At 43.0% G+C, this 72,089-nt stretch overlaps 1 protein-coding gene across 1 annotated transcript; it reads left to right on the forward strand.

The window, feature by feature from the left end:
- Positions 1-1,680: 1,680 nt before the first annotated feature.
- LOC311103122 (ena/VASP-like protein) lies at positions 1,681-45,920 on the forward strand (the record flags this gene model as incomplete). The annotated part of the gene is made up of 15 exons (XM_084144662.1): positions 1,681-1,753; positions 14,185-14,239; positions 19,686-19,854; positions 20,201-20,378; positions 26,050-26,107; positions 28,871-28,947; positions 29,560-30,459; positions 30,791-31,062; positions 31,334-31,452; positions 31,754-31,781; positions 37,330-37,360; positions 37,471-37,531; positions 45,128-45,185; positions 45,313-45,370; positions 45,707-45,920. The coding sequence occupies 15 exons, from the start codon at positions 1,681-1,683 to the stop codon at positions 45,742-45,744; spliced, it is 2,175 nt and encodes a 724-aa protein (XP_084000788.1). The 3' UTR covers positions 45,745-45,920.
- Positions 45,921-72,089: the final 26,169 nt, after the last annotated feature.

Raw genomic sequence — 72,089 nt, forward strand, 5'->3', positions numbered from 1 at the left:
CAGTGTCCAATGAAGGGCCAGATGTATACAAAATGGTGTCGTCTGCGTAGAGGTGGATCTGAGAGTCACCAGCAGCAAGAGCGACATCATTGATATACACGGAGAAAAGTGTCGGCCCAAGAATTGAACCCTGTGGCACCCCCATAGAGACTGCCATAGGTCCAGACAACAGGCCCTCCGATTTGACACACTGAACTCTATCTGAGAAGTAGTTGGTGAACCAGGCGAGGCAGTCATTTGAGAAACCAAGGCTATTTAGTCTGCCAATAAGAATGCGGTGGTTGACAGAGTCGAAAGCCTTGGCCAGGTCGATGAAGACGGCTGCACAGTACTGTCTATTATCAATCGCGGTTATAATATCGTTTAGGACCTTGAGCGTGGCTGAAGTGCACCCATGACCAGCTCGGAAACCGGATTGCATAGCGGAGAAGGTACGGTGGTATTCGAAATGGTCGGTGATCTGTTTGTTAACTTGGCTTTCAAATACTTTCGAAAGGCAGGGCAGGATGGATATAGGTCTGTAGCAGTTTGGATCTAGAGTGTCACCCCCTTTGAAGAGGGGGATGACCGCGGCAGCTTTCCAATCTCTGGGGATCTCAGACGTTATGAAAGAGAGGTTGAACAGACTAGTAATAGGGGTTGCGACAATTTCGAAGCAATTAACCTAAACCCTCCTTTGCAGGGCTGAGAGAATGCTCTTTGTTTTCGACACTTTGCTTTGTTGCATAGCAGCTTATTGATCTATGTTTGCATCAACCTGATGGAATCTCATTGAGGAAGAATCCCCTTAATTAACGATGCCATAAATTACTGCAGTAACACTTTTAAGTGTAGGAGCTGTGCAGTGGCAAATAGGTCAAGTGAAAGTAATGAAAAATCTGCTTATCCATATTAGGCTATATCTGACTAAAATTAGGCTAAATGACCAGAGTTTGTATTTATTTGGCAACAGAATGACATGAATAAAATGTTAATGTGAAATTGTGTAGGTATTTTAGTCAAAATACTTCTAAATCTAAGATAGGTGCATGTGTGAGTGACAGTGTCGCCAAGAGTCATTTTTACAAGTTCCTATCATGCTGTTAGACTGGTCCCAGATCTGCTGTCTGGCATTGACAATGACTATAGTAGTTGGCTATACAGCACAAACAGATCTGGGACCAATCTATCATGCCGTGCTTATACACTGGTTACAGGGATCATGTGGCTCTTTCAGTACATCCAATGGGCGAGACTCCTCAGAGGCAGATAGGCTATACAGCCCTCCAATCCTTAGAGTGGATGTGAGTATAGGTAAGGTGACTGGGCTGGCGTGATCACATGTTCTCTGCTCTCTCTCTCCTCCTCTCTCTGACTCTCTCTCTTACTGACTCAATCTGACTCTCTCCCTGACTCTCTCGCACGCACACACTCGCTCTCTCCTTCTCGCGCTCTCTTTCCCTTCCTCACTCACTCTCACACAAACACACGGTCACACTCACTCCTTCCTTTTCCCTTCACTCACTCTCTGAGCCAGCTGCGCTCTTTTCCCTTCACATCAGTTTGTGGATTCTGGCGCTTCTAGAATGATTATTTATTTTTACCTGTCTGAAGAAGATAGAAGATGAGGTGTGCGTTCCGCATACTCTCCACTCTCACTGATGCTTTCCCTTCCGTGTGATCTCCCCCACTTTTCATCTTATGCAAAAGGATTTCACTTCTACCTCCTCCATTGAAACTATCTGCCAACCATGTATTCCTTTGATGACTTCAGGTAAGGATAATGCCTTTCTCACTGTGTTGCTTTTGCCTTGTCCATCTGCTTCAGAATTTTCTGTTGATATTATATGTTCAGGAATAGGCTTGACTTCATGATCCTAGATGAAAAATGGTATTGGTAGCTAGTTATTAGATATATAACCTGATGTTGCTCTTGTTGGAAATTTGACTATTCAGGGGTGAAGTGTATTGATCAGAGATGTGATCGGACAACGATGTAAAGACAATAATATTAAAGGTTTATGGCCTATAGGGAAAATGGTTTTGGTAGGTAGTTCCTATACAAAACTGAATCTCTGTTTTCAGCTCGGTAAGAAACCATAGTTGTTCACTGTTTGTGTCAGTAAAAGCAGTTTCCAAACCAGCTTTTTCTCAAAGGTTAACAGTTCCAGGGAGTGTTTCCTTCATTCCACTGAGCTGAGACTGCAGCCAGCTGGTCAGAGGAATGAGTTTGATAAATCTCTCCATTCTTCCCAGAGGAAAAGGAGATGAGTTTCAATCAGTGTGTCAGCTTTGCCTCAGAGAGGATTGATCCCATCTTATGCTTGTTTACAGACTGTCCATGCTTAGGAATGCTAAGCTAATGCTAATTTGTGTAGTATGGTGGGATTCCCACCACAAGCTGGCTGGGTCTCAAAAACATAGGAGATTAGAAAGACTGGGACCAGGGTTGGGGTCAATTCCATTTCAATTCAGTCAATTCAGGAAGTAAACTGAAATAGAGGGGAATTGGAATAGGAATACTTCCTGAATTGAAATGGAATTGGCCCTGACTAGGACATGGCGATTTGTGAGGATTGGATTTTTAGGGTTGTGTTCATTAAGTGCCAAAATGAGAGAGAAAAAATGAGTTAAACAGGGAAGGACAACCTGGACTTTTCGCTACGGAGTGCCCTATTGAACACAACCCAGGTGATGCAGTCAGTATGAGGGAAGAATAACCTAGGGATGCTTTATATGACATCACTGTGATTATACAACCTTGTTGTGTTTGTGCCTTGTGTATTGATTTGAAGTATGACTTTCTTGCTAAGGCCCAATACCATGTTTCACACACAGGACTGTGGACAAATGCTTTCTGTCAGTGTGTGGGGCTTATAACTGACTGTAGGCGCAATGATGACATAACTAATCTTAGTAAGGAGTAACAGCTTTAGGAACATTGTCACTTGACAAACTGAATGCATTTACCCCTAAAGTGAACTCAGTTGGAGACCGATCAACATTATAAAGGCATAATAACAAGCTTACATGCTTATGCAAATTACATTTGGTCGGAAATAACAGTCCATATAGAATGACAAGGATATAGTTTTCACTCTAGTCAGGAATCTGCATTCAGGAGGCACGACAGGGCCTGACGACCTTGGGGAGCTTTGCTGTTGCTGAACCTGCAGTTATTGGCTTTTAAACTACCTCAGCCTGTCTCCCCCCTCTCTTTCTCCCTCTCGCTCTCCATGCTCTCTAACCCTAACTCCCCCTGCTCTCGCTCTCTCTCTCTGACACTCTCTCCCCCTCTGCTATCCTCCTTACCTTTCAGTTGACGACTGACCCTTAACATCAAACAGATCAATTGTGCTAGCTGCTAGGCTAACTCGCCAGTGGTAGTGCTTCCTCAGGCCCATAACTAGCTAGTCGCTACAGTACCAAATTGGCTGCATTTCCCTTTAAGGATAATGATTAGTGACAGATAGGGACCTGCCTTTACGGAGGACTTGGGATGGAGGTGGGGGGAGGGGCTGTATCCATTAGCCATGTGTCTACTACTTACTTACCCCTTTCTTCTCCTTGGCGATCACACACCACGTCATTACTGCACTTCCTTTCATTCTGGAAGACTTGTAGTCTACTGGGATGATCCATCCATCTCTGATGTGTCTCTCTCCAATGTTTTGATATCAACAATGTATTTGTCACAGGCTGTATGTTAGTTAGTGAGCATCGTGAATCAGTCCAGCTGGGTTTTTTGGATTCCTGGAGCGACAGAGTCACTGATAGTAATTCAGCTTGACAATGGCCTATGTTCAGCCTAGTGTGTCCCAAAGCGCTGTCCACCAATCCTAACTGAGTAGGACTAATTTTGACCAATCCAAAACAGTGGTTCAACCCATAGTGGTGCCATCGCCCTCAGTGACTCCATGTCAACTAGTCAGAGTGTAGCGTTACTATCATAATGACATTTGAGATTGTTCCGCTTTTTTTCTGAAACAACAAGAATGAGTTATTGAGGGTGTTCAGGGTTGGCGGACGGAGCATGGGACGGCTCATCCACACAGTGTAGTTTAGATACTACCCTCTGGCTCATATGTCAACCACCCACCATTACTCAAACCACAACATTCAATTTCCAATGAAGTTGTATGTGTCTTGGTACTGTATGTCTGCTGAGATGCGTGTATGTGCTTGTGCGCGTGTGCTTGCGTGTACATTGCATTCGGAAAGTATTCAGACCCCTTGTCTTTTTCCACATTTTGTTACGTTGCAGCCTTATTCTAAATTGTGTTTTGTCCTCATCAATCTACACACAATACCCCTTAATGACAAAGCAAAAACAGGTTTTTAGAAATGGTTGCAAATGTATTAAAAATAATAAGCATAAATATCACATTTACATAAGTATTCAGACCCTTTACTCAGTACTTTGTTGAAGCACCTTTGGCAGAGATTACAGCCTTGAGTCTTCTTGGGTATGACGCTACAAGCTTGGCACACCTGTATTTGGGGAGTTTCTCCCATTCTTTTCTGCAGATCCTCTCAAGCTCTGTCAGGTTAGATGGAGAGCATCACTGCACAGCTATTTACAGGTCTCTCCAAAGATGTTAGATCGGGTTCAAGTCCGGGCTCTGGCTGGGTCATTCAGATACTTGTCCCGAAGCCACTCCTGTGTTGTTTTTGCTGTGTGCTTAGGGTCGTTGTCCTGTTGGAAGGTGAACCTTCACCCCAGTCTGAGGTTCTGAGCGCTCTGGAGCAGGTTTTCATCAAGGATCTTTCTGTACTTTGCTCTGTTCATCTTTTCCTAGATCCTGACTAGTCTCCCCGTCCCTGCCGCTGAAAAATATCCCCACAGCATGATGCTGCCACCACCATGCTTCCCCGTAGGGATGGTGCCAGGTTTCCTCCAAACATGACACTTGGCATTCAGGCCAAAGAGTTCCATCTTGGTTTCATCAGACCAGAGAATCTTGTTTCACATGGTCTGAGAGTCCTTTAGGTGCTTTTTGGTAAACTCCAAGCGGGCTGTCATATGCCTTTTACTGAAGAGTGGCTTCCGTCTGGCCACTCTACCATGAAGGCCTGATTGGTGGAGTGCTGCAGAGATGGTTGTCCTTCTGGAAGGTTATCCCATCTCTACAGAGGAACTCTGGAGCTCTGTCAGTGACCATCGGGTTCTTAGTCACCTCCCTGACCATTGCCATTCTCCGGTTGCTCAGTTTGGCCGGGCTGCCAGCTCTAGGAAGAGTCTTTGTGGTTCCAAACGTCTTCCATTTAAGAATGATGGAGGCCACTGTGTTCTTGGGGACCTTCAATGATGCAGAAATGTTTTTGTACCCTTCCCCAGATCTGTGCCTCAACACAATCCGATCTCGGAACTGTACGGACAATTCCTTTGACCTCATGGCTTGGTTTTTGCTCTGACATGCACTGTCAACTGTGGGACCTTATATAGACAGGTGTGTGCCTTTCCAAATCATGTCCAATCAATTGAATTTACCACAGGTGGACTCCAATCAATCAAGGATGATCAATGGAAACAGGATTCACCAGAGCTCAATTTCGAGTCTCATAGCAAAAGGTCTGAATACTTATGTAAATAAGGTATTTCTGTTTTTTATTTGTAATACATTTGCAAAGATTTCTAAAAACCTGTTTTCGTTTTGTCATTATGGGGTATAGTGTGTAGATTGATGAGGATTTCTATTTATTTAATCAATTTTCGAATAAGGCTGTAACATAACAAAATGTGGAAAAAGTAAAGGGGTCCGAATACTTTACAAATGCACTGTATATGATTGTCTGTATGTAGCCTAATTGACTTGTGTGCCAGACAGATCAACTATATGTATTTTACCTTATTCAGATGGCCCCCTTCCACAAGGTGCAAAGTGCAAACACTCATCACTCCATCATTGTACCATTGTCTTCAGTGTAAATCCAGTGCTCGATGGCACCGCAAGGGGCATCCCCAATCAATACAGACTATACGAACAGGCCCCACATGCTGGGTGTCCATGGCGACAGCTGGCTGCTGGCTGGTTTAAGGGAGGAGGGTGTGTGTGTGCGCACATGCAATCTATAAGTTCTCTGTGTGTATGTTTGGTCTGCACCCTGTCACAGCTGGGTGGGGGGTTGGGGTGGGATATGGGCTAATCTCCCAGAGCCAAACAGAAGAACAACAGGAGGACAACAGCACTCAGGGGGTGATGGATACAGGAGCAGGACCACTAGGAGCATCAGCCATCTGTAATATGATCACAAGCCGTCTGCAGCAGGCCCTACAACGGTCCTTTCAGTGACCTCATCGTCGCTCATCTCTTTGTTGCTGGATTTGTGTTTATTCTGCACTCAGACTAGAAAAAAGGGGCATATTTTTTTTTGGGGGGGGGGGGGGGTTGTGAGATTCCCATCTTTATTATAAAACATTTGATTATGACTACTGTCAAGTTGTACCCTGATGGGTTTGTATAATCTTTTGAGGATAATAAAACATCTGAGCTGTAGAGTTACATTTTAAAGCGCGGTATGGCATACTGGAAACAAGGCCAGTAATGTGACAGTTTTGCGACAAAAACAAAGAAGGTATTTTTCAAAAAGAAGTGTTTTTTTGTAATCAGTATGGATATCCACCAGCTCCAAGCACTACGGTTCTACATGCCTCAGAGTGTCAGTGATTCTGGACTCTTCTACAGCAACTACTCAGCCAGGTTGGTTGTGCATTCATTTGGTAATACTTCATAATAATTCATGAATAAGCATTAATACATGTTTTTTTTTGTTTACAGTTTGTAAGCTATTAAAAAGTATTAATAAGCATTTATACACACGCATGAGCATTTATAATGTCTAAAACATTAATGTTTTTATGAAGACTAATCCACACATTTTACTGTGGCGAATTGGCAACTGTTAGGGAGGTTAATGAGAGTTAGTTATTCAAAGAAACAAAAACATTATAAACCTCTAATGCTAATGTCACTATAGATTCTAATGCATACAGCACCAAATCCCCTGGTGTAATTTTTTTTTAATGAACCTTAAATAATCTGGATTCATCTCTGAATATTCTCCCATTTAAAAACAGAATTGTATTATTGATTGAAAGGCATTTAACTGGAATTGTAATGGCAACACATGTGTTGCAGATGTAAGTAGTTGACAGAACTTTTGAAAATTTCTATTTTGACCTACTGAGTACTGACAATGGTACAGTTGAAGTCGGAAGTTTACATACACTTAGGTTGGAGTCATTAAAACTTGTTTTTCAACCACTCCACACATTTCTTGTTAACAAACTATAGTTTTGGCAAGTCGGTTAGGACATCTACTTTGTGCATGACACAAGTAATTTTTCCAACAATTGTTTACAGACAGATTATTTCACTTATAATTCACTATATCACAATTCCAGTGGGTCAGAACTTTATATACACTAAATTGACTATGCCTTTAAACATCTTGGAAAATTCCAGAAAATGATGTCATGGCTTTAAAAGCTTCTGATAGGCTAATTGACATAATTTGAGTCAATTGGAAGTGTACCTGTGGGTGTATTTCAAGGCCTACGTTCAAACTCAGTGCCTCTTTGCTTGACATCATGGGAAAATCAAAAGAAATCAGCCAAGACCTTAGAAAATAAATTGTAGACCTCCACAAGTCTGGTTCATCCTTGGGAGCAATTTCCAAACGCCTGAAGGTACCACGGTCATCTGTACAAACAATAGTACGCAAGTATAAACACCATGGGACCACGCAGCCGTCATACCGCTCAGGAAGGAGACACATTCTGTCTCCTAGAGATTAACGTACTTGGGGTCGAAAAGTGCAAATCAATCCCAGAACAACAGCAAAGGACCTTGTGAAGATGCTGGAGGAAACGGGTACAAAAGTATCTATATCCACAGTAAAACGAGTCCTATATCGACATAACCTGAAAGGCCGCTCAGCAAGGAAGAAGCCACTGCTCCAAAACCGCCATAAAAAAGCCAGACTACGGTTTGCAACTGCGCATGGGGACAAAGATCGTACTTTTTGGAGAAATGTCCTCTGGTCTGATGAAACAAAAATAGAACTGTTTGGCCATAACGACCATCGTTATGTTTGGAGGGAAAAGGAGGTGGCTTGCAAGCCAAAGAACCCATCCCAACCGTGAAGCACGGGGGTGGCAGCATCATGCTGTAGGGGTGCTTTGCTGCAGGAGGGACTGGTGCACTTCACAAAATAGATGGCATCATCAGGAAGGAAAATGATGTGGATATATTGAAGCAACATCTCAAGACATCAGTCAGGAAGTTAAAGCTTGGTCGCAAACGGGTCTTCCAAATGGACAATGACCCCAAGCATACTTCCAAAGTTGTGGCAAAATGGCTTAAGGACAACAAAGTCAAGGTATTGGAGTGGCCATCACAAAGCCCTGACCTCAATTCTATAGAACATTTGTGGGCAGAACTGAAAAAGTGTGTGCGAACAAGGAGGCCTACAAACCTGACTCAGTTACACCAGCTCTGTCAGGAGGAATGGGCCAAAATTCACCCAACTTATTGTGGGAAGCTTGTGGAAGGCTACCTGAAACATTTGACCCAAGTTAAACAATTTAAAGGCAATGCTACCAAACACTAATTGAGTGTATGTAAACTTCTGACCCACTGGGAATGTGATGAAAGAAATAAAAGCTGAAATAAATCATTGTCTCTACTATTATTCTGACATTTCACATTCTTAAAATAAAGTGGTGATCCTAACTGATTTAAGACAGGGAATTTCTACTAGGATTAAATGTCAGGAATTGTGAAAAACAGAGTTTAAATGTATTTGGCTAAGGTGTATGTAAACTTCCGACTTCAACTGTAGCTTCTTCATCCAGGGAATGACAAATGGACTTGACTGAAATGACATGGAAAATTACTGAAATGACCTAATGACTGCCTGACTGAAATGACACATCCAAAGCAATACTTCTAATATAGTCTATTCTTTCTCATTTATTAACCCCATGGTGCTAACGTTATACGTTAAAGTTAGCAACACCCACCCACTGATCATGATAAGAATAGAACAGCATGTGAATGCTACACTGAACAAACTTTTTTCCGGTTGCACTATATTCTCTGAATAGACACTGTATAAGGCCCCATGTTTAATCTACACTCGTATTGAAGATAGCACAGCTTCAGGCTAAACTCAACGTTGTGTTTTGCTCCAGTGCCCATCTTATGTTCCTCCTGAAAAGATGGATGGAATGTTTTGTTGCTGTCCCAGATGGAGATGGCTGGATACAGTGAAGACTACTGTTCACTTGGTCCCAGATCTGTTTGTGCTGTCTATAATAGGAGTTGGCTATACAGCACAACTGATCATGAATACAGTACAACTGATCTGGGACCAGGCTTACAGTAGCCTTCACTTTCATCATGCATTGTGCATATGACGTCACGCTGCTTGCTTAATGAGTACCGCTTCCTCCTGATTTGGCTCACACTGAGGCTCGAACCCAGGACCTCTGCCTTGCTAGCACACATGACCAACCTCCCGAAGCTTCTTACCAGTCGGCGCCACTTGAAAAGCTATTTGCTGGCGCAAGTGGGGACACTTCAGGCTGAGGAGTAAGTTTCACACATCCCCATGTGCTACACATACATTAGAGACTGGGAAGAAACCAACGTAATTAAACCTGATTTAAGCCGAGAATATGTTTTTGTAGCGTCATATGGAAATTTGCTTACCTAACTGTTACCTCGACTTTTGTCTAGTTTGCGTGACACTAGTTTGGACACCATTCGACAGTTCTTTACTCAGGACAGAGGCACACACAATTTGCACGAACTTTCTGCCATTAAAATGGTAATTTAATATTCTTGCTGAATAGCATGTATACCTTCATCATTTGTTGCTGAAAATCATCCCAGCAATATGGTGACTCTTGTTGCGCTTCAGCTGATGTCAAAGTGTCACTCATGCCAAACACTAATGTACTGGCTATTGACCTACATACAAAGTGGTCCAAGTCAGCTTTAGGAAACAGCTGTTTCTGTTAGTTTGAGTGGGAGGTATAGTTTACAGAACATGATATCACAGTGGTGAACACTGGACAGCAACAGTATCTCAGTGGTATTGAACATCATGGGTTTTGGACACTGCAATTTGGGTGACACTTTGGCTGGTGGGTTGTGGTGGAGGCTTGGAACTGTGTGTGTGTGTGTGTGTGCCCTTTTTGCACAAGCAGGGACATTTCGCTAAGAAGATAAGCATATTAATGGAGCAGCAGGAAAATACCATTAAGGACCACATCCCTCTCTCCTGTATGTGGCTTATTTCTTTGTCCATTCAACGTGCTATACTTTAACACGTAAGAGTGGTGGGGGCAGGGTAAAACATTCAGCTTGTCCATCATGTGGTGGACAAAGTGATTCCTAGGGATTGAAGCTGGAGCTTGGTGACATAGAGTGTTATGTATTGTTGGCTGAAAACAATACAGTGCATTAGTGAGCACAAAGAGGTTTATTTTTTATTTTATGTTTTCTGTGTTTAATGCTCAGTTTACAGTTATGTAAATCCTCATGCTTTATGGCATTATTGTGCAATTTGTTTAATAGTCTCAAAGACGTTTACACACACTATTGTCTGAAAATGATCTTGGCAGTCTGTTCCTTTTATATAACCACACTTGCCACCAGGTCTTCCACCAGAGTGGAGTTTAATAGGTTACACCGTAACAAAACATTTTGGGAACGGAAAACAAAAACAAGTGTTTATTTTTGGACAAGATCATGTAGTCCTTCCCTGTTTCTGTCCATTTTCTACCATTTGGTGCTTAATGAATACCACCCAGGCCTGCCGCGAAGTTGCCCCACACAATTACTGAAGGCCTCTGTCCTCACAGAACTCCCTTCCAGTGGGAATTTCTCTGTGCTGAGATTACAGCCTGGTGCCTATATGAGAGTTAAACCCTAGTTAATTTCGCCTTAAAACGGGAGTGCGGTAACGATCTCCTCGGAAGTCGCCTGTAATCCCGACACTGAGACGCTCTCTGTCAGCTGGTGCGTGTGGGTGTGTGTGTGTGTGTGGTGGAGCCGCCCCAAAATGATTATACTGCACTGCACTCTGGGAAAAACACTAGAGCGTATAATCCACTCAATCCCCTCCCTGCTGCCCTCTCTCTAATAACAGGGAAGGAACTCCACTTCTCCTTTTTTAACTCATTCACCAAAATGTGCATGGTGCTGTTTTTCTTCATTGGTGCTGCCCGCAGCTAAAAATACCCTCACCTTTATTTAGAGTTTATGTATATGTGCCATACATCAGCTGTATGTTCATGAGCTTAGTGTTCTATGACAAAGCATCACTTGTTAAGGGGTGCTGGGCAGAACAAAACGTACAGACTCGTTTTTGTGATTGTCGGTGCGTGGAGCAAGGAGTCAGGGAGGGTACAGACTACAGACTGAATGGGAGAGGTAACTTTAATTAAGTCTGCTGTTCTAATGGGAGTCCCCCTCTACTGCTGCTGCCACTGGCAGCTCTGGTTTCCTTCTCACTGGTCGCTCTACTACGCCTGAGGATGAGGCTACCTGCCTGTGCAAGACAAGATACAATGCTATACTCTACAGCATGCATGTGTGGGACCTGTATTGAGAGACTCTTATTTTGACAGCGTAGACTCTGGCTCTGAAGTATAGAGCAGGGGTTGCTGGGAGATCTCCAGTTTAGAGTTTGGTGCCACTGCTGGTGGCAGCTGTTTCTCTGCTTATAGTATTTGTATTTTATTTGTCCCCTTTAGGTTGGATAGTCTCTAATTAAAGCTTGAAGTCTAATACTGAAGTCAGTGTCCCTGGATCTTCATTTATTATCATCAGCCTTACGTTTGGAGGCAGCGGTGGGATTTCCTCACCTGCCTTACACATTTTTCATTAGAGGTCTCATACTCTATTTTTGGCTTTGCACTTGATGTGACTGAAATGTGAACTACAATTAGCAGACTAGCAGACATGTCATTGTACCCGGTAAATAGGGAGCGAGAGAGAAGGCCTTACCAATCAAATATTGTAGCTCACATGATGCAGCAGACGGAGAGAGTGATGCTGTGTTGTTGTTCTATTATTCGGTTCTGTTTCGGGTACGTTCCACTGAACCAGCAGCATTAAACAATTACCCTGCCTGGCAACAAAGGGATTGCCCGCTGGCTGGTCACCAGCTAGGGTTGCTGTCCTCTCACTGCTTGATACCCGCTCTGCCTCCAGGGTTACCATGGAAACCCTGAATTGTTCCCAGGCAAAATGTTATTTAGTTGTGATGATGGGGAAATTAGGCCTAGAACTGCTGTGACAAACCAGCAGCCTGCTTTTAGAAAAAACACTGCCCCTTACCTTACTATTAATTTAAACCATCCCCAATTTGTGTATTCCTGGACAAAGCCGGTAAACCAGGGGTGTGCACACCGTAGTAAAAGGTTTTGCAACTAAAAGCGTTTTGCAATGAAAACTAGCGTTTCTTATTGGACAAGTTCAGGTTAGTCCATCCCTGTTTCTGCCGTTTGCTTCCTTTTGGTTCCTATTGAATACATCCCAGAACTGTACTACCAGAAAGTACTCAGCTAATGGATGGGGTACAAACAGAACAATACACCGAAACCCAACATCCATGATACATACAGTGCTGCACTGAAAGGCCCTGTGTATGTGTGTGTGCGTGTGTGTACAGCAGCGGCTTGCTTAATGTGTGTGTGTGTGTGTGTGTGTTTAGGGGCAGAGGCTTGCTTAATTCAAAAGGCTGGAAACATGGTGGCCTCCTTTCTCCAGCTCACCCATGAGGCTTATTTGACATGGTTAAGCACTCAATGTAGCAGAAGCCTCCATCCAGCATCTCACTCCCACTCGTCTAGCTGGAACATGTCTGGAGGCTAGCATTATCTCAACTTCTGCCTCTAGATCCTTATAAGCCACCGTAATGGATGTTGTACTACCTCTCTCTGTGTAATAGCTATTTCGAGGTATCCCCAAGTACCGTATTATAATGGTGACGTGTCTGAGCATTCCTGTCCAATCCCAGTAAGCAAAACTGGTTGTAAAGATGTAATTTCAACTGCAGAACTGGTTGAAAGTACATATTTTCAACTGGTTTTGCTCAGTGGGATAGGCCTACACACTTACACAGGTACAGGGGTGATTTCATTGTATTTAACTACATTGATATTGACTGGCTATATTGTTTAGAGTGTTATATTGAATGTATGTTTCTTAAAACTAAATAATTCACGCAAAAGTCTCCAATAGATATTACACACACACAACCTGTCAATGGCCATAGAAACAAAGACCCCATATTATTGTCTGTTTTCGTTCCCCTGCAAATTCTGTTAATTTGTGTTTTTTATCCATATTTTGACTTTTATTCATGACTTGGACATGAAAAGTGCTTATCCATTTTTTTTAAAGGTGTAGTCATGAGTATAAGGAAGACCGACAGGGTTTAAGCCTATAGTGACTGACAAGGAGAGCCACAGTCACCACTTACGTCCTCACTCAACTTCTACATTAATGTGGATGCTTCCATGATTACAGATAATCCTTAATGAATTGTTAATAATGATGAGTGAGAACGTTAGAGGCATAAATATCAAACCCCCCCCCCCAAAGAAAATGCAAACCTCCCTTGTTAGCATGCCTTGGGGGTATGATATTTGTGCGTCTGTAACTTTCTCACTCATCATTATTCACGATTCATTCAGGATTATACGTAATCATGGTAGCATCCACATTAATGAAGACGTGTTTAGAAACATATTCTATTTTTATTTACAATAAAAGTGACTCCAAAATGACACAATACATTATTTACCATTTCATTTTTATTGGGCACAAAATAATCTGAAACACAACCAAAACAAACAGCAAATGCATCCAACAAGCATGATGTAGTCATTGCGTGCTATGAATGTGGGACCAAATACTTAACTTTTTACTACTTTAATACACATAAGTGAATTTGTCCCCATACTTTTGGTCCCATAAAATGGGAGAACTATGTACAAAAAGTGCTGTAATTTCGAAACGGTTCACCCGGTATGGAAGAAATACCCTCAGCTGACAGTCTGCACCTTAGCCATTGTATCATTTCAAATCCAAAGTGCTGGAGTACAGAGCCAAAACAAAAAAACATTGTCACTGTCCTAATACTTTTGGAGCTCACTGTATACTGTAGGTTTGTGTTGATTTGTAGGTGCAGTGCAGTATGCAACCTACGAGAACCGATCTTGGATCAGGAAGATGTTGGTGTTTGTATACACAGCCACTACCACCAAGTGCTAATATTAGCATTCCCTAACCACAAACCAATGCAAGGCAGTGTAGGCTAACCCAATATAGAATGCTTTAAAGATATGCTGCAATTGTATGACTAGGCCTTTGTATTTGTTCCAGTTCAAATACTGTTACCATCATGCAAAAGTGTGATGCTCATAGTTCGTCAGGGGCAGTGCATGAGTTTGCAGTCTGTATGACTTGACCATTCCCATTGTGTCATGTAGGCATTGCCCACTCTGTCACCCTGACTTGCAGTTCTGTAGCTCCCTTTAGCTTAGTTGTATTTGTCACGCTGCCTTTTCTCTAAGTTATTTTTCCGTCCCCAGCGACTGCAAAGTATTTGAGTTCTTTAAAAATGGCTTTGGAGACAGCAGCTAATGTCAGACGACTATTAAAGAGATCTGTGTCTCTTAGATGACCTAAGGTACAGAATGGCAGGCAGGCTCAGGGTCAGGGCAGGCAGAAAGATCAAAACCGGGAAAACAGAGTATGAAAAACACGCTGGTAGGCTTGACGAGACAAGACGAACTGGCAACAGACAAACAGAAAACACAGGTATAAATACACTGGGGATAATGGGGAAAATGGGCGACACCTGGAGGGGGGTGGAGACAAGCACAAAGACAAGTGAAACAGATCCGGGTGTGTCAGTGCTGGGGTTACGAGGTAGTTGAGGTGATTGAGGTAATATGTACATGTAGGTAGGGGTAAAAGTGACTAGGCAATCAGGATAGATAATAAATAGAGTAGCAGCAGCGTGTGTGTGTGTGTGTGTGTGTGTGTGTGTGTGTGTGTGTGTGTGTGTGTGTGTATTGGAGTGTCAATGTAGCAGCAGCGTGTGTGCATAGAGCCAGTGCAAGAGACTCAGTGCAAGAGACTCAGTGCAAAAAAAAGTCTGGGTAGCGATTTGATTAACTGTTCAGCAGTCTTATGGCTTGGGGGGTAGAAGCTGTTCTGGAGCCTTGTGGTCCCAGATTTGGACGCTCCGGTACCGCTTGCCGTGCGGTAGCAGAGAGAACAGTCTATGACTTGGGTGGCTGGAGTCTGACAATTTTTTGGGCCTTCCGCCTAGTATAGAGGTCCTGGATGGCAGGGAGCTCGGCCCCAGTGACATTCGAGGAGCCGTTAAACTTTAAGTTGCATCACATGCGATGATTGAGCAATGTCAGTCAGACAAATAGACGGCGCTATACTTTATTTCTGACTTAGCCTGGTGGGGTACTGAAACCAATGCTTCACAGAGAAGGCATGTAAACCCTCGACCCCAAATGGCTCCAGAAATAGGGCTTGTTTTTGTAAGGGGATCTGTCAGACACTAAAGAGCTGAGTATCTCCTCAGGGACATGTGTGGTCTCTGTGTAGAAGCGCCTGTTTTGTGGTTAGATTGAGCCCAACTCAATTTAGAACCAGATAGAATATATCTTTACGGTCTAAGTCCCAGTAATGTATTTTTTAATTGAAAGCTTTGAGAAAGGAAATTCATAATGTGTAGACTCGGGATATTGAAGTCGGGATATCCTCAATTGCCAAGTCCTACTTGACTGAGTAGCATGACTGGTGAACTATGCCCACAGTTGAGTCTAAAGCATGTTGGGCTCTACCTGTGGTTGCCAGGATACCAGAAAGGCATAAGCTGGTTTTCTGAAAGGTTTTGCTTATTGTGGATTTATTTGAATGGCTTTTATTGATTCCATATCGATTTGAGTTATTGACTCAATTGAGCCCAAGACTTCCCTATTTTGAATGTGGTAAATGAAGATGCTCTTACACCTTCTCCTCCATTTATTGCTGTTAGCCTTTAGCTGTTAGCTGTTAGCCGTTAGCCTTTGCTTCCTTTGCTGAGATACAATTTCACCTACTGTGTCAAACTACACCTCACTCAAAACCTCAAATGAAGCACAGCACTCACTGTCGTCTGCTGCGCTAACTGGCTGAGATGTCACATAAAGGGTAAACCAAACTTGCTATATCCGATTGCATGTTCAATGTCTCCTCAAGGGCTTACTGTGCAATGATTATATTTTTTGAATATCTGTAATTGATTGATTACCACACGCGCTTCAATTTAATTTGAAAAGCACTTGCAAGGATATTGATGGTGACTGGTTGTGTGATGGCTGTCTGATGGTTGTGTTATGGTTGATACTGAAGAGTGGTGAGAATGTGTCAGTGTCAGGTTAGTAATCAAGGAGGGACAGCTGTCGGTCCCTGTCTTGCGGCATTCTTTCAGAGCCTGACCCTCTAATATTGTTGTAGTGCACATCTGCATAGGCCTCAAGTGTCATACGCTTTTCACACTCCTGAGCCGAGCTGTACTGCGCTGGCCTGATTACACATCTGCCATAGTTGCTGGAACCGTGCTGGAAAGGACAATGTGGAAATAAACTATCTGAGCTGTTCGGTTCGGGGTGGCACAATAGTGTGAAAATGGTAGTCGATTTTGGTACAAGAGGTTCTGAATCCTGCACTCATACTGCCTCACCCATTCCATGTTCTCCACCTCCTAGGGAGGAAGGAGATTGCAGAGGAAAGCCACATGCTGGTATTTGAATGCTAGTGATGTCCTAGGGGCTTTAGAGTCAAGACGACCCATTGTCTGTCTCTGTGGTGGAATCTTTATTTAGCTGCAATATTGAAAAGGCTTATTTTGGATATAGAAAAGGCTTCACAATAGGCTTCTTTTGCTTTCCGTGTTGAGGTACCCACTTAGCAAAATATTTCCTTTAAGAATTGGTGTCTAGAAATGACAGCTGTGAATGCAGTGCTAATTTGCCAGTCTGTACAATAAAGACTAAGAATGTTGAGTCGCCTGAAGTAGCTGAGTAACATAATTATTTAAAGCAGTTAGCTTTAAGGTGAAGCAAGGTGAAGATTTGTAAACTTTTTGTCACTTCACAGTCCCCTGAGGGCACAAGCCAATCTCACCTCTTAGAGCTCTGTGTGTGAAACATCAATACCCTGTCATGCTGTCAGGAATATCACACCATATCACACCATGTTGTTATTCATACCCTTAGATCAAGGTTTCCCAAAGTCTGTCCTGGCCCCCCCCCCGGGTGAACGTTTTGGTTTTTGCCCCAACACTACACAGCTGATTCATATAACCAATTTATTTATCAAGCTTTGATTATCTGAAACAGCTGTATAGTGCTAGGGCAAAAACCAAAACGTGCCCCCAGGGGGCCCCAGGAAGGACTTTGGGAAACCCTGCCTTAGATATCTTACCCCTCGTCGGTGTACTGGAAATACCTTCCCTATGAGCAAAATACGTTGAAAATACGTATTTTGGGTTGAAAAGACTTTGAAAATATGTATTTTCAACATCTTGTGCTCACTGAGTTATATCAACATTTTTCTCAATGTAGATTTATCTTTACATAGATTGAAAGAAGTCACCCCCTCCATGCATTGTGAAAGTGAAGCATGGAGATGCAAGTTTTTTCCAGGACTCCGACAACACTTCCAAGGAGTTATCATTAGTGCTTTGAAATGTTCTTGTTCACCACATAATTCAATTGTTTAATTCTTGTTGTCAAAAGGGATGGAGAGTTTGGAATCAAGTCAGTCTCTGCCTGGACCAAAACCATGATTATTTATGGATGCAAATTCACCATTCCTCTGGTTTGCGCTCCTGGTCTCTCATTTACTTTTAAACAGATACATTCCTCCCATCTGGTGATCAGATAGTTAATTAGACGCTTTGGTTTTCGCTCACTGTGTTATTATCATAGATCAGCGACACACACCCTTCCGCCCATGTCTCCAAACATTTTGACTTATCCCAGCTAGCACCAAACGTTCTGAGAACCATTACATTTTAGTCATTTAGCAGACACTCCTATCCAGAGCGACTTACAGTAGTGAGTGCATACTTTTTCATACTGGTTCCCTGTGGGAATCAAACCCACAACCCTGGCACTGCAAGCATTTCTTAGAGCTTGGTGAGAGCATGGTTATTTTGAATACAACCTTCCCACAACATTCTGGGATCGTGCAGGATAGTTGCTTTGGAACATTCTCACCACATTTAAGAAACTTGACCAAAATAAAATAACACATTTGGGATTTCATTACCTTAACAGAATGTTTCTGAGCAGTTCAAACATGGTTACATTTCATTTCAATTTTGGTAATGTTCTAGGAACATTCTCCAACTGGTTTGACATTGGGAATGTTCTCAAATAGTTCAGAGAACGTTAAGAAAACTTTCTCCTGTGGGAATTTCAGTACTTCAGCATAACGTTTCCTACTGGGAATTTCAGTACTACAGCATAACGTTTTCTACAGGTTTCCTCATGTTTCTATTTAAAGTAATGTTCTCAAATTGTTCCGAGAACTTTAAGAAAACTTTCCATAAGCCTCCCGAATGGCACAGCGGTCTAAGGCACTGCATCGCAGTGCTTGAGGCGTCACTACAGAACCGGGTTCGATCCCAGGCTGTGTCACAACCGGCGCACAATTGGCCCAGTGTCGTCCGGGCCGGGGAGGTTTTACTTGGCTCATCGTGCTCTAGCGACTCCTTGTGGTGGGCCGGGCACCTGCAGGCTGACTTTGGTCATCAGTTGAACTGTGTTTCCTCCGACACATTGGTGCAGGCGGGTGTTAAGAAGCACGGTTAGGTGGGTTGTGTTTCGGAGGACGCATGACTCGACCTTTGCCTCTCCCGAGCACGTTGTGGAGTTACAGCGATGTAACAAGATTGTTATTGGATATCACGAAATTGGGGAGAAAAAGTGGGTAAAAAAACTTTCCATAAAAACCACTAAACTTTTGTAACGTTCTAAGAATGTTATTTAAAAACATATACATTACGTTCTCAGCGTCAACCAAACTATATCCTGTTCAGGTGTGTTGGCCGTGCCCACTAATTGGCCACACCTGATCTTAATGAGTGCTTGTTTCCTTAGAAATTGGGTCTGTTTGAATAGACTAAAATGAACAGCTTTGTATGCGTAAAAAACATGGCATGTTAGCTCCATCCTGGTGGCACAGTGGACTAATTCCATAGACAGAGAACAGAAGATTATAGGTTTGAGTCTCACTGATGCTGTGTCACAATAAAAATAAATGTTTGCATGATTAATGCCTAAGGAAAGGAATTTCCATGTATCCTATCTGTGCTTGGAGTTCAAAAAAGTTAACTCAAAATAAGCTAGCAGTGTTGTTAAAAGTCTTATTGAAACATTCAGTGAAAGTTTTAAGGAAGCTATTAAAAAACCTCCAAATAACCTATAATTTCCATTCTCGTAGCATTAATAAAACCTCCCAGGAAAACTTTCAAGGAACCAGAGTAAAACGTTCTCGGAACCTACCTGCAACCTAAAAATAAACATTCCCAGAACAGGTGAAATGTATGATATTTTTTTATTTTTTAGATTCACCCTATGGCTTTGTTGTTGACCTCTTCCTCCTCCACAGTGAACAGAGTATCTGCCAAGCCCGCGCCTCAGTCATGGTGTACGATGACACCAGTAAGAAGTGGGTGCCAATCAAGCCGGGCCAGCAGGGCTTCAGCCGCATCAACATCTACCACAACACGGCCAACAACACCTTCCGCGTGGTCGGGGTCAAACTACAGGACCAGCAGGTACATACACACACAATTGCCATGGTGAATTTGTCTGTTCTAGTCATTTCTATGGACCTACATATGTGATGTAGATCTGGGGGAAGACAAGTCACACTGCAAGCCTATTCATCTTCATCACACACACTGGCTTAAGGATAATAATAGAGGAAGAGTCCATCTCTTATGCAATCTCTTTCATATTCAGCTCTGTGATAAAAATGAAAATGCAGACAACGTTTTTGAAATGTACCAGTAATCTCTATGGCACTATCGATGGAATTCCATCTTGTACACTGATCTAAGCTGACCATAGTAATTGGCGAATAATGAATGACTGATGAGTGATTGGCTGACTGTCTCGCAGGTGGTGATCAACTACTCCATAGTAAAGGGGCTGAAGTATAACCAGGCCACGCCCACCTTCCACCAGTGGCGTGATGCCAGGCAGGTGTACGGCCTCAACTTCGCCAGCAAGGAGGAGGCCACCACCTTCTCCACCGCCATGATGTTCGCCCTCAACGTGCTCAGCTCGCAAGACGGAGGTGGGACCCTTTCCCGTGTGGAAATAATGTGTCTGTCTGTTTATGGCACAGTCAAAGGGTTTAGCTGGGCTCTAGCTGACACTGATGAATGTTAATTGTCAGTTATACTTGGCACGCCAGCTGCTAATTGTCAGTCGAAATGCACATATTTTTATCCAGTCATTTGTGGCCAGTTTAACTCCACTATCATCCAAGGATTGTTGGATGAACTAAATATTTTGTTGAACATGTTTAGGCTGTTATAAGATATAATATCTTATATTATAGATATCATCTATTTTCAGAAAGGATCTCAACCTGTTCAATTTACACTTGGTTCAGCCAATGACATTAGGGCTGCAGGTGCCAGTCAGTCTGGTTGCTGGGTTGCTCTCAACTGAGTTCTACATCCCTCTGCTGGACATCAAGCTCTAGAGTGAAAACAGAGCCATAACTAGTATATCTCAATGGCTCAGGGTGAAATCTTTCAGCAGTGTGTGTGGGAAATTGGGAATACAAAACAAACCATAGAACCCTGTTAGACTATAAACCCAGTGACCTATGTCATGTTCAGTAGGGCACATTGTAGCAAAACTTTTAAAAATGTTATGCAATGGAAAATTATTTAAAAGGACTTATTGTACAAGTTCAAATAGTACATCCCCATTTCACTTAGTTTCTAAATGTTTTTCCCTACTGAACTAAACCCAGGCTAGGGCCCAGGCTGCCAGACTTAGATATGTTCAGTGGCCTGGTCATTGGTCATTTAAGCATCAAGTATAAGGGCCGATTGCAGACAGTTGTGACAATACTGCATGCCTAATGCAACACTATCCAAACTAACCATTACAACTATTAACACTATCACGCCAGGAAAGACACTTGCACACATCAATGTAAAGACCTGTGGTTAGAGGAGATGCATGGTGCTGTCTAGTTTATGACAACAGAAATGTAGTGAAGTCTTTATATGAAGCCTGGCCTGACTCTACCCATACTTAACAAATAGCACATGGGCCTCTCCTGTTACAGGCTGCTACTTATACGCTGTTGGGAGGGGGAGTCCGGTGACGGCTCCATTCCGTCCCCTAGCCTTCCTATTGGTGCACGGCCTGGCTAAAATATCCATGGAGCCAAACTGTCTTAGACCGCCAAATCTCACATGGCACTCTCCTTTTTTGGGGAACCTATGAGGTAACCGGAAGGGGCAACGTTGGAGGTGAGCTGAGCTATGGGGCTCCTCACGCAAACACAAGGTGCTTTTTCAGTCCAGGGAACGCAGTCGCAGGCATTCTCCTGCTTTATACCTGCTACTGGGGTCCCATGTTGGATCACCCGACTCGTGGCTAATGCTATTCCAGTAGTCTGGCCAGCTGCCTGACTAGAAGCCATAGTTAGTACATATCCTACATACAGTAATAGCTTGCTAAAGACACTGTAAGAACAGCAGAGAGGGTCTCACGATGATTCTTACTCCAGAGATGTCACCAGCCACTATCAGAAGGTGCACTTCTGCGAAGATCACCCTCAGTAAGTAGAGTAGGTGATGGAGGGAGTGGCGGAATCTATTGCATGATGGTGCTGCTGGCAATGTGAGGCTGATGGCATTGGTAACACCTCTTTGGGTGGCATTGTAGGGCTAAAATAGGGAGGTGATGTTCTGGAAATCACTATGCAGATGTGTAAACTGTTAATCATGTAAAACTTAAGCTGTATGCATTTCTGTTGACTGCCAATGAAAGTTTTCCATATTAACACCACTGAAACACCACGGTGGCCCTAAGGGGCAAAGTACCATTTATATTTGATCATGTTTTGGGGCTACAGCACCACGGGGTGCTTAGATGTGGCTCCTGAGGTTTGGAATACTGTTTTTTAGCATCATATTTAACTAAAAAACTCACATTTAGGCAATTAGGTAAACACCATCTGAGTTAGAGAGTGTGAGAGAGAAAGCAGGCCTTGTTTTGTCCCTTGAGAGCTTCTGTCCTTACTGTGCACAGGCCTGATCAAGCCCTAGCACTCCTCTGGGCCACTACTTCTCTCACATCACCATGGCAGCAGCCAGGACCCCATATGTCAGGCCTCTCTGTGCAACATTAGGCACTAGCTAAGCTCATTTCGCAAATAAACAACCTTCCTGTTAACATCTGTAGATGTGTTTTATAGCATTCAGAATAACCCTTGATTGTGTTAATGGTGTTGGTTATTGTGTCACTAATCTAAAAGCCTTTAATTGTGCAGTCGTTACGCTGTGAGGTTGCAGTTGGCAAGTGATATGGACTAGAGTGGTCCACATTGTTGTATTTGAAATATCAGGCAACTCTTTACCAGCTCAATACCGTTGTATCATATGTTTAGTTACTTTGTTGTGTCTGGATCTGAAAATAAGTGGCTACAAAAGTATGTCTACTAAAAGATGGCATCAAATAGCATATTAGCTTTTCAATGGTTTCATTTGATCGCAAATAGTATACACTATATAGTTCAAGTTCTTGGTTTCATGTATTCCAAACAAAACCCTGAAAAGATCAGGTTGGAGTAACTGGCTCACAGACACCATCTTAGATGGACACCAACTTAGATTACTGCCCTCAATGGCGATTATGATTAATATTTTTGATGTTTTATGACATAAGCTCTAGCTGGATGTGTGCTAACATTAGGTGCAAAGCCCTACAGATAATTATCAGCTGCTAACAAGGGGAGTTCAGAGGAGTGTCAAGAAGAATGTAAACAAGACATCCCAAGACATCACCTATCAGAGAGCTGCAGGCTGAGAGAACAAAGAAAAGCAACAGAGACAGAGACACACACACAGACAGACACACACACACAGACAGAGACACACACACACAGACAGAGACACACACACACAGACAGAGACACACACACAGACAGACACACACACACAGACAGAGACACACACACAGAGACAGACACACACACACAGACAGAGACACACACACACAGACAGAGACACACACACACAGACAGAGACACACACACACAGACAGAGACACACACACAGACAGAGACACACACAACTAAACTCCTCATAGGCAGTGTAGTGATGAAACAGTGTACAGTAGGGCATGATTTATATTTATTCGCTATTTTCTGAAAAAAGGGGGCAGAAATGTGAAGGCTATGATTGGCTCTGTTTGATGATGATAGAATATTAAAATATTTCTCCTTCATGAGACGATGACTGTGGGAGATGAAACATGAAAGACGGTTTGGGATTGGAAATGAATCTAGTTTTAGAAAGCGTTACAGTACCTTATTCCAAAACAGCAATCAACACAAATGAAGCCAACATCCTTGCCTTAGTTGCTCATTAAGAATGATATTAATGTATTATAATGTCAACTGGAATACATCAGTAATGTCAAGTGAACACTGAAAACAAACCAAGATTCCAAACCTACAGATGGTTGGAAATGGTAAGGACTCGTCTCTGTTTCTGAGGTTGAAAATACATATTTTTGGTTGAAAAAAAGTATTTTCAATGTCTTGTGCTCACTGGGTAAGCAGTATCCATATAAAGATGCTCCATGTGTCCCTCATGCCGAACACACCCAGCGGAAATGACACCCAAGGGCGCTCAAGTGTTGCAAAGGGGCGTCTAAGATTTATTGTTTGGTATTCCTGATATGCAATACGTGGTCTCCCAGATAGACCTTTATAATAGCTATGTCTCAGAATAGGGTCTCATCCTCAGTTAGTTGGGGCAGTAGGGTATGACTCAGTAACCTCTTAGTTCACACTATGCCATACCCCAGTGGGTATACAGTACCCCAGTGACGTCAAGGCACGTCATAAAGACTTCAAGTAAAGATGTCCTATTTTTGTTGTTATCTGGTCACTAAAAAGATGTCTAAAAATGTCTAGTATACCTCACCATGATGTCATAATGACAGTTTTGTCTGCAGTTCTAACTGTTTTGTACCGGGCCATTGTCCATCTATGTCCTTCATTGTTGATCCTGGTGTTGAATATTTTTCGACAAAGACTGGTGAAGTTAGACGTTTTTCCAATGAAAATTAAGAATATTACATTCAATCCAATCCAATCGTGTTTGCCCTTGAATCTGGTTCAGGATTGGCGATTTAAGGAAGGTTGGGATTCATGCATTTGTTGTGTTGCATGCAGAATACACTGTAGGAGTTGTACACAGATGTGTATGGGAAGGAGGGGAGGGCATGTCAGGTCTATTCTGGTCCATGGTGCGGCTGGACCTGTTTTGTTGAGGTTTCCTGTAGAAATGCCTGTGGTTTACATCAATCATGCTATGGGGAAAAACACAGTCTGTCTCTTCAGGTGTGTTTCTCAACAGTTTCACAACTGACTATTCCCACCCCGCATAGCCTGGTCCCAGATCTGCTTGTACTGGATAGCCAACTCCTATGGTCATTGTCATGCCAATTACCACATAGGAGTTGACAAGACAGCACAAACAAATCTGGGACTAGGTTACCCCACATCCACCCCACTCCAGACATTAACTCCGTGTACTTATAAAGACTGTCTCAGAAAGTCTCAGTATCGCCATTAGGACAACTATTTATGCCTGGGCTGGTTCCAAACCAGGCATATGTTTGTAAAATACTAATGTCAAAATAAGATGACAGACAACAAGACACCACTTCCAATGTAAACAAGCAAGACAGACTAATAATGTCTAGTGCTAATGTATTGAACACCATGGTAATGCTAATCTCCTAAAGTCAACAGCCAAGACATGCCGTGGCTAATCCAGTGTCTTTCTCAGGAGGATTTAGAGGAGAGGAGAGCGTGAGGACACACAGTAGCGGCAAGAGGGGGGACAGGGGGAGGGACACGCTTCGCTTGTGAGATGACACATGCCATTTGACCCAGCATGTAATTTATGCAATGAACTGGCTGTCTGTCAAAGCCCTGTCTGCATTTGTGGAGGTTATTTTGGCTGTTAGGTCGTATTGTCATTATGTTTGCTACATTCAACTAGAACGCTTTGATTTGACGCCTATTGTAGCTGCCAAAGTGAAGGCCGCGCCATAGATGGAAGTGAGCAATAGTGTGGTCGTCACGACTTCTTGTTAAACTAAATTGACACATCTCACCATATCAGCGCCTACTGTACAAATACAGGACAGTATGTGCTCGGACAGACCCACAGGCAAATAGACACTGCTGCCGGAGTCACACTCTAACACACACAATCTACAGACACATTATTCTTCAGTTGTATTGTTTGTATATCGTTGTATTTTAAATTTGTGTGACTGTTCTTGTCTATCAGCGTTTTGTTACTTGTCATGTTTTATGTTTTGGTGTGGACCCCAGGAAGAATAGCTGCTGCTTCGGCAAAAGCTAATGGGGATCCAAATAAACCAATAAAGCAATGTTTAATAGGTAACAGGAAATACAGTAGTGTGGTGAGGGGTGCATAAAACATAACATTTGCAGTGACTATCGCTAGAGGCCAACCAGACCCTTACATCATCATGTATCTGTTGGTTATTGTTATACTGTATGTAACCTCAGGCCTACATTCAATGCTAAATATGACTATCTCTATTACTGCAGGGGAGGGTGTGGCATGTGAAAAAACTATTCACAAACACCAACGATACACACGAATATATGTCCTTTCATACAGGTTGTCTTTTTCTAAAAGCTAAAAACCTGTTTCTGTTCCCCACCTCAGGCCCTGCTGTCCAACGGCAAAATGGGCCCTCCTCAGAAGACCCCGACGCACAGAGGAGGTAAGAACGTCTGACCTTCATAAAAACACCAAATAGTGATGACAAATAAAGCGTTGTGCACAGTAGAACTCACAAAACAAAGACATTGATAAAGAAACTGGTTTGAAAACGTGCTAGTATCCATCACTGAAAGTGTTCCTCATTTCATTTGTCTGAAGGTAGTTTGTTTTAAAGATAAAAAACACATCAGGCCTACCACATATCCAGTGGCTCGTGTTGTGTTCTTAGTCCACTCTAGTAGTGGAAAGTGGTACTAAACTCACATTATGGTTACCTGTATTTTACAAATGTTCCATCCCGAGAATAAATCACTTTTCTCCCAGGTAACCCTGTATTTTTCGCCAAAACCGGAAGTGTCATTCAAAAGCATATAAATATGTCTGGATTTGATAAGAGCTTTGATCAGCATGAACATTCAAACCTGATGCTACCTGAGCCTGATGAGCCATATATTAAATACATTTTATGAGCCGAGCCCTACATTAACAACATTTAATGAGCACAAGCCCAAAAAAGCCCAAATGAAAAATAAAAAGCCCATTATCCAATACATACACTATATAAACATTTGGCAGTCCGACGGACAAATCTGGTTTTGGCGGATGCCAGAAGAACGCTTCCTGCTCGAATGCATAGTGCCAACTGTAAAGTTTGGTGGAGGAGGAATAATGGTCAGGGGCTGTTTTTCATGGTTCGGGCTAGGCCCCTTAGTTCCAGTGAAGGGACATTTTAATGCTACATCATACAATGACATTCTAGATGATTCTGTGATTCCAACTTTGTGGCAACAGTTTGGGGAAAACCCTTTCCTGTTTCAGCATGACAATGCCCCCGTGTACAAAGCGAGGTCCATACAGAAATGATTTGTCGCAATCGGTGTGGAAGAACTTGACTGGCCTGCACAGAGCCCTGACCCCTGGGATGAATTGGAACGCCGACTGCGAGCCAGGCCTAATCGCCCAACATCAGTGCCCGACCTCATTAACGCTTGTGGCTGAATGGAAGCAAGTACCCCGCAGCAATGTTCCAACATCTAGTGGAAAGCCCTCCCAGAAGAGTGGAGGAAAGGGGGGGACCAACTCCATATTATTGCCCATGATTTTGGAATGAGATGTTCGACGAGCAAGTGTCCACATACTTTTGGTCATGTAGTGTATATAGCCCTATATGTAAATGTCCTAGCCTACCTCTTTCAGGTAATACATTCAATGCAGTATTAGTCTTATATTTAGCTAATGGGTGGGTTATGCATAATAAGCTTTTAACATACTTGTCTCTTGTGGAATATGCACGCACCTGTGCTCTGCTGGCCTCTCCTTAAAAAATGCATCTTAACTCTTGGAGTCCTATGCAAGAAAAGCTAGACTAGAATAGCTTGCTGGACATTATGCAAAAAAAAAATCTTATACCAATAGACTATTCGAAGAGGGATGCAAGCTCTTGTTTGCTGAATGTTAAATACAGCAGCCAATAGAACTCACCGGCAGTTTGAAAGAAGAGCGAACTCGCAATAGCGGTAGGCTATTGCAGTTATTTATTCAGACCCATAACCATTCAATCGTCGTAAAGAGAAGTGAAAGCCTTCTGCATCTTAATTCTAGTCCTATACTAGAATGATAAAGGTAAGGACAACAAAATGTCGTATTTCATTTAACTGTTGAAAGCGAGGAAGGAATGAAGCAACAATAGAGAGAGAAAGAGGAGGTAGGCTAATAACATTAGGGGAAATATTATGAAATGTATATATTGAGTCAGCCTACTAATTATACAAATAGGCCCTATTATATTTCAAAATTAAAATCAAATTCCCTAGCCTATACTTGTAACTTTGTAGGCCGCATTTGCTACACCAGAATCACATGATCTCTTCTGCTTTATCATGGTTTGAACAATGTGCGTAATTTCATATAATACAGTATAATACAGTACAGTAATACAGCTCACAGTCAAATAGCCTACCGGAGCTAGTTATATTTATTTACCTATGGGCTTTTATGTTTTTCTGTCGTATAAAAGAGGTGTCCACATACTTTTGTGTATATATAGTGTATCAATCTGGAACAGGATGATCTATTTTGGATGCAATTTGAATGGAGTTGATGGAAAGAGAGAAAGACTACGAGAGAGCGCTCGCGTGTGCAACGATAGGCTATTTTGAAACTCAGCAGCTGCAATGAAAAAAGAATAGCCAGATGGGAGATGGGTAAATTAGACGCGCATTCGGTCTTTATATTACTGTAGCGTAGGCTATGCCTGTCACAAGAAAAAAAGTTACCATAATGAGATGATAGGTCTGCATGCATTGTGAACTGCGCTCCGTACGAAGATGGTCTGTCTCTACCCTGAAAGTTGATTCATCATGCAGAGGCCGTAGAGAAGCCAGATTTAGACATTGCATGTCATTTCACATTTACATTTCACGCCATGCTGTTCATATAAATAATTTATTATAATTTACCGGTTGCTCGCAGTTATTTATCCCGGGAAAAGTTTTGGTCGGTAAATCTCGGTATCCGGGTTCCTGCCATTCAACCCTAACTCACATACAGTCAAGCAGCTTGAAGTTAAATGAAAAACAATGATGGCAGTGTTCATATTCATACCAGGGTTCATATTTTAGAGCCATTTTCGATAAGTGGTGACAGTGAGCAAGCAGTAGAAATTTAGAGGTGCAGGTTGTCAAGCAACAATGTATTAGTGGGCCCAGATTGGCTGGAAATAAGGAGCGGCTAAAACTTGTCTGTGTCCTCTGTGTATCTGCAGGCAAATGATGGAGCAGCATCAGATGCAGATGCAGGGAGTGGCCCACAAAGAGAGGGAACGACGGACGTCTGGCTCAGGTAAGGCCTGCCGACAAACATACTTACTGTGGACAAACACTACCATGTTAGACAAGGCCGGGTCTGTCAACATACAACACACAAGCCACAATACGTTTCGCCCATGTCAGATAACATCTTAGGATGCTATTCTCTCCATAGGAATAGCATGGCAATCATGGTAACCAAACACAGCCCAGTGTAGCAGCACATATGGGTCGTATTCATTAGGCACCAATGATGAGAAAACAGGGAGGGACTACCTGAATATGTCCAATAAGATACTCTCATTATCGTTTTCCGTTGCAAAACGTTGTGCTACAGTTTACCCTAATGAATATGACCATGGATAGAGAGCTACCTCGGACACATCTGTGTTTGTGTTGAACCCTCCCTCCTCTTTTTATTTACTCATGCTTATCCATGCACAAACAGGAGCTACACTCATTGTGCCAGCGTGTTGTCGGCAGCTGCGTGACAATGCGACTTGCTGCTTTCCTGAGAGTTTGCATTCTGCTTCTTTTTCTTATCAGTTTCTTTTTATATTTCATCATCTTTGCTTGGTTTCTCATTATTCTCTCTTTTTTTTATCCTTTGTTTTCTACCCCACCCTCCTCCATCTGTGTGTTGTAGTCGTTTCCACCCTCCAATATAAGGTGTCCTCCCCTCCCTCTCACCCCTCAAACACCCCTCCTGAGTATAGACACTACCGGGCCGCCACACTGCCGCCTTCCTACGGTCGAGTGGCCTCCAACTCCTCCCCTTCCTCCTCCTCCTCCTCCTCCTCCCAGGAGAGAGAGGTGCTGGGCGGACGGGCTGGTGACAACTCCGCCCAGCTCTCCCAGCTCTCCACCTCCCTGGCCTCGGCCTTCTCACCCGTGCAGCCAGGGGTGCCCATGGCCCCGACCCGGCAGGTGCGCCAGATCCCCCTCTCTCCCCCCACTGCTCGGGCCCTCCACCACACCCAGTCTCTCCACCAGGGTCACCCCCTGCAGGACCCTGTGCTGCCCCCCAAACACGGCACCTGGTCAGCCTCCCACGCCCACATGTACAGCCCCATGCCCTCCACGCCCCCCGTGGTGGGCATGATGCCTGTGCACATGCCCCCTGTGCCTCAGCCCCAGCATGTCGTCCCCGTGGCCCACCCTCTGCCGCCTCTCCACAGCCGCGTTAAGACCCACCCCCTGGACCAGCCCGGCCAACCCCACATCCCGCCCCATCTCCCCCACGCCAACGGCCAATCAGAGGACTATTATAACCTTGCTCAGCAGCAACAGCAGCATCTAGGTTATGGCGAGGCTACTTCCTTGCCCCCTCTGATTGGTCAGTCTGCGCAGGGCCCCGTCCCTGTCTCCGCCCACCAGCCCCAGTACCCCTCCTCCTTTCACCCCCAGCAGCAGATGTACCAGGCCGCGCCCCCACCACCACCAGCTCCCCAATTCTCTCCCCCCTCATACACCACAGCCCCATCAGAGGGGGGCTCGCCCAAGCAGACGCCCTCTCCTGTCGCTCAGGCTGCCACGGCCAGCTGCAGTAAGTACAAGCAGAGCTCAATGAGCAAGGCACTTGGACAACAGGTGTGTGTCCTGTGTGTGTCCTGTATGTATGTCCACTCCACTCCACACACCTCACACAACATGCATCTGGCTTATGTGGATGGAAGTATATACCTATTATGAATACAATAACAGTCCCCATAGAAAATTCTGCCATCTGTTACTGTACTTTTGCATTTTTGATTAACTTTAAATTCCTCTTATCTAAGACTGTTCATCTAATCAGTTCCAATCAGTACTCGCCAGCAGTGTTAGCCAATGAGGAATCTGATGTCACCTGATGTGAACCTATTCTGTTTCTCTCCCAGGTCCGGTTTCTCTTCCCGCCATGCTGGCTGTGGCCCCACCGGTGGCCCCACCTATGCCTATGGCCCCCCCTGCCCCTATGGCACCCATGGCCCCCCCCCCTCCACCGGGCCCCCCGCCTCCTGCCACGGTGCCACCGCCCATGCCCCCTCCACTGCCGGTTGGTGGAGAGCCTGGGGGGCCACCGGTAGGGGGGGCAGGGAATGAGCTGGCGCAGCCACTCTCAGGACTGGCGGCCGCCCTCGCTGGAGCCAAACTCCGTAAAGTTGCAAGGGTTAGTATCTCAGCTCAGACTTGTATCATGGTCAGTAGGAAGAAAACTTTTTGAAACAAGGAGGTACTACCTAAACATGTCCAATAAGAAACTTAATATTTTTCTTTCTTTGCAATACATTTGGAAATGTTTTGCTACGGTGTGCCCCACTGAACAAGACCATTCATATCTATGTGAAAATTGCTTGGACATTCAAACCATATACACATTATCTGTTGGTTGGCTTCTATAAGATGGAACTCATATGGTGGACAATGTTGTGTGTCCTCAGGATGAGAACAGTCCACCAGGAACAGGTGGAGCCAAGAACGATGTCAACCGCTCGAGTGGAGGTAGTGGTGGTGGAGGGGAGGGGCTGATGCAGGAAATGAACGCCCTTCTAGCGCGCAGGTGAGAGGAAAACAACTGTGTGAAAAAAAGATTAAACTAATTTAATCGAATTGAAATAAATGTAATTGAAAATCCCTATCCTAACTATAGCACATCACAAGATCATCAATGTACATTGTATTCTCAAATTTGTATCATTAACATTCTGGAGTTCATAGATATTGATTGTCACAAAAAAGGTTTTCCTTGATGTGATTGTAAGTAAATAGGCTGCTAGCCTGTGAACTAACACTTCTGATTTGCAACATGACTGGAGTTGTCTTTTTCATTATCTTAATGCCTGAATTTGCTTTTCCTGCAGACGGAAAGCCTCAGAGAGACCTGAAGAGGTAATGCAGTTTATCTTTTAAAATATAAAGTATTAGTTCAACAGGGTGGGTCTATCCAGCAACAATAATTTCATTCAAGCAATCAAAAGAGAATTGTACACACACTTACTCATACACTGAGTGTACAAAACATTATGAACACCTTCCTAATATTGAGTTGCGTCCCCTTTTGCCCTCAGAACAACCCCAATTCGTTGGGGCATGGACTCTACAAGGTGTCGAAAGCATTCCACAGGGATGCTGGCCCATGTTGACTCCAATGCCTCCCACAGTTGTGTCATGTTGGCTGGATGTCCTTTAGGTGGTGGACCAATCTTGACACACATGGGAAAATATTGGGTGTGAAAAACCTAGCAGCGTTGCAGTTCTTGACACACTCAAACCGGTGCGCCTGGCACCTACTACCATACCCCGCTCAAAGGCACTTAAATATTTTGTCTTGCCCATTCACCTTCTGAATGGCACACATACACAATCCATGTCTCAATTGTCTCAAGGCTTAAAAATCCTTCTTTAACCTGTCTCCTCCCCTTCATCTACACTGATTGAAGTGGATTTAACAGGTGACATCAATAAGGGATCATAGCTTTCACCAGGAACCGATGCTGGCACTAAGACCGCACTCAATGAACTGTATACGGCCATAAGCAAACAGGAAAACGCTCATCCAGAGGCAGCGCTCCTAGTGGCCAGGGACTTTAATGCAGGGAAACTTACATCGGTTTTACCTCATTTCTACCAGCATGTTAAATGTGCAACCAGAGGGAAAAAAACTCTAGACCACCTTTACTCCACACACAGAGACGTGTACAAAGCTCTCCCTCACCCTCCATTTGGAAAATCTGACCATAATTATATCCTCCTGATTCCTGCTTACAAGCAAAAACTAAAGCAGGAAGCAACAGTGACTCGGTCAATAAAAAAGTGGTCAGATGAAGCAGATGCTAAGCTACAGGACTGTTTTGCTGCATAGACTGGAATATGTTCCGGGATTCTTCCGATGGCATTGAGGACTACACCACGTCAGTCACTGGCTTCATCAATAAGTGCATCGATGACGTCGTCCCCACAGTGACTGTACGTACATAACCCAACCAGAAGCCATGGATTACAGGCAACATCCGCACTGAGCTAAAGGGTAGAGCTGCCGCTTTCAAGGAGCGGGACTCTAACCCGGAAGCTTATAAGAAATCTCGCTATGCACTCAGGCGAACCATCAAACAGGCAAAGTGTCAATACAGGACTAAGATCGAATCGTACTACACCGGCTCCGATGCTCGTCGGATGTGGCAGGGCTTGCAAACTATTACAGACTACAAAGGGAAGCACAGCCGCGAGCTGCCCAGTGACACGAGCCTACCAGACGAGCTAAATTACTTCTATGCTCGCTTTGAGACAAGTTACACTGAAACATGCATGAGACCATCAGCTGTTCCGGATGACTGTGTGATCACGCTCTCCGTAGCCAATGTGAGTAAGACCTTTAAACAGGTCAACATTCACAAGGCCGCAGGGCCCTACGGATTACCAGGACGTGTACTCCGAGCATGCGCTGACCAACTGGCAAGTGTCTTCACTGACATTTTCAACCTCTCCCTGTCTTTGTCTGTAATACCAACATGTTTCAAGCAAACCACCATAGTCCTTGTGCCCAAGAACACTAAGGTAACCTGCCTAAATGACTACAGACCCGTAGCACTCACGTCTGTAGCCATGAAGTGCTTTGAAAGGCTGGTCATGGCTCACATCAACACCATTATCCCAGAAACCCTAGACCCACTATAATTTGCATATCGCCCCAACAGATCCACAGATGATGCAATCTCTATTAAGCTCCACACTGCCCTTTCACACCTGGACAAAAGGAACACCTATGTAAGAATGCTATTCATTGACTACAGCTCAGCGTTCAACACTATAGTGCCCTCAATGCTCATCACTAAGCTAAGGACCCTAGGACTAAACACCTCCCTCTGCAACTGGATCCTGGACTTCCTGACGGGCCGCCCCCAGGTGGTAAGGGTAGGTAACAACACATCCGCCACACTGATCCTCAACACGGGGGCCCCTCAGGGGTGCGTGCTCAGTCCCCTCTTGTACACCCTGTTCACTCATGACTGCATGGCCAGGCATGACTCCAACACCATTATTAAGTTTGCCGATGACACAACAGTGGTAGGCCTGATCACCGACAACGACGAGACAGCCTATAGGGAGGAGGTCAGAGACCTGGCCGTGTGGTGCCAGGACAACAACCTCTCCCTCAACGTGATCAAGACAAAGGAGATGATTGTGGACTACAGGAAAAAGCAGAGGACCGAGCATGCCCCCATTCTCATCGACGGGGCTGTAGTGGAGTAGGTTGAGAGCTTCAAGTTCCTTGGTGTCCACATCACCAACAAACTAACATGGTCCAAGCACACCAAGACAGTCGTGAAGATGGCACGACAAAACCTGTTCCCCATGTGGAGACTGAAAAGATTTGGCATGGGTCCTCAGATCCTCAAAAGGTTCTACAGCTGCACCATCGAGAGCATCCTGACTGGTTGCATCACTGCCTGGTATGGCAACTGCTCGGCCTCCGACCGCAAGGCACTACAGAGGGGTAGTGCGTATGGCCCAGTACATCACTGGGGCCAAGCTTCCTGCCATCCAGGACCTCTATACCAGGCGGTGTCAGAGGAAGGCCCTAAAAATTGTCAAAAATACTCCAGCCACCCTAGTCATAGACTGTTCTCTCTGCTACCGCACGGCAGGCAGTACCGGAGCACCAAGTCTAGGTCCAAGAGGCTTCTAAACAGCTTCTACCCCCAATCCATAAGACTCCTGAACATCTAATCAAATGGCTACCCAGACTATTTGCATTGCCCCCCACCCCCCCACCCCTCTTTTACGCTGCTGCTACTCTCTGTTTATTATCTATGCATAGTCACTTTAATAACTCTACCTACATGTACATATTACCTCGACTAACCGGTGCCCCCGCACATTGACTCGGTATCGGTACCCCCTGTATATAACTTGCTTCTCTTTAATTATTTGTTACTTTTATTTTGTATTATTTTATATTGTATTTTTTGTGTGATTTATTTTGGTATTCTTTCTTAAAACTGCTTGTTGGTTAAGGGCTTGTAAGTAAGCATTTCACTGTAAGGTCTACACCTGTTGTATTCGGCGCATGTGACAAATACAATTTGATTTGATTCGCATGATCACTTTGTCATAAAAAGAGCAGGTGTTCCTAATGTTTTGTACACTCAGTGTGTGTGTGTGTATGTATATATATATACACACACACACACACACTACCAGTCAAATGTTTGGACACACCTACTCATTCAAGGGTTTTTCTTTATTTTTACAATTTTTTACATTGTAGAATAATAGTGAAGACATCAAAACTATGAAATAACACATATGGAATTGGTCTGATCATTCCATATTTTGATTTTTGGTTCCAACTGCCGTGTCTCTGTGAAATGCATAATAGGTGAATGGATGATCTCCACATGTGTGGTTCCCACCGTGAAGCATGGCGGAGGAGGTGTGATGGTGTGGGGGTGCTTTGCTGATGACACTGTCAGTGATTTATTTAGAATTCAAGGCACACTTAACCAGCATGGCTACCACAGCATTCTGCAGCGATATGCTATGCCATCCCATCTGGTTTAGGCTTAGTGGGACTATCATTTGTTTTTCAACAGGACAGTGACCCAAAACACACCTCCAGGCTGTGTAAGGGCTATTTTACCAAGAAAGAGAGTGATGGAGTGCTGTATCAGATGACCTGGCCTCCACAATCACCCGACCGCAACCCAATTGAGATGTTTTGGGATGAGTTGGACTGCAGAGTGAAGGAAAAGCAGCCAACAAGTGCTCAGCATATGTGGGAACTCCTTCAAGACTGTTGGAAAAGCATTTCAGGTGAAGCTGGTTGAGAGAATGCCAAGAGTGTGCAAAGCTGTCATCAAGGTGGCTACTTTGAAGAACCTCAAATAAAAAATATATTTTGATTTGTTTTACACTTTTTTGGTTACTACATGATTCCATATGTGTTATTTCATAGTGTTGAAGTCTTCACTATTATTCTACAATGTAGAAAATAGTAAAAATAAAGATAAACCCTTGAATTAGTAGGTGTGTCCAAACTTTTGACTGGTATATATATATATATATATATATATATATATATATATATATATATATATATATATATATATATATATATATATATATATATATATATATATATATATATATATATATATATATATATATATATACACACACAGTGAGGGGAAAAAAGTGTTTGATCCCCTGCTGATTTTGTACATTTGCCCACTGACAAAGAAATGATCAGTCTATAATTTTAATGGTAGGTTTATTTGAACAGTGAGAGACAGAATAACAACAAAAAAATCCAGAAAAACGCATGTCAAAAATGTTATAAATTGATTTGCATTTTAATGAGGGAAATAAGTATTTGACCCCCTCTCAATCAGAAAGATTTCTGGCTCCCAGGTGTCTTTTATACAGGTAACGTGCTGAGATTAGGAGCACAGTCTTAAAGGGAGTGCTCCTAATCTCAGTTTGTTACCTGTATAAAAGACACCTGTCCTCAGAAGCAATCAATCAATCAGATTCCAAACTCTCCACCATGGCCAAGACCAAAGATCTCTCCAAGGATGTCAGGGACAAGATTGTAGACCTACACAAGGCTGGAATGGGCTACAAGACCATCTCCATGCAGCTTGGTGAGAAGGTGACAACAGTTGGTGCGATTATTCGCAAATGGAAGAAACACAAAATAACTGTCAATCTCCCTCGGCCTGCGGCTCCATGCAAGATCTCACCTCGTGGAGTTGCAATGATCATGAGAACGGTGAGGAATCAGCCCAGAACTACACGGGAGGATCTTGTCAATGATCTCAAGGCAGCTGGGACCATAGTCACCAAGAAAACAATTGGTAACACACTACACTGTGAAGGACTGAAATCCTGCAGCGCCCGCAAGGTCCCCCTGCTCAAGAAAGCACATATACAGGCCCGTCTGAAGTTTGCCAATGAACATCTGAATGATTCAGAGGAGAACTGGGTGAAAGTGTTGTGGTCAGATGAAACCAAAATCGAGCTCTTTGGCATTAACTCAACTCGCCGTGTTTGGAGTAGGAGGAATGCTGCCTATGACCCCAAGAACACCATCCCCACTGTCAAACATGGAGGTGGAAACATTATGCTTTGGAGGATTGTTTTTTTGTTATTCTGTCTCTCACTGTTCAAATAAACCTACCATTAAAATTATAGACTGATCATGTCTTTGTCAGTGGGCAAACGTACAAAATCAGCAGGGGATCAAATACTTTTTTCCCTCACTGTATACACACACATACATACATACATACATACATACATACATACATACACACACACACACACACACACACACACACACACACACACACACACACACACACATAGACACATACATACACACACACAAACAAACACTGATAATCCACACATACTGATCATCCATTTTCCATTGTAGGAGGATCCCAAGCCAGGGCAGAACTCCACAGGTAAAAACACTCTTGCCTCCACATGTTTTAAAATATTTTTTATTGGCTGTATAGAGCGATGTTGCTTTTTAAAGTGAGTCTCTTCTAATTGTGACGCTCTCTCCTTCTAGGTGCTGGGAAGAATCCATGGGACCGAGCAAACTCTGTAGACAAGTCTTCACTGGTATCAAGGTTAGTATCATCATCTGTTTGATAGGGGCTCCCAAACCTTTTAAAATATCAAATGGCACAATGAGAAGGGATACAGTGCCTACTGAAAGTCTAAAGTCCTTGCACAGTCTTCACATTTTGTTGCCTTAAAATGTTAACTAAAAAGGGATTCAATTAGAATTTTTTCCTACAGCTCTACACAACCTACTTCACATTTTCAAAGTGAAAGAAAGTTATACAAAATTGATAAAAAACTACAAAATAACGAATATGTCTTGATTGCAGATGTCTTTACAATCCAGAGCTAATACTTAGTGGAATAACCTTTGTCAGACATTACAGCTGTGAATAATTTGGAATAAGATTATTCCAACATTGCATAACAAACAGTGCTTTCAGAAAGTATTCATACCCCTTGACTTATTCCACGTTTTGTTGTTACAGCCTGAATTCAAAATGGATTAAAAATAAATAAATCTCACCCATCTACACACAATACCCCATAATAACTAAGTAAAAACATGTTGTTAGTAATTTCTGCTAATTTATAGAAAATTAAATAGAGGAATATCTCATTTACATAAGTATTTACACCTCTAAGTCAATACATGTTAGAATCCTTTTGAGAGGTGCATGCGTGTACCGAAAGGCCACATGGGGAGTGAGTAGCTCTGTTTTGTACTGTCAGAACTGTGATTATATGAAGAAGCCAGACAATATAGTTTAAATTAAGCCTCTAAAGTCAATAATCAATATATCCCCAAGCAACCGGGAGAGCGTGAGCGGTCAGTTATATACAACAGCGAACCAATCTGTGGGTAAAGCAACGCTGAGACTCAAACCCAACAAGCCATGGCTTCCCTTAGAGGAAAAGAAAAATAACAACTTGGAGATGCAAATAACAAACAGCTAAAGGATATCCAGGAAAACATAGCTAAAATGCTCTGAATGCTCACCAAAACAAACTAACTGTTACAATCTACAGTGGGGGGAAAAAAGTATTTAGTCAGCCACCAATTGTGCAAGTTCTCCCACTTAAAAAGATGATAGAGGCCTGTAATGTTCATCATAGGTACACGTCAACTATGACAGACAAAATGAGAAAAAGAATTCCAGAAAATCACATTGTAGGATTTTTTTATGAATTTATTTGCAAATTATGGTGAAAAATAAGTATTTGGTCAATAACAAAAGTTTCTCAATACTTTGTTATATACCCTTTGTTGGCAATGACACAGGTCAAACATTTTCTGTAAGTCTTCACAAGGTTTTCACACACTGTTGCTGGTATTTTGGCCCATTCCTCCATGCAGATCTCCTCTAGAGCAGTGATGTTTTGGGGCTGTCGCTGGGCAACACGGACTTTCAACTCCCTCCAAAGATTTTCTATGGGGTTGAGATCTGGAGACTGGCTAGGCCACTCCAGGACCTTGAAATGCTTCTTACGAAGCCACTCCTTCATTGCCCGGGCGGTGTGTTTGGGATCATTGTCATGCTGAAAGACCCAGCCACGTTTCATCTTCAATGCCCTTGCTGATGGAAGGAGGTTTTCACTCAATCTAACGATACATGGCCCCATTCATTCTTTCCTTTACACGGATCAGTCGTCCTGGTCCCTTTGCAGAAAAACAGCCCCAAAGCATGATGTTTCCACCCTCATGCTTCAAAGTAAGTATGGTGTTCTTTGGATGCAACTCAGCATTCTTTGTCCTCCAAACACGACGAGATGAGTTTTTACCAAAAAGTTATATTTTGGTTTCATCTGACCATATGACATTCTCCCAATCCTCTTCTGGATCATCCAAATGCACTCTAGCAAACTTCAGACGGGCCTGGACATGTACTGGCTTAAGCAGGGGGACACGTCTGGCACTGCAGGATTTGAGTCCCTGGCGGCGTAGTGTGTTACTGATGGTAGGCTTTGTTACTTTGGTCCCAGCTCTCTGCAGATCATTCACTAGGTCCCCCCGTGTGGTTCTGGGATTTTTGCTCACCGTTCTTGTGATCATTTTGACCCCACGGGGTGAGATCTTGCGTGGAGCCCCAGATCGAGGGAGATTATCAGTGGTCTTGTATGTCTTCCATTTCCTAATAATTGCTCCCACAGTTGATTTCTTCAAACCAAGCTGCTTACCTATTGCAGATTCAGTCTTCCCAGCCTGGTGCAGGTCTACAATTTTATTTCTGGTGTCCTTTGACAGCTCTTTGGTCTTGGCCATAGTGGAGTTTGGAGTGTGACTGTTTGAGGTTGTGGACAGGTGTCTTTTATACTGATAACAAGTTCAAACAGGTGCCATTAATACAGGTAACGAGTGGAGGACAGAGGAGCCTCTTAAAGAAGAAGTTACAGGTCTGTGAGAGCCAGAAATCTTGCTTGTTTGTAGGTGACCAAATACTTATTTTCCACCATAATTTGCAAATAAATTCATTAAAAATCCTACAATATGATTTTCTGGATTTTTTCTTCTTAATATGTCTGTCATAGTTGACGTGTACATATGATGAAAATTACAGGCCTCTCTCATCTTTTTAAGTGGGAGAACTTGCACAATTGGTGGCTGACTAAATACTTTTTTTCCCCACTGTAACTCTTCTTAGACTTGCTTTCAATGACAATGACAGATCTATAACTCCAATTTATATATGAATTTGTTTGAGTCGCCCAAAAAGTTACATATTACAGCTTTAAGCACATTTTTACTACTGAAATTATTTAGGCTTGCCATAACAAAGGGTTTGAATACTTATTGACTTAAGACATTTCAGCATTTCATTTTTAATTAATTTGAAAAAAATTCTACAAACATAATTCCACTTTGACATTATGGGGTACAGTGAGGGAAAAAAGTATTTGATCCCCTGCTGATTTTGTACGTTTGCCCACTGACAAAGAAATTATCAGTCTATAATTTTAATGGTAGGTTTATTTGAACAGTGAGAGACAGAATAACAACAAAAAAATGTGGGAAATAAGTATTTGACCCCTCTGCAAAACATGACCTAGTAATTTGTGGCAAATCCCTTGTTGGCAATCACAGAGGTCAGAAGTTTCTTGTAGTTGGCCACCAGGTTTGCACAAATCTCAATTTAAATTTAAATTGAGGCCGTAACACAACAATATGTAGAAAAGGTTAATGGGTGTGAATGCTTTCCTAAGGCATATTATTTTTGTGAAAATTGTTCAAGCTCAGTACATTTGGTTGGGAATCATTTATGGACAGCAATATTCAAACCTTGTCTCTGATTTTCAAGCTAGGACTGAGACTAGACCACTCAGGAACACTCAACACCTCTTGGAAAGCCATTCTGGTGTGTCTTTGGCATCCTGACAATCTCCCCAGTCCCTGCCGATGACAAGAATACCCATAACATGATGCTGCCACCACAATACTTGAAAACACATAGGGTTTCACTCTGTGCTGTGTTGTATTGGATTTGACCCAAACCTTTAGTTTTTCATTTAGGCCAAAAAGTTAACTTATTTGCCGTGTTGACTTGCAGTATTACTTAACAGCCTTGTTGCAAACAGAATGGATGATTTGGAGTGGATTTTTTAACACAGGCTTATTTGTCATAAAGGCCAGTAATATGGAGTGAATGCAATGTTGTTGATCCCTTTGTATTTTCAAGTATTGTTGTGGCAGTGTTATGGGTATGTTGTCACCACAGGGACTGGGGAGTTTTTTAGGATCAAAATAAATATGAAAAGAGCAAAGCCCAGGTAAAAAAGTTAGAGGAAAACCTAACTCAGTCTTCTGAAAACCCTGGGATAGGGTTTTATTTTTCCGCGGGAAAATTTACACAAATTGTAATGCAAAAGACACACCAGAATGGCTTTCCAAGAGGGGTTGAGTGTTCTTGAATAGTCCAGTCTCAATTCTGACTTAAATCTGCTTAGACAATCAGAGGCAAGGTTTAAATATTGTTGTCCATCAATGATTTCCAACCAAATATACTGAGCTTGAGCAATTCTGACAAAAGAAAAAAGCCTCAATTTGTTGGGGCATGGACACTCTATAAGGTGTCGAAAGCGTTCCACAGGGATGCTGGCCCATGTTGACTCCAATGCTTCCCACAGTTGTGTCCAGTTGGCCGGATGTCCTTTGGGTGGTGGACCGTTCTTGATACACATGGGAAACTGTTGAGCGTGAAAAACTCTGCAGCGTTGCAGTTCTTGACACAAACCGGTGCGCTTGGCACCTACTACCATACCCCTCTCACATACACACATACACAATCCATGTCTTAATTGTCTCAAGGCTTAAAATCCTTCTTGAACCTGTCTCCTCCCCTTCATCTACACTGATTTTAAGTGGATTTAACAAGTTACATCTTTAAGGGATCATAGCTTTCACCTGGATTCACCTGGTCAGGGTACTGTATGTCATGGAAAGATCAGGTGTTCATAATACTTTGTACACTGTGTGTATTTTGCCCGAATCTTATTGAAAATGATTCACAGCTGTAATGGCTGCCAGAGGCGATTCCACCAAGTATTAACTCTGGAGTGTGAAGACATACGCAATCAAGACATCTTATATGTTTCATTTGTTTATTAATTTGGTAAATGTTCTAGAACTTTCTTTCACTTTGAAAATGTGGAGTAGGTTGTGTAGATCTGTAGGGGAAAAAATCTAATTGAATCCCTTTTTAGATGTAATTTTAAGGCAGCAAAATGTGAAGACTGCAATGGGTGTGTAGACTTTCACTAGGCACTGTATATGTTACTTGATATGTTATATTATTAATTTATTATTTTGCCTAGTTAGAGTTTTAGATTACACTGTAATGAAAAGCACTATATACAAAATGAAATGTATAATTATTATTATTTATACGTGAGATATATTTTACTGAGCAGTGTGGATTTGCTCATCTGAGGCATGGTAACTGTTTAGTCTGGATCTGTTATATCTGTATAGCCAACTCCTATGGCAGTTGTTGGCTAAACAGCAAAACAGATCTGGGCCCAGGCTATAACTTTAGGTAAATAAGGGGATTTATTGAGAGGTTCATATTACATAGCATTATGTTCTCTTAGATGAGGAAATATGCACTTAGTGGACTTTAGTACCGGGTCAGACCCCCCTTTGCATCCAGAACAGCCTGAACTCTTCGGAGCATGGAAACGTTGCTCAATTGGTATCAAGGGACCTAACGTGTGCCAGGAAAACATTCCCACACCATTACACCACTGCCACAACCTGTACCATTGACACCAGGCAGGATGGGGCTATGGACTCATGCTGCTTGCGCCAAATCCTGACTCTGCCATCAGCATGACGCAACAGGAACCAGGATTCGTCATACCAGGCAATGTTTTTCCATTCCTCAATTGTCAAGTGTTGGTGATCGCATGCCCCACTGGAGCAGCTTCATCTTGTTTTTAGCTGATAGGAGTGGAACCTGGTGTGGTCGTCTGCTGCAATATCTCCACCATCACAAGAACCGACGAGTTGTGTGTTCCGAGATGCCTTTCTGCACACCACTATTGTACTGTGCCGTTATTTGCCCGTTTGTGGCCTGCCTGTTACAGTGCCTTGCGTTTTCCCCCTTGGCGTTTTTCCTATTTTTTTGCATTACAACCTGTAATTTAAATGGATTTTTATTTGGATTTCATGTAATGGACAAATTGTTGAAGTGAAATGAAAAAAATTACTTGCTTCAAAAAATTCTAAAAAATGAATAACGGAAAATGGTGCGTGCATATGTATTCACCCCCTTTGCTATGAAGCCCCTAAATAAGATCTGGTGCAACCAATTACCTTCAGAAGTCACATAATTAGTTAAATGAAGTCCACCTGTGTGCAATCTAAGTGTCACATGATCTCAGTATATATACACCTGTTCTGAAAGGCCCCAGAGTCTGCAACACCACTAAGCAAGGGGCACCACCAAGCAAGCGGCAGCATGAAGACCAAGGAGCTCTCCAAACAGGTCAGAGACAAAGTTGTGGAGAAGTACAGATCAGGGTTGGGTTATAAAGAATTATCTGAAACTTTGAACATCCCACGGAGCACCATTAAATCCATTATTAAAAAATGGAAAGAATATGTCACCACAACAAACCTGCCAAGAGAGGGCCGCCCACCAAAACTCACAGACCGGGCAAGGAGGGCATTAATCAGAGAGGCAACAAAGAGACCAAAGATAACCCTGAAGGAGCTGCAAATCTCCACAGCGGAGATTGAAGTATCTGTCCATAGGACCACTTTAAGCTGTATGCTCCACAGAGCTGGGCTTTACAGAAGAGTGGCCAGAAAAAAGCCATTGCTTGAAGAAAGAAATAAGCAAACATGTTTGGTGTTTGCCAAAATGCATGTGGGAGACTCCCCAAACATATGGAAGAAGGTACTCTTGTCAGATGAGACTAAAATTGAGCTTTCTGGCCATCAAGGAAAACGCTATGTCTGGCGCAAACCCAACACCTCTCATCACCCCGAGAATACCATCCCCACAGTGAAGCATGGTGGTGGCAGCATCATTCTGTGGGGATGTTTTTCATCGGCAGGGACTGGGGAACTGGTCAGAATTGAAGTAATGATGGATGGCGCTAAATACAGGGAAATTCTTGAGGGAAACCTGTTTCAGTCTTCCAGAGATTTGAGACTGGGATGGAGGTTCACCTTCCAGCAGGACAATGACCCTAAGCATATTGCTAAAGCAACACTCAAGTGGTTTAAGGAGAAACATTTAAATGTCTTGGAATGGCCTAGTCAAAGCCCAAACCTCAATCCAATTGAGAATCTGTGGTATGACTTAAAGATTGCTGTACACCAGCGGAACCCATCCAACTTGAAGGAGCTGGAGCAGTTTTGCCTTGAAGAATGGGCAAATATCCCAGTGGCTAGATGTGCCAAGCTTATAGAGACATACCCCAAGAGACTTGCAGCTGTAATTGCTGCAAAAGGTGGCTCTACAAAGTTTTGACTTTGGGGGGGTGAATAGTTATGCACGCTCAAGTTTTCTTTTTTTTGGTCTTATTTCTTGTTTGTTTCACCCCCCAAAATATTTTGCATCTTCAAGGTGGTAGGCATGTTGTGTAAATCAAATGTTACAAACCCCCAAAAAATCAATTTTAATTCCAGGTTGGAAGGCAACAAAATAGGAAAAATGCCAAGGGGGGTGAATACTTTCTCAAGATTTTTGACTTTCTCCTTCGACCTCTCATCAACAAGCTGTTGTCGCCCACAGGACTGCCGCTGACTGGATGTTTTTTTGTTTGTCGCACCATTCTTGGTAAACCCTAGACACTGAAATATATTCTCAGTATTTTCAGTGGGAAACAGGAACCATGGGAGTGTTTGCTTATTGCATTGAGGAAGCTTGTGATGATAATATACATGACAGCCTATTTGTATTTATCGCAGTAATAAACAGTGAATGGATGGCTGCCTTACATTGCTAACACCACCATGCTATATAAATATAAGATACTGTACCTTCATCTAATAATCAAGGATGAATGTTGCTTGTCACTTGTCATTAGCTGTAGAAAATGTCTGCTTTAATGTACTGTATATGTTTATTAATCTGCATAATTTACTATGAAAGTTCTAACAAATTAATATTTATCGATAATTTCAAATCATCCCTGTGGTTGTTGTTGTTTTGCAGGGTGCGACCAGTGGGCAGCACTAGTGAAGGAGACATAGACTTTGACAGGATGAAGCAGGTATGAATCTCATTTCAAAACTGTAATACATATTGGACGGATCAGTATGTCATTCTTCAATTGTTAATGGAATAAAAGTATTGTGAAAGAAGCAGAAAATGTAAAAGGTACTTTTTTTACCCCACAGGAAATCTTGGAGGAAGTTGTACGTGAATTGCAGAAGGTGAAAGATGAGATCATTAATGGTAGGTGATACAGAATGTTTATGCATTTTGTTGTTATTGAAACGGCCTGCCAGCATCAGTGAGCAATTTACCTGCAAACCGACTAAGGTCCTTCATATTCATATTCTATACACTTTCTGTAGTCCAATTAAGTTTTTCCGTTACAGTGAACAAAGGTATCCTAATTAATTATGTCCTAAGATGATGCTAGGCATACAATTCACCTATTTACTTCTTCATAGTAAACCCCATTCCTTTTGAAATAGATGAAGGTTAAGTGATAATCCTGTCCTCCACTACCCATCCTCTACCCAACACACACACACGTGATTTTCTCAATTTTGTGCTCTCTTTCAGCCATTAGACAAGAAATTGGTCGAATCCATACATCATAATATCTGGACAGCGGGACGTGCTGGAAGTATGAAGGAGAAGAAGATGTGCTCGGAAGGAATGTTCTCTCAACGTTTCTGTGACGCTATGAAACATTGCTGTGACGCTGCAGAAAGGTTGAGCCAACATTGAGTCTGCTGTGCAGAACAGAGGGATGAAAGAAAAAGTCTGAGAATGAAAAGGAGAATGAGAGAGAGAGAAAGTAATGGTTAAATGAACAAAGGATGTACGGACGGAAGGATGGACGGACGCTTGCACCGTTTTCCGTTTTTTCCTCTCCGTGCATTTACAGACTCAGTCCAGTTTGCAGTTCTCTGCTCTGTCTGTTCTAAGTCTTACAAAAGAAAATATTTTTGTTTTCTACATTTTTACCGTTTTATTATTTAAAAAAACTGTGATTCTATTATTATTCGTAATATTATATATAGAGACAGACAAAACTGTTGTTCTACATTGGCGGGTCCTGGAGGAAACTTGCACACCATTTACGTCAGCCTTTTATATTTTATATGATTTACTTAATCCTTGGGTGTTTGACAAGCACATATGGCACATACTGTGCTTTAGTCACCTGACCTCAGCAGTTTTTAAAAAGCTTTTTATCAGAAGACAACTGACTGAACCAGGGAGGGACTACCTGGACTTGTCCAATAAGAAACACTCATTTTTGTTGTCCGTTGCTAAAGGTTTTAATTTGGGGATCATTCACAAAAAACGTACCCAAAACTGTAAATTCACCACATAAGTTTTCCCAATATAGATGCAATTATCCATAGGCTAACCCTACGAAACCCAGAGTAACTATACAGTATGCCTATTTGATTTGTTCCTGTGTTTTAACCATGCATGAATCTGATCTTTATTTAATTTTTTTATGGTGGTACGTTTACAATGGTGGTTTGTTTTTGTGAATATCCTCCTTGCTATTTAAGGTTGAACTTGAATTTGATATGTGAAAATAGAGCCAGTTGCTCTTGCAAAAGTTATTTGTGATGATAGGAAAATGTTTATTTGAGGAAAATATTTGATTGAATATCGGTTGTGACATTATATTAACTTTGACCAAGTTCTGAATAAAATTTCAAAACTGAAAGTAAATTAATTTAAACAAAACAATAGACCTGTCTCCTGTCTACAGTATAGAGTGGTGTGTTTAATTTATCAATCGTTATGACAAAAAAATACATTTTCCATCACCTGATGTTACAATAGAAAAAGACACTGAGGCCTAGATTCAATCAGATCAAGCGTTAACCGGCGATAGCCGGCACCCGCATAGCTGATGTTTTGGCGGTGTCGGAGGAACTGCATTGGAGCTGACAAATCGGTAAGCAGCTGCTGTTGATCATTGTCACAAAGCCACACTCATGTAAGAAGTTCAGAACTAGAAAGTGTAGGCTATATAGAAATAATGATGTAAAATTAAATCAAATAATGAGAATTTCTATCAACCTAATCAAGGTATCAATTATGTCTCAGTGTTCAAGCTTGTAAACAAGGCTGTATGGAATTTCTCTTAATGCGACTCTGTGCAGCCAATGGCAATGTCTGCTTTAGGTACAATGCCAGGAGCCGCTTGTGGATTTGACAGCTCTTACGCAGTTCCACCTCCAACACTGCCAAAGCAATCGCTATGCGGATGTCGGCTAAAGCGGATCTGATTGAATAGAGCCCTGAATGTACAACTAGTATTTACAGTGTAGGCAATACAAAACCTGACTGATATAGAAGTTATGTGATTTTATTATGAAAATAGTTAGTTCTCGTAAAGAAATATCAGTTACATACAGTGGGGGAAAAAAGTATTTAGTCAGCCACCAATTGTGCAAGTTCTCCCACTTAAAAAGATGAGAGAGGCCTGTAATTTTCATCATAGGTACACGTCAACTATGACAGACAAATTGAGAAAAAAAAATCTCCAGAAAATCACATTGTAGGATTTTTAATGAATTTATTTGCAAATTATGGTGGAAAATAAGTATTTGGTCACCTACAAACAAGCAAGATTTCTGGCTCTCACAGACCTGTAACTTCTTCTTTAAGAGGCTCCTCTGTCCTCCACTCGTTACCTGTATTAATGGCACCTGTTTGAACTTGTTATCAGTATAAAAGACACCTGTCCACAACCTCAAACAGTCACACTCCAAACTCCACTATGGCCAAGACCAAAGAGCTGTCAAAGGACACCAGAAACAAAATTGTAGACCTGCACCAGGCTGGGAAGACTGAATCTGCAATAGGTAAGCAGCTTGGTTTGAAGAAATCAACTGTGGGAGCAATTATTAGGAAATGGAAGACATACAAGACCACTGATAATCTCCCTCGATCTGGGGCTCCACGCAAGATCTCACCCCGTGGGGTCAAAATGATCACAAGAACGGTGAGCAAAAATCCCAGAACCACACGGGGGGACCTAGTGAATGACCTGCAGAGAGCTGGGACCAAAGTAACAAAGCCTACCATCAGTAACACACTACGCCGCCAGGGACTCAAATCCTGCAGTGCCAGACGTGTCCCCCTGCTAAAGCCAGTACATGTCCAGGCCCGTCTGAAGTTTGCTAAAGTGCATTTGGATGATCCAGAAGAGGATTGGGAGAATGTCATACGGTCAGATGAAACCAAAATAGAACTTTTTGGTAAAAACTCAACTCGTCGTGTTTGGAGGACAAAGAATGCTGAGTTGCATCCAAAGAACACCATACCTACTGTGAAGCATGGGGGTGGAAACATCATGCTTTGGGGCTGTTTTTCTGCAAAGGGATCAGGACGACTGATCCGTGTAAAGGAAAGAATGAATGGGGCCATGTATCGTGAGATTTTGAGTGAAAACCTCCTTCCATCAGCAAGGGCATTGAAGATGAAATGTGGCTGGGTCTTTCAGCATGACAATGATCCCAAACACACCGCCCGGGCAACGAAGGAGTGGCTTCGTAAGAAGCATTTCAAGGTCCTGGAGTGGCCTAGCCAGTCTCCAGATCTCAACCCCATAGAAAATCTTTGGAGGGAGTTGAAAGTCCGTGTTGCCCAGCGACAGCCCCAAAACATCATTGCTCTAGAGGAGATCTGCATGGAGGAATGGGCCAAAATACCAGCAACAGTGTGTGAAAACCTTGTGAAGACATACAGAAAACGTTTGACCTGTGTCATTGCCAACAAAGGGTATATAACAAAGTATTGATAAACTTTTGTTATTGACCAAATACTTATTTTCCACCATAATTTGCAAATAAATTCATTAAAAATCCTACAATGTGATTTTCTGGATTTTTTTTCCTCATTTTGTCTGTCATAGTTGACGTTTACCTATGATGAAAATTACAGGCCTCTCTCATCTTTTTAAGTGGGAGAACTTGCACAATTGGTGGCTGACTAAATACTTTTTTTCCCCACTGTAGTTCTGGCATTACACATGTATATGCACAAACAGAATCATCTCACCTTTAATATTTATTTCTAATTAAATTGCTAAATTAAACTTATGTTAAACATTGTTAGCAATATGTAATATTTCTCTTCTTGAATGAAAAAACTATTCTGTGGGGAGCAGCAAACCAGAGTTTCACTGAAGAAACAGCTCTTACTGCAAGGTAAGTTTCAATGCTCATTTAATCTCTGCACTGTACTGCACGCTCATGGTAAATAAGCAACAATACAATAGATTGAAATAGTTAGCGTGTTATCCATTGTATTGAATTGAATGGCTGGGGTCTTATTTTTCATTTCCTCTTCCTATCTAACTGCTAGGGCCAGCTGATTAGCTATTGCTTGTTACAACCATCTGAAACTTCACCACAATATGGACCTTTTCTTCTCAAATTATTGGTCATAACAAGTCATCAGCCAATCAGAGTTGAATGGTTCTGACTCTTATTTTGCTCTTGTGCCCATGGATTTCGGTGGACAGTCTATAACTTTATTTGTGCTTCTCAAACCAGAGTTGAGCTCCTTTGACCTGTCTGAAACGGATGTTTCAGTATTACAATCAGTAGCACTGGATGTTGGGGGCACATGATTATTTGTGCCACCTACTCCTGTTTGACGAGCTCATATTCCCGCTTGATCCTGGCATAGGGACTTAAGCTGTCGTCAAAGACAAAGTCCCACAACACCTGGGTCCAGGAAGTGTGCTGTGGTAGGGAGTCATAGAACTCTGCTGCTATCATCTTCACCTGCCACAGATAGCAGTTAGTTAGAGGGTGCTCTGTCGGCATAAGACTTTTCTGCTCACTGCAACATGTTATTTCATGATTTGATGTTGATAATGACATATTCCTAGGTAACATAACAGTAAATATCACTAGGGCTAAGGAGAATACTGTGCACAAAATTATTTCCAACAACTGACAAAACTAATTGAGGTACACACATTTTCTGAAGAGAAAAGAAAAACACCCACGACAGTTGACTTTGGAGTTCATGTTTGTAGAGGTTAAGTGTCAAATGATCATATTTGTCATTCTCGGGCGGATACACCTATAGTTAATGAGTTACAAATTCAGGCCAGTCTTTCAATCAATATTTGCAGTTCAAATGGCTTTCGTCTGATATCTGATGCGTCTCACACTGGTGACATTTAGAGCATTATCTTTCAGACAGACATCTGCAACCAGCAATCCTTTCCCTGAGCCACAACTAATCAAGTAGGCCACATATACAGTGCCTAAAGAAAGTATTCATTCCCCTTGACTTCTTCCACATTTTGTTGTTACAGCCTGAATTCAAAATGGATCAAATTGATTTTTTTCTCTCTCACCCACTTCAATTTGCTTACCGCCCTAATAGATCCACAGACGATGCAATCACCATCACACTGCACACTGCCCTATCCCATCTGGACAAGAGGAATACCTATGTAAGAATGATGTTCATTGACTATAGCTCACCATTCAACACCATAGTACCATCCAAGCTCATCATTAAGCTTGAGACCCTGGGTCTGAACCCCGCCCTGTGCAACTGGGTCCTGGACTTCCTGACGGGCCGCCCCCAGGTGATGAAGGTAGGAAACAACACCTCCACTTCGCTGATCCTCAACACTAGGGCCCCAAAAGGGTATGTGCTCAGCCCACTCCTGTACTCCCTGTTCACCCATGACTGCGTGGCCAAGCACGCCTCCAACTCAATCATCAAGTTTGCAGACGACACAACAGCAGTAGGCCTAATTACCAACAATGATGATACAGCCTACAGGGAGGAGGTGAGGGTCCTGGCGGAGTGGTGCCAGGAAAATAACCTCCCTCAACGTGAACAAAATGAAGGAGCTGATCGTGGGCTTCAGGAGACAGCAGAGGGAGCACGCCCCCTTCCACATTGACGGGACCGCAGTGGAGAAGGTGAAAAGCTTCAAGTTCCTCGCCGTACACATCACTGACAATCTGAAATTGACCACCTACACAGACAGTGTGGTGAAGAAGTCGCAACAACGCGTCTTCAACCTCAGGAAGCTGAAGAAATTCATCTTGGCCCCTAAGACCCTCACAAACTTTAACAGATGCACCATTGAGAGCATCCTGTCGGACTGTATCACCGCCTTGTACGGCTAGTGCACCGCTCGCAACCGCAGGGCTCTCCAGAGGGTGGTGCGGTCTGACCAACGCATCACCGGGGGCACACTGCCTGCCCTCCAGGACACCTACAGCACCCGATGTCACAGGAAGGCCAAAAAGATCATCAAGGACATCAACCACCCGAGCTACTGCCTGTTCACCCCGCTATCATCCAGAAGGCGAGGTCAGTACAGGTGCATCAAAGCTGGGACCGAGAGACTGAAAGACAGCTTCTATCTCAAGGCCATCAGACTGTTAAATAGCCATCACTAGCACATTAGAGGCAACTGCCTATAGACATAGACTAGAAATCACTGGCCACTTTAAGAAATGGAACACTAGCCACTTTAATAATGTTTACATATCTTGCATTACTCATTTCATATCTATATACTGTATTCTATAATATTCTACTGCATCTTAGTCCATGCCGCTCTGTCATTGTTCATCCATATATGCACAGTACCAGTCAAATGTTTGGACACACCTACTCATTCAAGGGTTTTTCTTCTTTTTTCTTTTTTTCTTTTTTTTTCTTGTTATGTCTTCACTACATTGTAGAATAATAGTGAAGACATAACAACTATGAAATAACACATATGGAATCATGTAGTAACCAAAAAATTGTTAAACAAATCAAAATATATTTTATATTTGAGTTTCTTCAAAGAAGCCACCCTTTGGCTTGATGACATCTTTCCACACTCTTGGCATTCTCTCAAACAACTTCATAAGGTAGTCACCTGGAATGCATTTCAATTGGCAGGTTTTCCTTCTTAAAAGTTAATTTGTGGAATTTATTTCATTCTTAATGTGTTTGAGCCAATCAGTTGTGACAAGGTAGGGGTGGTATACAGAAGATAGCCCTATTTGGTAAAAGACCAAGTCCATATTATGGCAAGAACAGCTCAAATAAACAAAGAGAAACGACAGTCCATAATTACTTTAAGACATGAAGGTCAGTCAATACAGAACATTTCAAGAACTTTGAAAGTTTCTTCAAGTGCAGTCGCAAAAACCATCAAGCGCTATGATGAAACTGGCTTTCATGAGGACCGCCACAGGAAAGGAAGACCCAGAGTTACCTCTGCTGCAGAGGATAAGTTCATTAGAGTTACCAGCCTCAGAAATTGCAGCCCAAATAAATGCATCACAGAGTTCAAGCAACAGACACATCTCAACATCAACTGTTCAGAGGGGACTGCGTGAATCAGGCCTTCATGGTCGAATTGCTGCAAAGAAACCACTACTAAAGGACACCAATAATAAGAAGAGACTTGCTTGGGCCAAGAAACAATGGCCTCCACAATCACCTGACCTCTAACCAATTGAGATGGTTTGGGATGAGTTGAACTTCAGAGTGAAGGAAAAGCAGCTCAGCATATGTGGGAACTCCTTCAAGAATGTTGGAAAAGCATTCCAGGTGAAGCTGGTTGAGATAATGCCAAGAGTGTGTAAAGCTGTCATTAGACCGGTGGAAATGTGTCCTTTGGTCTGGAGTCCAAATTGGAGATTTTTGGTTCCAACCGCCGTGTCTTTGTGAGACGCGGTGTGGGTGAACGGACGATCTCTGCATGTGTATTTCCCACCGTAAAGCATGGAGGAGGAGGTGTTATGGTGTAGAGGTGCTTTGCTGATGACACTGTCTGATTTCTTTAGAATTCAAGGCACACTTAACCAGCATGGCTACCTCAGCATTCTGCAGCGATACGCCAACGCATCTGGTTTGGGCTTAGTGGGACTATCATTTGTTTTTCAACAGGACAATGACCCAACACACCTCCAGGCTGTGTAAGGGCTATTTTACCAAGAAGGAGAGTGATGGAGTGCTGCATCAGATGACCTGGCCTCCACAATCCCCCGACCTCAACCCAATTGAGATGGTTTGGAATGAGTCGGACGGCAGAGTGAAGGAAAAGCAGCCAACAAGTGCTCAGCATATATGAGAACTCCTTCAAGACTGTTGGAAAAGCATTCCAGGTGAAGCTGGTTGAGAGAATGCCAAGAGTGTGCAAAGCTGTCATCAAGGCAAAGGGTGGCTATTTGAAGAATCTCAAATATAACATACATTTTGATTTGTTTAACACTTGTTTGTTCACTACATGATTCCATACAGTGCCTTGCAAAAGTATTCATCCCCCTTGGCGTTTTTCCTATTTTGTTGCATTACAACCTGTAATTTAAATGGATTTTTATTTGGATTTCATGTAATGGATGTACACAAAACAGTCCAAATTGTTGAAGTGAAATGAAAAAAAATATTTTTTTCAAAAAATTCTAAAAAATAAATAACGGAAAGTGGTGCGTGCAACATCTCACCTCGTGGAGTTGCAATGATCATGAGAACGGTGAGGAATCAGCCCAGAACTACACGGGAGGATCTTGTCAATGATCTCAAGGCAGCTGGGACCATAGTCACCAAGAAAACAATTGGTAACACACTACGCCGTGAAGGACTGAAATCCTGCAGCACCCGCAAGGTCCCCCTGCTCAAGAAAGCACATATACAGGCCCGTCTGAAGTTTGCCAATTAACATCTGAATGATTCAGAGGAGAACTGGGTGAAAGTGTTGTGGTCAGATGAGACCAAAATCGAGCTCTTTGCCATCAACTCAACTCGCCGTGTTTGGAGGAGGAGGAATGCTGCCTATGACCCCAAGAACACCATCCCCACCGTCAAACATGGAGGTGGAAACATTATGCTTTGGGGGTGTTTTTCTGCTAAGGGGACAGGACAACTTCACCGCATCAAAGGGACGATGGACGGGGCCATGTACTGTCAAATCTTGGGTGAGAACCTCCTTCCCTCAGCCAGGGCATTGAAAATGGGTCGTGGATGGGTATTCCAGCATGACAATGACCCAAAACACACGGCCAAGCAACAAAGGAGTGGCTCAAGAAGAAGCACATTAAGGTCCTGGAGTGGCCTAGCCAGTCTCCAAACCTTAATCCCATAGAAAATCTGTGGAGGGAGCTGAAGGTTCGAGTTACCAAACGTCAGCCTCGAAACCTTAATGACTTGGAGAAGATCTGCAAAGAGGCGTGGAACAAATCCCTCCTGAGATGTGTGCAAACCTGGTGGCCAACTACAAGAAACGTCTGACCTCTGTGATTGCCAGGGTTTTGCCACCAAGTACTAAGTCATGTTTTGCAGAGGTGTCAAATACTTATTTCCCTCATTAAAATGCAAATCAATTAATAACATTTTTGACATGCGTTTTTCTGGATTTTTTTGTTGTTATTCTGTCTCTCACTGTTCAAATAAACCTACCATAAAAATTATAGACTGATCATTTCTTTGTCAGTGGGCAAACGTACAAAATCAGCAGGGGATCAAATACTTTTTTCCCTCACTGTATATTATGCTCTCCCATCAAGGGGTTCTGTAGGATCAACCCTGCCAGGCAGGCTCAGAATCTTGAGGGGGTGGTGCTGCTCTAGTAGGTCTCTGACCGCATTTATCTTTCTGTTTTGGCTGCATATAGGCAACTTACAGCAGGCCCATAAAACAGATAGGGACTTCTCTTTGGTGTAAGGGTCACTCAGGTGGGTGTCTAGGGTATAGGGTGGGGACCGTTCCATCATGATAGGACAATACAAAAATAAATTAGATGTATACTTTATTTTAAAATGTATATCCCTCATCTGCACAAAATTGAAAGCTCTCTCTCACAACCCCTGCTCACAGACACACATTGGTTCTGGGATATGCAACCATTTCCTTTCTCACTCACTTAACGCCACACTTTTCCAAACAAAAAAACACACCACACCTTCCATCACAATACATCCACACATACCCAAATAATGTGCCTTCTATGTCTTCTGTTTGCTGTGTTTTTATCGCCATCATGTTGATTGAGAACTTGTGTGTTCCAATTAGTTATATTTGAAGATGTATAATTTTTTGGTTATCCTTTCTTCTAATTCCATCTTATCCATTTATAAAATACTATAAATGGAAAATGGAATACTAATTATTTTACATCATTCCCTGTCTTGAAAGGTACAGTGTAGTTGTACTATATTTTATTCAACAATTGTTTTACTTTTATCACGTTTCAGGAGAAGACCCAGATGCAGACAGTGTCGAAGTAACAAAAGTGTATTACAAAAACAGTAGACAATGGGCTGTGAGACATGGGTTTGATCCTAGACGCATGAAAAGTGGGATGTATACGGAGGGTATGGGGAAACAGAAGATGAACAGCAGAGGGGCTAATGATCTTGGATATGGGGAAAGGGCCGATAAACCGGGGGGAAAGTTTGTGGGACTCCACCCGGAGGGGTAGATCTCGGGTGGACAGCCATACCTTCTGCCTGAGACGATGCCAGGGTCCGGTGGCAGTCCGCTTGACGTCGATACCTGGAGGTGGTCTTGAGAAGAGCCGACCGGGCTCTCCTCCAGGTACGATGATAGCGGCGGACAAACATCTGGGCCGAGGGTATGCCGACCTCTTCCTTTTGCTCCGGGAAGAGCGGGGGCTGATAACCCAGGGAACACTCAAAGGGTGAAAGACCCGTGGTAGAGCAGGGAAGGGTTTTGCGGGCGTATTCAGCCCACACTTGTTTCTGGCTCCAGGTGGTGGGATTGGCGGAGACCAGGCAGCGCAGAGTCGTCTCCAGGTCTTGGTTGGCTCACTCCGATTGGCCGTTGGACTGAGGGTGGAAACCGGAGGACAGGCTGGCCGACGACCCAATGAGTGTGCAGAATGCCTTCCAGAACCAGTACGAGAACTGAGGACCCCGGTCAGAGACCATGTCCACTGGGAGTCCATGGATACGGAAGACGTGCTGCACCATGAGCTGGGCCGTCTCTTTGGCGGAGGGTAGCTTGAGGAGAGGAATGAAGTGGGCGGCTATGGAAAACCGGTCCACAACTGTCAGGATGGCGGTGTTGCCATCAGACGGGGGAAGACCCATGACAGAGTCCAGGGATATGTGAGACCAGGGACGGTGAGGAACAGGCAGAGGTTGGAGGAGACCAGTCAGAGCTTGCCAAGGAGTTTTGTTCTGCGCACAGACCATGCAGGCGGCGACGAACGCGGAGAACCATGGTAGGCCACCAAAAGCGTTGTCGCACAAAGGCCAGGGTCCGACGGGAGTCCGGGTGGCAGGCAAGCTCCAGGACCGAGGAGCGGACATCGTCAGGAACCAACATCCGGTAAACAGAAATTTGCATCCTGTAGCACTAACTCCAAAAAGTTTTGGGACACTGTAAAGTCCATGGAGAATAAGATTACCTCCTCCCAGCTACCCACTGCACTGAGGCTAGGAAACATTGTCACCACCGATAAATCTACGGTAATCGAGAATTTCAATAAGCATTTTGCTACGGCTGGCCATGCTTTCCACCTGGCTACCCCTACCCCGGCCACCAGCTCTGCACCCTCCACTGCAACTTGCCATGCCCCCCCCCCCCCCCCCCCCCTATATCCATCCTGCCCTGCCTTTCGAAAGTTTTTGAAAGCCAAGTTAACAAACAGATCACCGACCATTTCGAATCCCACCGTACCTTCTCCGCTATGCAATCTGGTTTCCGAGCTGGTCATGGGTGCACCTCAGCCACGCTCAAGGTCCTAAATGATATAATAACCGCGATCGATAAAAGACAGTACTGTGCAGCCGTCTTCATCGACCTGGCCAAGGCTTTTGACTCTGTCAATCACCGCATTCTTATTGGCAGACTAAATAGCCTTGGTTTCTCAAATGACTGCCTCGCCTGGTTCACCAACTACTTCTCAGATAGAGTTCAATGTGTCAAATCGGAGGGCCTGTTGTCTGGACCTCTGGCAGTCTCTATGGGGGTGCCACAGGGTTCAATTCTCGGGTCGACTCTATTCTCTGTGTATATCAATGATGTCGCTCTTGCTGCTGGTGACTCTCAGATCCACCTCTATGCAGACGACACCATTTTGTATACATCTGGCCCTTCATTGGACACTGTGTTAACAAACCTCCAAACGAGCTTCAATGCCATACAACACTCCTTCCGTGGCCTCCAACTGCTCTTAAACGCTAGTAAACTAAATGCATGATCTTCAATCGAACGCTGCTTGCACGCGCTCGCCCGACTAGAATCACTACTCACGGCAGGTCTGACTTAGAATATGTGGACAACTACAAATACCTAGGTGTCTGGTTAGACCGTAAATTCTCCTTCCAGACTCACATTAAGCATCTCCAATCCAAAGTTAAATCTAGAATCGGCTTCCTATTTCGCAACAAAGCCTCCTTCATTCATGCTGCTAAACATGCCCTCGTAAAACTGACTATCCTATCGATCCTTGACTTCGGCGATGTCATTTACAAAATAGCTTCCAACACTCTACTCAGCAAATTGGATGTAGTCTATCACAGTGCCATCCGTTTTGTCACCAAAGCCCCATATACTACATTTACATTTTACATTTTAGTCATTTAGCAGACGCTCTTATCCAGAGCGACTTACAGGAGCAATTAGGGTTAAGTGCCTTGCTTAAGGGCACATCGACAGATTTTTCACCTAGTCGGCTCGGGGATTAGAACCAGTGACCTTTCGGTTACTGGCACAACGCTCTTACCCACTAAGCCCCATATACTACCCACCATTGTGACCTGTACGCTCTCGTTGGCTGGCCCTCACTACATATTCGTCGCCAAACCCACTGGCTCCGTGTCATCTATAAATCACTTCTAGGCAAATCCCCGCCTTATCTTAGATCATTGGTCACCATAGCAACACCCACCCGCAGTATGCGTTCCAGCAGGTATATCTCACTGGTCATCCCCAAAGCCAACACCTCCTTTGGCCGCCATTCCTTCCAGTTCTCTGCTGCAAATGACTGGAACGAACTGCAAAAATCTCTGAAGCTGGAGACACTTATCTCCCTCACTAACTTTAAGCATCAGTTGTCAGAGCAGCTTACCGATCACTGCACCTGTACACAGCCCATCTGTAATTAGCCCACCCAACTACCTCATCCCCATATTGTTATTTACATTGTTATTTATTTTGCTCATTTGCACCCCGGTATCTCTATTTGCACATCATCTTCTGCACATCTATCACTCCAGTGTTAATACTAAATTGTAATTATTTCGCACTATGGCCTATTTATTGCCTTACCTCCATAACTTACTACATTTGCACACACTGTATATATATTTTCTATTGTGTTACTGTACGTTTTGTTTATTCCATATGTAACTCTGTGTTGTTGTTGTTTTTATCGCACTGCTTTGCTTTATCTTGGCCAGGTTGCAGTTGTAAATGAGAACTTGTTCTCAACTGGCTTACCTGGTTAAATAAAGGTTAAATAAAAAATAAATAAAAAGGTGATCATATAAAAACAAATAACTAATAATTGAGGATATTAAGCAACCTATCATGCTTTGGCCTTTTCTTTCACGCCAGAGGAACGATAAAGGTGATGGCCCTTTAAATATATGAATCAATGCAAAAAATGCGTTCAAGTTAGATTAATTCAAGGATGAGCTTGAGAAAAATGTTGATTGCTAGGATTGTAGACCAAGTTAGACGCTACAATAAAAGTATGCTTTGGCTTACATCAACATAAAGTATTACCATAATGTGGCCATTACTGTTGTTGTATGATAGAGCATAGCACCTGCATTCTGGATTGATCTAATAGGGAGCTCCCCTCATAGAAATATAATAATTAATTATTTGATTAATTCTATTTTTATGGCTCCCATGAGGGTCTGACCCTGTGACATACTAAATGTCTGGTGACTGTCATGCTATCCTTTGTATCTGTGTTTGCCATTGGGGAAGGTGTCTTGTTACCTAGCAAAGCCAATGGGCTTTGTCAGCTGCACCTGTTATCATCATTTTGCCCATTGTTCTACAAGTCCTAAAGACAAACAGGGAACGGTTTACATATGAAAGGGAGTACTCCACCCTCTGTTTGTCAGCCATTGAACTTCAATTATTTAGAATAATCTATTTAGGGTCTTAAGAGAGAGATTCACTGTAAGCTTTGATTTTTCAAGGATAATGACAATACTGACAATGTGCTTGTCATCATCACCCACCTCTCTATTGTGTAAGCTGTTTTTACTTCTCAAGATAAGATTAAAATAGGAAAACATAAGGAGCTAAAAGTAGGACGTGTTTTTGTATTGTATTACACAATCCCGTGGAATGCAAATAGGCGGTTTTGGCTTGCTGAAAAATATTCCCTCAAGTTTAAGCATTGGCAAATAGCCTATACTGTATCACTACTCATGGTGTGATTGTGATAATGTACAGGAAGTCAAGTCCTTTTGTTCACCTGACCTAGAATACCTCACAATCAAATGCCAACCGTATTACCTCCCAAGATAATTCTCTTTGGTTATAGTCACAGCCGTGTACAGTGTATTCCCCCTCAAGCTGATACCATGACACCCCTCAAGAATCTACACTGGACTTTGTGCAAACTGGAAACCACATATCCTGAGGCCACATGTATTGTAGCTGGGGACTTTGACAAAGGAAATTTTAGGAAAAGGCTACCGAAGTTCTATCAACACATTGCCTGTAGTACTCGCGCTTCAAAAACTCTCGACCACTGTTACTCTCCCTTCCAGGATGGCTACACGGCCATCCCCCGCCCTCCCTTCGGCAAATCAGATCATGACTCCATTCTGCTCCTCCCTTCCTATAGGCAGAAACTCAAACAGGAAGTACCCGTGCTAAGGTCTATTCAACGCTGGTCTGACCAATCGGAATCCATCTATGTTCCGGGTTGTCTCTGAGAATAACACTGACGTATACACTGACACAGTGACAAAGTTCATCAGCAAGTGTATAGGGGATGTTGTTCCCACTGTGACTATTAAAACCTACCCACACCAAAAACAGTGGATAGATGGCAGCATTCGCGCAAAACTGAAAGTGCAAAATGTCAGTACAGAGACAAAGTGGAGTCGCAATTCAACGGCTCCGACACGAGACGTATGTGGCAGGGACTCCAGACAATCACAGATTACAAAGGGAAAACCAGCCACATCGCAGACACCGACGTCTTGCTCCCGGACAAGCTAAACACCTTCTTCACCCGCTTTGAGGATAACACAGTGCCACTGGCGCGGCCCGCTCCCGAGGACTGTGGGCTGTCGTTCTCCATGGCCAACGTGAGTAAGACATTTAAGCATGTTAACCCTCACAAGGCTGCCGGCCCAGACGGCAACCCTAGCCGCATCCTAAGAGCATGCGCAGAATAGCTGGCTGGAGTGTTTACAGACATATTCAATCTCTCCCTAACCCAGCCTGCTGTCCCCACATGCTTTAAGATGTACACCATTGTTCCTGTTCCCAAGAAAGCAAAGGTAACTGAACTAAATTACTATCGCCCCGTAGCACTCACTTCTGTCATCATTAAGTGCTTTCAGAGGCTAGTTAAGGATCATATCACCTCCACCTTACCTGACACCCTAGACCCACTTCAATTTGCATACCGTCCCAATAGAGCCACAGACGATGCAATCGCCATTGCACTGCACACTGCCCTATCCCATCTGGACAAGAGGAGTACCTATGTAAGAATGCTGTTCATTGACTACAGCTCAGTCTTCAACACCATAGTACCCTCCAAGCTCATCATTAAGCTCAGGGCCCTGGGTCTGAACCCCGCCCTGTGCAACTGAGTCCTGGACTTCCTGATGGGCCGCCCACAGGTATTGAAGGTAGGAAACAACACCTCCACCATGCTGATCCTCAACACAGGGTCCCCACAAGGGTACATGTATTTTTATTTTTTTCACCTTTATTTAACCAGGTAAGCCAGTTGAGAACAAGTTCTCATTTACAACTGCGACCTGGCCAAGATAAAGCAAAGCAGTGCGATAAAAACAACAACACAGAGTTACATATGGGGTAAAACAAAACATAAAATCAAAAATACAACATAAAATATATATACAGTGTGTGCAAATGTAGCAAGTTAGGTAAGGCAATAAATAGGCTATAGTGCAAAATAATTACAATTAGTATTAACACTGGAATGATAGATGTGCAAGAGATGATGTGCAAATAGAGATACTGGGGTGCAAATGAGCAAAATTAAATAACAATATGGGGATGAGGTAGTTGAGTGGGCTAATTTCAGATGGGCTGTGTACAGGTGCAGTGATTGGTAAGGTGCTCTGACAACTGATTCTTAAAGTTAGTGAGGGAGATGAGAGTCTCCAGCTTCAGAGATTTTTGCAACTCCAGTTCCAGTCATTGGCAGCAGAGAACTGGAAGGAATGGCGGCCAAAGGAGGTGTTGGCTTTGGGGATGACCAGTGAGATATACCTGCTGGAGCGCATACTACGGGTGGGTGTTGCTATGGTGACCAATGAGCTAAGATAAGGCGGGGATTTGCCTAGCAGTGATTTATAGATGGCCTGGAGCCAGTGGGTTTGGCGACGAATATGTAGTGAGGACCAGCCAACAAGAGCGTACAGGTCACAGTGGTGGGTAGTATATGGGGCTTTGGTGACAAAACGGATGGCACTGTGATAGACTACATCCAATTTGCTGAGTAGAGTGTTGGAGGCTATTTTGTAAATGACATCGCCGAAGTCAAGGATCGGTAGGATAGTCAGTTTTACGAGGGCATGTTTGGCAGCATGAGTGAAGGAGGCTTTGTTGTGAAATAGGAAACCGATTCTTGATGTAACTTTGGATTGGAGATTCTTAATGTGAGTCTGGAAGGAGAGTTTACAGTCTAACCAGACACCTAGGTATTTGTAGTTGTCCACATAATCTAGGTCAGACCCGTCGAGAGTAGTGATTCTAGTCGGGCGGGCGGGTGCAAACAGCGTTCGATTGAAGAGCATGCATTTAGTTTTACTAGTGTTTAAGAGCAGTTGGAGGCTACTGAAGGAGTGTTGTATGGCATTGAAGCTCGTTTGGAGGTTTGTTAACACAGTGTCCAATGAAGGGACAGATGTATACAAAATGGTGTCGTCTGCGTAGAGGTGGATCTGAGAGTCACCAGCAGCAAGAGCGACATCATTGATATACACGGAGAAAAGAGTCGGCCCAAGAATTGAACCCTGTGGCACCCCCATAGAGACTGCCATAGGTCCAGACAACAGGCCCTCCGATTTGACACATTGAACTCTATCTGAGAAGTAGTTGGTGAACCAGGCGAGGCAGTCATTTGAGAAACCAAGGCTATTTAGTCTGCCAATAACAATGCGGTGGTTGACAGAGTCGAAAGCCTTGGCCAGGTCGATGAAGACGGCTACACAGTACTGTCTATTATCGATCGCGGTTATAATATCGGTTAGGACCTTGAGCGTGGCTGAGGTGCACCCATGACCAGCTCGGAAACCGGATTGCATAGCGGAGAAGGTACGGTGGGATTCGAAATGTTCGGTGATCTTGTTTGTTAACTTGGCTTTCAAAAACTTTCGAAAGGCAGGGCAGGATGGATACATGCTCAGCCCCCTCCTATACTCCCTGTTCACCCATGACTGTGTGGCCACGCACGCCTCCAACTCAATCATCAAGTTTGCAGACGAACAAAAGCAGTAGGCCTGATTACTAACAATGATGAGACAGCCTACAGGGAGGAGGTGAGGGTCCTGGCGGAGTGGTGCCAGGAAAATAACCTCTCCCTCAACGTCAACTAAATGAAGGAGCTGATCGTGGGCTTCAGGAGACAGCAGAGGGAGCACGCCCCCTTCCACATTGACGGGACTGCAGTGGAGAAGGTGAAAAGCTTCAAGTTCCTCGCCGTACACATCACTGACAATCTGAAATTGTCCACCTACACAGACAGTGTGGTGAAGAAGCCGTAACAACGCGTCGTCAAACTCAGGAAGCTGAAGAAATGTGTCTTGGCCCCTAAGACCCTCACAAACTTTAACAGATGCACCATTGAGAGCATCCTGTCAGGCTGTATCACCACCTGGTACGGCTACTGCACCGCCCGCAACCGCAGTGCTCTCCACAGGGTGGTGCGGTCTGACCAACGCATCACCGGGGGCACACTGCCTGCCCTCCAGGACACCTACAGCACCCGATGTCACAGGAAGGCCAAAAAGATCATCAAGGACATCAACCACCCGAGCCACGGCCTGTTCACCACGCTATCATCCAGAAGGCGAGGTCAGTACAGGTGCATCAAAGCTGGGACCGAGAGACTGAAAGACAGCTTCTATCTCAAGGCCATCAGACTGTTAAATAGCCATCACTAGCCGGCTTCCACCCAGTACCCTGTCCTGAACTTAGTCACTGTCACTAGCCGGCTACCACCCTGCTCCTTAGAGGCTGCTGCCCTATGTACATAGACATGGAATCACTGGTCACTTTAATAGTTGAACACTGGTCACTTTAATAATATTTACATACTGTTTTACTCATTTCATATGTATATACAGTATTCTACTGTATTCTAGTCAAATACACTCCGACATTGCTTGTCCTAATAATTCCATTATTTTACTTTGAGATTTGTGTGTATTGTTGTAAATTGTTAGATACTATGGCACTGTTGGAGCAGGGAACACAAGCATTTCGCTACACCTGCAATAACATCTGCTAAATATGTGTCTGTGACCAATGAAATTAGATTTTGATTTGAATTGTGCAACATGGTGAATGAGTTTGGCTAACCCTTGATCATGATTCTCAGTTCTATTACGTTACACATAAAAGTAATTGGATGAAGGCATCTTCTGTACAGAGGGGTTTTGTTAAAGGGAATTTCACCCTGGTTCTGCCATGACATATAGTCATTACTATATTAACAACATTACATTTTTGTCATAAACATCACAATTATCCAAACCACAAGCTAGAACTAGCATATTTTAATTTCACTGGTAGAATCGGGATGTTTCGACTTCCTGTGTGTTCGTCTGCTCATAGTGAACCACAAAGTCCGGCAATCAAGGCGAATGCGAATACCGCCCACTAAGGTAGTTGGGGCGTGCCCACAAACATGGATGATGGCATTATGTACTTCGAATGAACAGCACACAACAATCTCAGAACTTCTGCAGGCAATTTGTATTTGTATTTTTTTACAATGTTTGTTTTTCACAAACGTTTGTCATCATGCCTGTGTGGTGTTCTGTGCATGGCTGTGCTAATTACAAACAAGCGCAAAAATATGTTACCTTTCACCATTCTACCTACCAGAGATTTACCCCGATGCTGCCAATGGCTTGCGGCTATCAAGAATGATGCGCCTTACGGTGACCAAAGATTATCAGAGTGATTTTCAGGCTGAACTAATGTGAGAACTGGTGGTCATGATGAATTTGCCATTCACAAAGAAACATACAGTAAGAAAATACATTCTGATCAGTGTAGTAATGTTCAGGGAATACTGTGGGAGGAGTGTTGTCATGATCAAACTGCCATTCAGCTCCTCATTAGTAATCTGCTTGAAATCTGGCATAATGTCTACGGGATACAGTTCTGCTACAATGACACACACAGGCAAAGGGATTCTGTTTCTGTATCTAGAATCCACTCCAGGAAGGCACTACACGGTATTGTCTGTAAGACAAAAAATATATAGTAAATGATACTCTATTGTACAGTTTGAACGACAGTTGAACTGTACAAGCATAACATCAAAATTAGGTTAGACTTGTTGAACATGCATACATATGCACAGGCACAGAGATTACATTTACAACAATATCTAGCCTAATAGAAAGAAATATGGCATAACCCTCAACCTTTGCACAGTGACCAGACCGTACAAATGTAGGTAGGTAGGCAGGCAGACAGTATCTATCTATGGTCATGTCTATTAGGCATGCTTAGGCAAATATTTTTTATAGTAAAACCAGTTTCAGTTTTAGAGATTTACAACAGTAAATTGTTGTATTATTGTTTCTCTTCACTGTTTGCTAGTAAACTTAGCTAGTCAGCTTGCTGGATATACAATACTTGTTATTTACATCTGTTTAGAATCCTATCTTGCGTCATGCCTATACTTTTGTGAGAAATGCATCCACGGTCATAATCATAACCAATGTCAACCCTTGTCAATTATGTTACATACCTAGCTAGTAAAATGTATAGTTGCTGATGTTATACGTTTGCTAACAAGTTACAAATGCATGGCGTGGCGCACAACAAGTTAGCAGGCACCAGGCTAATTAGCTAGCCAACTCCTGTCATGTGCTAACGTTTTCTGGTAAACATAGCTTTAGGTGGCTGGTTGTAACATTGTAGCTTGCTATTTAGTTGCCATATCTACAAAAAGATCTCAGATTGTAAAACCTCTTCTATTTTTAGTCATAGATATGGCTACCGGTAGTTATTTAACTAACTTAGCTAGCTAGGCCAGCTACCTAGCTCGCTACCTAGCCAAGTTAGCAAACAGAACAATTATTGGATTTCCCCCCCACTGCAACACAGTAGTATGTTAGCCAGCAATACACAATATGGGTTTCAGTAGATAAACAAAAATTTGCTAGCTAGCTAGGTGGCTTGCAGGAAAAATAACTGACTTAGCTAGGCACCGTATTTGTATGGAAAAAAAATGTATGCACTCACTAACTGTAAGTTGCTCTGGATAAGAGCGTCTGCTAAATGACTAAAATGTCAAATGTTAAATTTGTCATCTGCCCTCTTGGTGCTGTGCACTTCTAGCGTTAGCTAAATCCAACTCTTTCTTTCGAATCCTCTTCGCTATATTCCGGTTTAAACAAGTATGGTTGAATTTCACCATGTAACTAATAGAACATTCAAAAATTATCCATCGTCGAATTCGTGCTGATGAGAGGAATCACTTGAAGCCATTGCTTCTGGTCAGTACTTTCAGTTTTGCCTAAAGGATTTTGTTGTTAGTCCGCTTCCTTTTCAAAAAAAGCCTGCCTTGGGGGAGGAATGGGGGCCAGAGCATGAAGCACTGCTCAACACAAATTGTAGTCTTTCAGAGACTGGAAAAAATGTCTACTTGTATATTTAGCAATGAATCCGCGGATAGGAACATCGCTGAAAGATGCCCAATGGCTCTATCGAACAAGGACAACCATATCTACATGTTAAAAAACGTATAGTGTGATCAGTATAACATAGAGCCTTTGCGAAATGCCTCCCCCCTCATCAATACACCGGAAGCCATCATACGGTGTATCATTCAGCGTGCAAAGCCCAGACTTGCCTTCCTCCTGGGAAATTATGTGTGAAGCACATCTCACTGTCCTAGAAATGCCTCGGACATGATGAAAATAAGCCCAGATTCCCCCAGGGGGAAATTCCCCTTTAAGAGTCCCCACGCTCGGTCTGAACATTAACATGCATCGCTTGCTTGTGGTATGGTTTTGGAACCGGTATGGTTTTCAAAAGGCTAAATTGATACACACCTTTTATAGGGTTAGGGTTAGTGTTCCCACTCAGTAATATCTCCATGTTACAGCGTGTGTACCTGTGGATGTATTTCAAGGCCTACCTTCAAACTCAATGCCTCTTTGCTTGACATCATGGGAAAATCAAAAGAAATCAGCCAAGACCTCAGAAAAATAATTGTAGACCTCCACAAGTCTGGTTCATCCTTGGGAGCAATTTCCAAACGCCTGAAGGTACCACGTTCATCTGTACAAATAATAGTACGCAAGTATAAACACCATGGGACCACGCAGCTGTCATACCGCTCAGGAAAGAGACGCGTTCTGTCTCCTAGAGATGAATGGTGCGAAAAGTGCAAATCAATCCCAGAACAACAGCAAAGAACCTTTTGAAGATGCTGGAGGAAACAGGTACAAAAGTATCTATATCCACAGTAAAACAAGTCCTATATCAACATAACCTGAAAGGCCGCTCAGCAAGGAAGAAGCCACTGATCCCAAACTGCCATAAAAAAGCCAGACTACGGTTTGCAACTGCACATGGGGAAAAATATCGTACTTTTTGGAGAAATGTCCTCTGGTCTGATGAAACAAAAATAGAACTGTTTGGCCATAATGACCATCGTTATGTTTGGAGGAAAAAGGGGGGACTTGCAAGCCGAAGAACATCATCCCAAGCGTGAAGCACAGGGGTGGCAGCATCATGCTGTGGGGGTGCTTTGCTGCAGGAGGGACTGGTGCACTTCACAAAATAGATGGCGTCATTAGGAAGGAAAATTATGTGGATATATTGAAGCAACATCTCAAGACATCAGTCAGGAAGTTAAAGCTTGGTCGCAAATGGGTCTTCCAAATGGACAATGACCCCAAGCATACTTCCAAAGTTGTGGCAAAATGGCTTAAGGACAACAAAGTCAAGGTATTGGAGTGGCCATCACAAAGCCCTGACCTCAATCCTATAGATACATTTGTGGGCAGAACTGAAAAAGCGTGTGTGAGCAAGGAGGCCTACAAACCTGACTCAGTTACACCAGCTCTGTCAGGAGGAATGGGCCAAAATTCACGCAACTTATTGTGGAAAGCTTGTGGAAGGCTACCCGAAACGTTTGACCCAAGTTAAACAATTTAAAGGCAATGCTACCAAATACTAATTGAGTGTATGTAAACTTCTGACCCACTGGGAATGTGATGAAAGAAATAAAAGCTGAAATAATTATTCTGACATTTCACATTCTTAAAATAAAGTGGTGATCCTAACTGACCTAAGACAGGGAATCGGAATTTTGACTAGGATTAAATGTCAGGAATTGTGAAAAACTGAGTTTAAATATATTTGGCTAAGGTGTATGTAAAATTCCGACTTCAACTGTATATATAAACACACCCTCTCAAAGGTAAAGGTGTAAATTGTGACCAAAAAAGCTCCTCCCCAGTTGATTGTAGGCTGTTGCTACTGATAGATGATCTACTTCAGTAGGCTAGATTATTTAAATAATGTAAGCAGAAACAGAGCATTAATAATTTATAAAGAATACGTTGGCTATGAGGAAAAGTCAACTTTATATTAATTATTTACCCATGTTTAGTTTTCAGTGTTTGGGGTTCCATATCAATAACAGACTGACATTAGGCTAATAGGCTTTTTAAAAAATCTTCCTTCATTTCTAGATATGACAGAATATTGTTGCATTAACACAGGCTAGACTAGGCCTATGTAAATTAATCTCAACAAGATGCATTGTTGAAAGAACCATGAGTTGATTATTAAGGTTTGATTTAAGTTTCATTGAATGCCTTTTCACTAATCCTTTACAGAACAAACACAAAACTAGGCTACACAATACATTGACATTATCGATATTATTACAATAAATTAAACCATTGATTCTCAACTGGTGGGGCGCTATTTAGAGGAAATGGGCTGGGTTTCCGAAAAGCATCGTAGCACTAAAATCATCTTTCGTTTTTTTGCGATGCGAATATTGTGCCACAAGTAGCAACTGAGCCAACCTGGTTTAATTTGGGTCCCGAGGAAAAACCAGTTGCGAACGACTGAATTACTAGCTATAGTATAGCCTAGTCCAAGGGCCACACACCAAAAATGTGTTGTTCCGTGACCCAGAAAACGGAACTGCAAAAATTCAGCAACATGTTATGAATATGATTAAAAACTTGTCAAAGTTGCACATACATTTTTGTTATCTTATTTGTGCGTTCAGTGTTCGTCCTTGCATCAGCTCAAGCAACACGTTACTGATCCAGATGAACCTCGAAACGAGGAAAGATGTTTCAACCATGTACAATGGTTTTCTCACTTAATATAAGACCTTAAGCAGCTGTGCTTAGCCTAAGGGCCATCGTTGCTCTTACCTGCTAGCCTAACTAAAGACAGCACAACAAACAGCTCTCAAAACAAGCAAGGTCCCGAGTAAAGCGCTGTTATGGCATCTGAGAAAGATCAACAGTGCCTTCAGAAAGTATTCAGACCCCTTGACTTTTTCCACATTTTGTTAAGTTACAGCCTTATTCTACAATGGATAAAAAGTGAAAAAATCATCAGCAATCTACACACAATACCCCATAATGATTAAGTGAAAACAGGTTTTTAGACATTTTTGCAAATGTATTAAAAATAAAAAAAATGGAAATACCTTATTTACATACAGTGGGGAGAACAAGTCTTTGATACACTGCCGATTTTGCAGGTTTTCCTACTTACAAAGCATGTAGAGGTCTGTCATTTTTATCATAGGTACACTTCAACTGTGAGAGACGGAATCTAAAACAAAAATCCAGAAAATCACATTGTATGATTTTTAAGTAATTAATTTGCATTTTATTGCATGACATAAGTATTTGATCACCTACCAACCAGTAAGAATTCCGGCTCTCACAGATCTGTTAGTTTTTCATTAAGAAGCCCTCCTGTTCTCCACTCATTACCTGTATTAACTGCACCTGTTTGAACTCGTTACCTGTATAAAAGACACCTGTCCACACACTCAATCAAACAGACTCCAACCTCTCCACAATGGCCAAGACCAGAGAGCTGTGTAAGGACATCAGGGATACAATTGTAGACCTGCACAAGGCTGGGATGGGCTACAGGACAATAGGCAAGCAGCTTGGTGAGAAGGCAACAACTGTTGGCGCAATTATTAGAAAATGGAAGAAGTTCAAGATGACGGTCAATCACCCTCGGTCTGGGGCTCCATGCAAGATCTCACCTCGTGGGGCATCAATGATCATGAGGAAGGTGAGGGATCAGCCCAGAACTACACGGCAGGACCTGGTCAATGACCTGAAGAGAGCTGGGACCACAGTCTCAAAGAAAACCATTAGTAACACACTACGCCGTCATGGATTAAAATCCTGCAGCGCACGCAAGGTCCCCCTGCTCAAGCCAGCGCATGTCCAGGCCCGTCTGAAGTTTGCCAATGACCATCTGGATGATCCAGAGGAGGAATGGGAGAAGGTCATGTGGTCTGATGAGACAAAAATAGAGCTTTTTGGTCTAAACTCCACTCGCCGTGTTTGGAGGAAGAAGAAGGATGAGTACAACTCCAAGAACACCATCCCAACCGTGAAGCAAGGAGGTGGAAACATCATTCTTTGGGGATGCTTTTCTGCAAAGGGGACAGGACGACTGCACCGTATTGAGGGGAGCATGAATGGGGCCATGTATCGCGAAATCTTGGCCAACAACCTCCTTCCCTCAGTAAGAGCATTGAAGATGGGTCGTGGCTGGGTCTTCCAGCATGACAATGACCCGAAACACACAGCCAGGGCAACTAAGGAGTGGCTCCGTAAGAAGCATCTCAAGGTCCTGGAGTGGCCTAGCCAGTCTCCAGACCTGAACCCAATAGAAAATCTTTGGAGGGAGCTGAAAGTCCGTATTGCCCAGCGACAGCCCCGAAACCTGAAGGATCTGGAGAAGGTCTGTATGGAGGAGTGGGCCAAAATCCCTGCTGCAGTGTGTGCAAACCTGGTCAAGACCTACAGGAAATGTATGATCTCTGTAATTGCAAACAAAGGTTTCTGTACCAAATATTAAGTTCTGCTTTTCTGATGTATCAAATACTTACAGTGGGGAAAAAAAGTATTTAGTCAGCCACCAATTGTGCAAGTTCTCCCACTTAAAAAGATGAGAGAGGCCTGTAATTTTCATCATAGGTACACGTCAACTATGACAGACAAAATGAGAAAAAAAAATCCATCTGGAGACTGGCTAGGCCACTCCAGGACCTTGAAATGCTTCTTACGAAGCCACTCCGTTGCCCGGGCGGTGTGTTTGGGATCATTGTCATGCTGAAAGACCCAGCCACGTTTCATCTTCAATGCCCTTGCTGATGGAAGGAGGTTTTCACTCAAAATCTCACGATACATGGCCCCATTCATTATCTCCTTTACACGGATCAGTCGTCCTGGTCCCTTTGCAGAAAAACAGCCCCAAAGCATGATGTTTCCACCCCCATGCTTCACAGTAGGTATGGTGTTCTTTGGATGCAACTCAGCATTCTTTGTCCTCCAAACACGACGAGTTGAGTTTTTACCAAAAAGTTATATTTTGGTTTCATCTGACCATATGACATTCTCCCAATCCTCTTCTGGATCATCCAAATGCACTCTAGCAAACTTCAGACGGGCCTGGACATGTACTGGCTTAAGCAGGGGGACACATCTGGCACTGCAGGATTTGAGTCCCTGGCGGCGTAGTGTGTTACTGATGGTAGGCTTTGTTACTTTGGTCCCAGCTCTCTGCAGGTCATTCACTAGGTCCCCCTGTGTGGTTCTGGGATTTTTGCTCACCGTTCTTGTGATCATTTTGACCCCACAGGGTGAGATCTTGCGTGGAGCCCCAGATCGAGGGAGATTTTCAGTGGTCTTGTATGTCTTCCATTTCCTAATAATTGCTCCCACAGTTGATTTCTTCAAACCAAGCTGCTTACCTATTGCAGATTCAGTCTTCCCAGCCTGGTGCAGGTCTACAATTTTGTTTCGGGTGTCCTTTGACAGCTCTTTGGTCTTGGCCATAGTGGAGTTTGGAGTGTGACTGTTTGAGGTTGTGGACAGGTGTCTTTTATACTGATAACAAGTTCAAACAGGTGCCATTAATACAGGTAACGAGTGGAGGACAGAGGAGCCTCTTAAAGAAGAAGTTACAGGTCTGTGAGAGCCAGAAATCTTGCTTGTTTGTAGGTGACCAAATACTTATTTTCCACCATAATTTGCAAATAAATTCATGAAAAATCCTACAATGTGATTTTCTGGATTTTTTTCCCTCAATTTGTCTGTCATAGTTGACGTGTACCTATGATGAAAATTACAGGCCTCTCTCATCTTTTTAAGTGGGAGAACTTGCACAATTGGTGGCTGACTAAATACTTTTTTTCCCCACTGTATGTCATGCAATAAAATGCAAATTAATTACTTAAAAATCATACAATGTGATTTTCTGGATTTTTGTTTTAGATTCCGTCTCTCACAGTTGAAGTGTACCTATAATAAAA

The sequence above is a fragment of the Coregonus lavaretus genome (assembly GCF_964263955.1).
Source record: "Coregonus lavaretus genome assembly, chromosome: 27".
Lineage (NCBI taxonomy): Eukaryota > Metazoa > Chordata > Actinopteri > Salmoniformes > Salmonidae > Coregonus > Coregonus lavaretus.